The 72,089-nt window shown below is 37.5% G+C and overlaps 1 protein-coding gene and 1 long non-coding RNA gene across 2 annotated transcripts; both read right to left on the bottom strand.

The window, feature by feature from the left end:
* Positions 1-13,269: 13,269 nt before the first annotated feature.
* On the bottom strand, positions 13,270-50,612 carry LOC149840833 (uncharacterized). Its single transcript, XM_090004563.1, has 6 exons — positions 50,453-50,612; positions 50,232-50,368; positions 49,008-49,366; positions 16,245-16,341; positions 15,855-16,142; positions 13,270-14,469 (listed from the first exon to the last, which is right to left on the bottom strand). The coding sequence occupies exons 1-6, from the start codon at positions 50,598-50,600 to the stop codon at positions 13,459-13,461; spliced, it is 2,040 nt and encodes a 679-aa protein (XP_089860689.1). The 5' UTR covers positions 50,601-50,612; the 3' UTR covers positions 13,270-13,458.
* An 11,631-nt stretch (positions 50,613-62,243) lies between these two features.
* LOC149840832 (uncharacterized) lies at positions 62,244-65,562 on the bottom strand. Its single transcript, XR_016431607.1, has 2 exons — positions 65,155-65,562; positions 62,244-63,172 (listed from the first exon to the last, which is right to left on the bottom strand). It is a non-coding gene; the product is annotated as an uncharacterized LOC149840832 (long non-coding RNA).
* Between the last annotated feature and the right edge of the window lie 6,527 nt (positions 65,563-72,089).

Here is a 72,089-nt window from a genome sequence, read left to right as displayed (position 1 = left end):
CCTCCTGAGGTAAGAAAAAGAGAGAAAGAAGAAGAGGAAGAGGGTTCCTCTTCTCCAACAGCCCATGTTCCACCATCATTCTTCTCTATTTTTCAATTTTTATCAAAGGTATGGTTCTTCTTTTTTTATTTCAAGTGAGAAATTGATTGCCGGTTCGATTCCATGTAATATTTTTGTTGGAAAATCCATGGAAAAAATGTGTAGAGTATGTGTTCTTAAAGATCCCATGGAGGATGACCCATGGATCGTCCTTCGTGGCTGTGTTTTTTTGTATACTTTACCCTTTTTATGAAATAGAAATTTTGTACTAGTATAACAAAATTTTTATTCTTGATGGGAGGGGTTCTTTTAGGAGACCTTGTTATCGATTTCCAACGGAGAATTTTGATATGGGTTGTGTAAAAGCATGAAAGTATGCATTTGAAATCATGCATACATATGTTTTTTAGAAAATATGTGTGTAATAGTGTACTTATTGAAGCCATTGAATATATGATTTGTTGAATAAATATACACAATTAGGCTTAATGTTCATGTTAGATTCTTTTGAACACGCACATAATTTGATTTGTTTATGATCATACGTTAATGTGAGCATGTTCGAATATGCTTGTTTGGGTCTTCAAAAAAAAATTGGGTATTCAGTTATGCTTTTTAAATTTATTTCAAGACTTGTCAAATAAACTAAAGTTGGCTTGTTGTGTATAAAAGAGTGGGGTTTGGTTTCATATGCTAGGAATTGATACCATACGCATTAGCAATATACTATTTCAAGTAATTCCTAGTGCTCGTGTACACTTAAAAAGAACATGCCTAGCCATGTGATTATTTTCCAATTTTTTGCTAGAGTAGAGTAGACTTAATTTGATAAATGAAATTCTTCTTATGCTTTACTTTGATTTTAGCATGTTGGATATGAATGCATGCATGTTAAAATGTTATTGCAAAGTTTGTTTTGGTACATGTGCATATATGATATGAATGTATGCAAACCTGAAATTCAATTTCTAGATCCAGGTTATGTTCATGTGTATGGATGTTAACACATGTTATAAATGAAAAGTTTTATGTGCCTATAATTATGAGACATGTTTAATTATCATGCATTTATGGATTGGTTTCAAGTGTATATGCATACATGAAATTGTTACGTGTTTAGCATGTACAATCCTGCATAAATGTTCTTGTGTACTTATGAATCATGAATGAATGCATGTGTGTTAAGTGATTTCAAGAAATCAATTTCACATGGATGGTGAACATATGCATATGACTGTGGTAGCTCATGCACATTGTTAAATTGATATGAATGAATGTGCATTTGGAATCATGTTGGTATCTTTGCATAAATTACATATTGTTATGATTTTTGCATACAATGCATCGATGTTCGAAATGAATCATCATGGGCCTCGAGCTTTGGTTTGCTCTTTCTTTATGTATGTTAAATGCATCATAAAAATCATATTTATTTTTATTGCACTATATTTCATTGTTCTATGTGTTTCCACGAGCGGGAGTCCCGCGATGGTTCTCGCAAAGGTAGATGCGAGTTTTTGTCTTTGCTTTTGCATGCTGAATTGCAAAACTCAATAATTGACTTTTAATAAAAAGATAATGAATAAGAACAGTGTAATATACATTCTGAGATCTCTCATCGAAAGAATGAGAATCTTAGAGATTCAGTTTTAAGGGACCACGAGGATACAAAAACTTCATGTGCTTTATTTTGACCCCTGAACTTGATATTCAGGTTCTTTATTCTGACCACGATTTTAGGGAGAGTCCATCATTTTACCTGGGGGTGGTGTGCTCGACACAACTGTTGTTTTGGTATACCAAGAAAGTGACATTTGTGGGCGTGGAGGGTCTCTGGTGTCCCGACATTAGATGTTAAAGTCTAATGTTTCGAAGGTAATTCGACCAAGAGCTAAGTTTGGAACCCAGTAATAAAATACAACTTGTATGCTAAGTTACTATGAGAACCTAACTTGACCTCAGAAAATTGTACTCGTTTAGTGTATCCGCGGGCAACGATAATTAAAAAGAGAAACTTAAATTATATACATTTAATAGGGCATGCATATGGAAAGGAAAACTTTAATGAAAGATAATAAAGTGTTCATGCATTGTACATAAATCATGCATAATATTGCTATGCATTAGAACATGCATATTTTACCTATTCCCTTAATTGTTGCATGTTAGTGGATACTTGATGTTTAATTTTTAATACAAGTTAAATGTCCTACTTACTTAAATTGTGATTCCTGTTAGTGATTAATGTCCTTTCATACTTAATAAATGTTCTCTGTTGCATGAATGCTAGATTGAATTATGCAAATATTATAATTGTATTTCTCTGAACTAATGCATGAAATCTTATTTGTGTTTTTTATACTCATTTATTTTATTAGAGGGTTTCGTACACAAAATTCTTTAGATTTTTGACACCCTCTATTTGTGTTTTTTTGCAGTCGTAGGAGACCAGTGAAGCGACTAGCTTCTGATAGAGTTACAAGTGTCACATTTTTGTTGGACAGTTCACAGAGAGACGACATAGCTCAATCTTTTTCTTTATTTACTTTTATGGCCTTTGCAATTAATGTTAGATACTCTTTCTTTCATGATTAATAAATAATGAGTTGCTATGATTTGAGATGATAAACATAAGCTCTAATGTGGTTGGTTAATTTATCCAATTGAGAGTGGAACTGTAATGTCCCCGGGTTTTTGAAAAGATTTTTGCAATAGTTTAAAAAAATATGCATTTTCAAAAGCTATGAGTTGGGGTCATTACAGGTTTGGTATTAGAACCCACCACGAAAGCTTACACTTTTATCATCTTTTAACATTAAGTTTTTAAATTTTGGTAAGTGAGCTCTGTTCTGAAGCGCCAACAAGTCGTGTCTCGTACTGTAGAGCAGTCTCCTTCACTGGTAAAGCTATTTAATACTTTTATGTATAGCAAATGAACTCTTTATTATTGATTGCATTCATAGTTTAAATTTTTATTTAGAGTGAATTTAAACGTCTTAGTGTGATTGTATGAAAGTAATTTGTCTGAGATCAATCCTAAGGGGGTAAGGATATCATATCGTGTATTTTCGTAATTGGTCAATTTATGAGATTTTCAAAAAATTGGTTGTTTGGAAGAAAAATTGTTTGAGGCTCGATTTTTAGACTGATGTCTTTGAGTCTGGGCTTGGCCCAAGTTCTATCGACAAGGTTGTAATGAGCCAATATAAGCAAGATAAAGAGTTTTGTTTTTGACTTTTAAATTTAAGCAAAATTTGAGCAAAATTTAAGTTATGTTCAGACAAAATTCAAAATTTGGTATTCATGTAATATATCGTTGTATGCATCTCAGAATTCTAAGCGCAATGATATTTTACTTTTCTAAATTTGAATTCTGATTTGCCCGAAAATTGCATTTTTTTTAAAATTAAAAAGTTTGTCGAAATGGATTCAAAGTTGGATCAGATTGGATACAAGGCCTACGATCTAAACTAATATGGATTTGGGTCTTATTTAAGTCCTACTTAAATATGGAATTGATCCAGATCTTGATCCATTATTGTTTTGGGTATGGATTTGGATTTTGGACCCAGATCCAAATCCAAGCCCAATGTTTTTTCAGCTATAAATTCAATATAAAGCCTTAATTTGGAGTTTAATAAGGGTTATTAAGATAGCTAGTTATGAATTTATAGATTTTACTTTCTATTGTAGAATGATTAGAGAATCATATTTTTATTGATCTTAGATCTTGATATGAGGTTATGCTTGGGTCATTTGAGGAAAGATGGGGTGAGAATGACACCTTACGCGAAGTCATGAAAATTGGCCGCACAAGGCCTTGAGATATGGGAATAAGTTAAGGTTATTTTGGACAAAGAGTCTGTTAGACATAACAAGGACAATAAATGATAACCTATTTTGATAAACTACAGAGATCCCACTCAAGAAATAAAAGTTTATTAAGAAAATTACGCATATATTTTGTCTAACTGAAACCTTTCTTAGGAACTCATTATGAGTTGTCTTGATCACTTTAAAAGCCTACGTGTTTGGGATCACACACACATGTGCATCTTCGTCAATACCGATTGACTCAAACTTTGATCTCTAAGGAGAGCCATTCAAGAAAATTTCACGAACAAAATTCTTTTAAGGGGGGGGGGGGTAGGATGTAAAACCTATGAAAAAATAAATAAATAAATAATTCAGACCCGGGTTGGATCCAGATCCGACCCAAACCCGATAACCCATTAAAGTTATAACACCTGGCGCAGGGGGTGAGGGTTTTTAAAACCCTCTTCCTCCCTCACGTCGCTCTCCCCTTCCCCCCTCGACTGAAAAAAAGGAAACCCCTTTGGGGTTTCCCGACCCCCCCCCTCCTTGCCTTTAAGAGCACGCAAGGGTGAGGGATGAGCCCTCACCCGTGCGCTCTTCTTCCTCCTCCTTCTCTCCTCTCTCGCTCCCTGCGTGCGGCAGCACCAACGACGTCGGCCGACGCCACCGCCTCGCCTCTCCTCAGGTATTCTTCTTCTCCTTCCTTTCTTTTACTTCTTCGTTTTCCTTTTTTGGGGTTGTTGGATGGCTGGCAGGAGGCCGACGGCCATTGTCGTGCCTTCTCCTTCTCCCCTCTTTCTTTGTGTACATCGAGAGGTTGGCAAAAGGCCGACGGCCCCTTGCGGCACCTCCCCTCTCTCTCCTTTTCTGATTTTCGCAGGCAGGGACTTGCCTTCTGCCACCACCCTGTTTCCGACAGGCAGAGGCTTGCCCCCTGTCGTCTCTTTGTTTTCAGTAGGCAAGGGTGTTGCCCCTGTCGCCCTTCTATTTCAACAGGCAGGGGTGATGCCCCTACCCCCTCTCAATCTATGGCAGGCAGGGGGCTCGCCTCGACCTTCTTTCTGAGTCTATGTCAGGCAAGAGCATCACCCTTGCCTTCTTCCTGAGTTTATGTCAGTAGAGGCTCACCCCCCCCCCCCCCCCCCCTGTTGGTCTCTAAGCTGTTGGATGGGTGGCAGCCCCTACCATGCTCTTCCTCCCACTTTATCATTTTTGTTAGGCTAGGGCCTCGGCCCAAGCAATTCGAGGTCCATCTTGTGGAGTAGTAACCAATGTTCGCACTTGTGGAAGGGTGACAACCAATTTTTTGATAACGGTTGGGTTACATCAAGGATCTGCTTTAAGCCCTTTCCTATTTGCGATAGTGATGGATGAGCTTACGAGATCAATTCAAGAAAATGTACCGTGGTGTATGTTGTTTGCTGATGATATTGTTTTGATTGATGAGTCTAGAGCTGGGGTTAATGCTAAGTTAGAATTATGGAGACAAACATTGGAAGCTAGAGGTTTTAAGTTGAGTAAGAGTAAGACTGAATATATGGAATGTCGGTTTAGTAAGCAACGAAGTAGTGATGGGAGTGTAGTGAAGCTTGGTGAGCATGAAATACCGGTGAATGATTATTTCAAATATTTGGGATCCATCATTCAAAAGTTTGGAGAAATTGATGGAGATGTAAATCATAGGATAAAGGTTGGGTGGATGAAATGGAAAAGTGCAACTGGAGTGTTGTGCGATCGTAGAATGCCATTGCGGTTGAAGGGAAAGTTTTATAGGACGACTATTAGACCCGCTTTACTATATGGTACAGAATGTTGGGCTGCCAAGAGACATCATATTCAAAAAATGAGTGTAGCTGAGATGCGGATGCTTAGATGGATGTGTGAAAATACAATAAAAGATAAGATTCAAAATGAGGAGATACGTAAGAAGGTAGGTGTTGCACCCATTGAAAATAAGATGCGAGAGAATCGTTTACAGTGGTTTGGACATATTCGGTGAAGGCCTAATGATGCTCCAGTTAGAAGGTTGGAGAAATGGGAAAATATATTAGTTAAAAGAGGTCGGGGTAGGCCTAGGAAGACTTGGATGGAGATGATAGGAAAGGATATGAATGCTTTGAACCTCACCGAGGACATGGCATTGGATAGAAATGATTGGAGGAAAAGGATTCATGTGGAAGACCCAAAATGAATTTCTTTTTTGGTTCATATCACTGACCCCAATTGTTTTGGGATGAAGGCGTAGTTGTTGTTGTTGTTGTAAGGGCCTCGGCCCAAGCAATTCGAGGTCCATCTGCAGGGGCCAAGGCCCCTGCTATTCAGCTTGTTCAGGCAGAGGCCTAGGCCACTTGCCATTCGATGTCTGACAGGCAGGGGCGTTGGCTCCTGTCGTCCGCTATATTGGCAGGCATGGGCCTTGGCCCCTGCCATTCATTTAGTTTTGTCAAGCAGGGGCCTCAACCTTTTCTATTCGAGGTTTGTCAGGCAGGGGCCTTGGGCTCCTGTCGTTCATTATTTTTCGAAAAGCAGGGGCCATGGGCCCCCGCCACTCGTCAGATTCTGTATGATGGAGGTCTCAGCCCTTTCCACTCATACTCTTCATCGAGAGGGCAGGCTCTGCCACTGCCCCTTTCTTAGGGTTACCAGTAGTATGGCAGGCAGGGGCTACGCCCCTATCCCTTCGCTAATTTTTGATAGGCGGACAGGAGTTGTACCCCTGTCCCTTTCTGTTCTTTAGTATGGCTACAACCTTATAAGTTTTCACACTTTCACAGATTTGCATGGCGGATCCTGCTCGTGCTTCGATGCCCATGTCCTACATTGCCTACAGTCGTATGCATGCACAACGACGCAACCTTTCGAGGTAGGGAAAAGAGAGGAAGAAAGGAGGAAGAAGAAGAGTTAGAGGGTTTCTCTTCTCCAACAGCCCATGTTCCACCATCATTCTTCTCTATTTTTTGATTTTTATCAAAGGTATGGGTCTTCTCTTTTGATTTCAAGTGAGAAATCGAATGCCGGTTTGATTCCATGTAATATTTTGGTTGGGAAATCCATGGGAAAAACGTGTAGAGTATGTGTTCTTTAAGATCCCATGGATCGTCCTCCATGGCTGTATTTTTTTTTGTATACTTTACCCTTTTTATGAAATAGAAATTTTGTACTAGTATAACATAATTTTCATTCTTGATGGGAGGGTTTATTTTTGGAGCCCTTTACCTGTTATCGATTTCCAACTGAGGGTTTTGATATGGGTTGTGTAAAAGCATGAAAGTATGCATTTGAAATCGTGTTGTATACATATGTTTTTCAGAATATATGTGTAATGGTGTACTTATTGAAGCCATTGAATATATATGAATTGTTGAATAAGTATACACAAATAGGTTTAATGTTCATGTTAGATTCTTTTGAACTTGCACATGATTTGATTTGTTTACAATCATACGTGAATGTGAGCTTGTTTGAATCTGCCTATTTGGGTCTTCAAAAAAAAAATGGGTATTCAGTTATGCTTTTTAAATTTATTTCAAGACTTGTTAATTAAACTAAAGCTGGCTTGTTGCGTATAAAACAGTGAGGTTTGGTTTCATATGCTCAGAATTGATACGATATGCATTACCAATGCACTATTTCAAGTAATTCTTAGTACTCGTGTACACTTAAAAAGAACGTGCCTAGTCATGTGATTATTTTCTAGATTTTTGCTAAAGTACGATGGACTTAATCTGATGAATAAAATTCTTCTTATGCTTTAGTTTAATTTTAGCATGTTGGATATGAATGCATGCCTATTAACATGTTATTGCAAAGTTTGTTTTGGTAAAGGTGCATACATGATATGAATGTGTGCAGCCCTGAAATTCAATTTCTAGATCTGGGTTATATTTATGTGTGTGGATGTTAACACATGTTATGAATAAAAAGTTTCATGTGCCTATAATTATGAGACATGTTAAATTATCATGCATTTATGGATTGGTTTCAAGTGCATATGCATACATGAAATCCATGTGTGTTTAGCATGTACATGAAATTCCACTAGAGGGGGGGGGGGGTGAATAGTGAAATTCGTTGCAGATCGATAATATAAAAAATAAGACAATTAGGCACAACACAATAAACACAGAATTTATACTGGATTAGCCGAGTTACTGACCTACATCGAGTCCCCAAGTAAACCACTGGAGCCTTTTACTATAAAATCTGTGTTATGATATAAATAGTACAACACCCTCTTCCTCAGAGGTCTACTTCTCTCAACAGAGAAGGGAAACACCATCTTCCTCAAAGGTCTACTTCTCTCAATAGAGAAGGAAAACAACAGATAACAGAAAGTTACAACACTTTTCTATAGATCCTTCAGAATGATATGCAGAGTATGAATGCACGTATGAAGATTCTCTCAGAATGTTCTCTCTTTTGAAATTGGGCAGAATAATCTTTCAGGAGAACTAAATGTTCTTTTTCTCTTTTTCTTAAGACACACACTTGATTCTTTTGTCAGAGAGCTTTTCTTGTCTTTTTCTCTTTCTTTTTCTAAGCCCTTTTTCAGTGTATCGAGTAAGAATATTTCTCTTTGAAATCTCACATGTATATGTTACTTTGAAAATTATTTTGTCTGTATATATAGATCTTAAAAAAATAGTCGTTGCGTTTTGAAATGCTTTGAAATAATTGTCCTTTTGTGATGTGAGATGCCAGGTCATCTCAAAAACAACTTTTATGAAAAAAGGTGTGTAATAATGTATGTACTATATATTGCTTTTTCAAAAATCGTCATTCCATAAATTAAATTATTGTTAAGTAATAAATGTTTGGTGTATTTAAATAATGATGGTTTCTTCAAGTCGTCATTTTTAAATTAAATATTTTGAGGTACAATATACGTTGGTGTATTTATAAATGAGATCTAATTTGTAATGTGTTTTTTCTCAAATAAATGTTTTGTAGTACATTAAACGTTGAAGTATTTAGAAATGTAATTTATATTATAATTTGTTATTTCTCAAATAAATGATTTGTAGTACATTAATTGTTTGAGTTTATTTCTATTACAAATTGTCACTTCTTTGTTTAAATGCATGTAAGTACAATAAATGCTTGTTTAGTATTTTATTTTACAAATGGTCATTTCTTGAGTAAATGCTTTTGAAGTACCATTTAATGCTTACTAAAAGAATAATGACTTCAAATATAAGTCATCACTTTTTGAGTGAGTGTTTTTGAAATTATATTTAATGCTTAAAATAAAATAAATATAAATAGTCATTTCTTAAATAAATGTTTTGTTCAACAATAAATGTTTGTGTTATAAAAGTAATGTTTATTTTCTCAAATCGACATTTCTAAAATGAATAATTTGAAGTGCAATAATTGCTTGAGTAATACTTATATTACAAATAGTCATTTCTCAAATAAATGCTTGTGTATTATGAACCAATACATCTTTTTACAATTTGTCTTTTCTTATATAAATGTTTATATATTATAAACCAAAAATTTTTACGTAAATGTTTGTGTATTATGAACCAATGCATGTTGTCTTTTCTTACATAAATGCTTTTGAAATCATGAGTTTTTATATCTTGTCAAATTGTCTTTTTCATAAATGCTTGTAGGAAGCACAATTAATGCTTTTGAAATCATGAGCTTTTTATATCTTGTCAATTTATCTTTTTCATAAATGCTTGTAAGAAGTACAATGATTTGTTTCAAAAAGGTGCTTTTGAAATGCTACAATATATATATAACGTATCTTTTTATAAAAGCTTGACTTTTTGTATATGAATGACTTTGTATGATTTTAAAGCATATAGTCTAATATGAAATATGCATGTTTCTGAAGGTTCTGTTATATATGACTCTAAAGAAGAAAAATCTTCATCTTAAAGTAGTCGATCATCTTGGATAGTCTTTAATGCATCTCTTTGGCTCATCAAGTTTTTTCTTTAATCCATAAGTATAATTGCATCAGGATGTTGTACTTGAACATAAAGCCTTAACTATCTTCAAGTGAAAGATGCTTGCATCAAATACACGTTAAATACATGGCAAATCATATCCAGTCATAATATAACATATTCAGTTTCATATATGAAAGCATATCATATTTATCATATCTCATGAAAGCATATCATTTTTATCATGTATCATATATATATATATATGCATCATGAAAGCATATCATATTTATCATGTATCATCAAAACATAGTTTCTCAATAGTACAATCTTGCATAAATGTTCTCATGTACTTATGAATCATGAATGAATGCATATGTGTTAAGTGATTTCATGAAAGCAATTTCACATAGATGGTGAATACATGCATATGACTGTGGTAGCTCATGCACATTGTTAAATTGGTATAAATGAATGTGCATTTGGAATCACGTTGGTATCATTGCATAAATTGCATATTGTTATGATTTTTACATACGATACATTGATGTTCAAAATGAATCATCACGGGCCTAGTGAGCCTCAAGCTTTGGTTTGCTCTTCCTTTATGTATGTTAAATGTATCATAAAAATCACATTTATTTTTATTGCACTATATTGTACAATTCTATGTGTTTCCACAAGCGAGAGTCCCGTGATGGTTCTCACAGAGGCAGATACGAGCTTTTGCATGCTGAATTGCAAAAGTCAATAATTGGCTTTTAATAAAAAGATAATGAATAAGAACAATGCAATATATGTTCTGAGATCTTTCATAAGAAGAATAGGAATCTTAGAGATTCAGTTTTGGGGGACCACGAGGGTACAAAAACTTTGTGTGTTTTACTTTGACCCCTGAACTCAATATTGAGGTTCTTTCTCCTGACCACGATTTTAGGGAGAGTCTGTCACTTTACTTAGGGGTGGTGTGTTGGATACAACTGTTATTTTGGCATTCCAAGAAAGTGACACTTGTGGGCATGGAGGGTTCTTGGTGTCCCGACATTAGATGTGGAGGTCTAATGTTCTGAAGGTGATTTGATCAAGTGGCTAAGTTTGGAACCCATTAATAAAATGCAACTTGTGTGCTAAGCTACCTTGGAAACCTAACTTGACCTAGAGAAATTATACCAATTTGGTGTATCCGCGGGCAAAAGTAATTAAAAAAAAACTTAAATTGTATGCATTTAATAAGGCATGCATATGAAAAAAAAAACTTTAATGAAAGATAATAAAGTATTCATGCATTGCACATAAATCATGCATAATCCTGTTATGCATTAGAACATGCATATTTTACTTGTTCCCTTAATTGTTGCATGTTGGTGGATGTTTGATGTTTAATTTTTAATGCATATTAAATGTTCTGCTTACTTAAATTGTGATTCCTGTTAGTGATTAATGTTCTTTCATGCTTAATAAATGTTTTTTGTTGCATGAATGCCAAATTGAATTATGCAAATATCATAATTGTATTCTTCTGAACTGTTGTATGAAATCTTATCTATGTTCTTTATGCTCATTTATTTCATTAGAGGGATTCATACGCAAAATTCTTTAAATTTCTGATACCCTCTATTTATGGTTTTTCGCAGCCGTAGGAGACCAATGAAGCGACTAGCTTTTGGTAAAGCTATGGGTGTCACGTTTTTGCTGGACAGTTCACAGAGGGACAACGCGGCTCAGTCTTTTTCTTTATTTACTTTTATGTCATTAAAATAACTCTGATATATCTTTTGCAATTAATGTCAGATACTCTTTCTTTTATGATTAATAAATAATGAGTTGCTATGATTTGGGATGATAAATGTAAGTTCTATTGTGGTTGGTTGTTTTATCCAATTGGGAGTGAAACTTTAAAGGCCCCGAGTTTCTGGAAAGATTTTCACAATGGTTTAAAAAAATATGCATTTTCAAGAAGTTTGAGTTGGGGTTGTTACATAAACTACTTATGTTAATGTTTGGAGCATTCAACTGATTGAAAGCTCCAAAATTACCTTTATAAGAAATATCAAATTTTAAAACAATTAATTTTTAGGGCAAAAAACTTGTATTTACTTTTTTAAAAGTCAATTTAGTAAAGTATATATTGTTATTTTTTCAAAAATGTGACTGACTTTGTTTTAAACAAAAGTTTTATCTTTCTTTAAAGTAATTAAGTAATTTAAAAATACCATTGTTTTCATGGGATGTTTTGATTTTTTTCAATCAATTTTCAGGCCCTCGTTTCTACCAACCTTACATATGTCATCTACCTATTTTAGTGGGAAACAACTCTTGAATCATAAGGCTTCAAAAATCAATGGCCTTCAATGTTCTTAGGCCGTAAAATCATTTTTCTTTTTGAAAAAACATGATCCCAAACCAATTCTCACTATTTTCAACATGTTGAATCAATTCATATGGTCAGATTGAAGCAAAACAAGTTGCATATGTAGATCAAGGGCATTTGTACCTAACGATGCTATTACCAAAAATTTCTCTCTATATATACGGGTCACTAGAATATGTTAACTGAAAATATGTGAACCGGTGTGTGAACTAGGCATTTCCAAAACTCTTTTTGCAAATCCAACCCCACAGATGCATTTGGTGTGGTCCATACTTGCATCATTTGAAACACAAGGTGATCCTTTATTTCTCAATATACCATATCCTTTAAAATTTTCATCTACAACCAAATGTTCAACTCTTTTTACAAAAACAAAAACTTTAGATTTTTGTGATTAGTATATATCTCCAATTTCTCCCTACAAGGACAAGCGTTTGCAAATTTTCAATGCTAATCCTAGGTCATGTCTTGGATAGTATTATTCCAACTAAAATAGTCAAAATAAAAGTTGTAGTTAATTGGACTCTCAACTTCATTCATAGTTTTTATTTCATACAAGTTTTGTATTTGTTTAGGTTGACTATATCTTGCAATACAAGAGAATTGTCAGTATAAATTATCTATTGTGATTACCTACCAATTTCAAGAAGCTTTTAGCTATAGTCACCTTGCATAGTTTTTCCTAATTTTACTATAGCCCCTTCGAAGGATCAACCAATATACGATCTTTTATATATCACATCATAATACTATGTTTTTTAACCAAAATATAGGCAGGCCTTAGATATTCTTTATATTCCTCTGATTATTGAGAATAAACAAAGAAGTCATCGATAAATACAATAATAAATTTATCCAAGCCTGTCTAGCAGTAAAAGAAACCGAGATGTATATCAGGCTGACAAAACATCCTGATCATTTCTGGCGTATAAACAAGGCTCAAAAACCTGGTCTTAGCATATTTTAAATGAAAATATCCAAAAATTATACCCCATAGGGGAGCACCCTAACTAATCCGTGGATCATATCTCATACCATTCAAATTGCTTCTATTTTATTTTAATGAAAATAAAACAAGTGGCCTTTTGTATAGATCCAAAGGTAGAATCTAATAAAAAAATATCTAATCCAAAAAGCATAATCTAATAGAAAAGAATATCTTGAATTAGATAATCTGAAGAAAATACAACAAATACAAAGCACCATGTAACCTAGCCGTTTTTTCTGGAATGGTAACCATCAATAACTCAACTCAACCACAAAGGAGAAATATGCTAAAACTCTCTCTCTCTCTCTCTCTCTCTCTCTCTCTCTCTCTCTCTCTCTCTCTCTCTAGTTCCTCGACTTCTTCCTCGATTTTGAACTATATGGCTTATTTTGCTCGGAATGTTCAGTTTTAGAGCTATTTGCCACCCCCTTGGAAGAGCTAACGGTTGCCTGAGAAGATTTGGATGTTGTGGCAGTGCTTGTGGAACCATCAGCATGTTTTTCTCTTGCAACTGAACCCTGAGACCCTCTAATCTGAGCAGCTCTTTTGTCCTTCCTCTTCGGCCTGTAACTGGACCTCTCTCTCTTTGGCAGCCACCTTTCTGGATCAGGAGGTGGGCCAGGATTTGCCAGATCAAACCCTTTCGGGTACTTGGGCTTTCTTTTGCGTTTCTTCCTTGTCTTGGACTTGCCTTTGGTTTCCTCCTCTGTGCCTCCCACGTGCGCATCGGCATGCTTTGTCTGACCAGCACTTGGCGTCTGCTCTAAGCTCTCTACGTTGATGTCCTTTAGCCCAGGGAGTGCCGGCAACCGCTTCTCATAAATCTCTGCTCTGTCGACATCGACGTGTGCCATAGTCGTCACAAGCCCCACCAAGGCATTGACACTCTGACTGCTCTTCACCAGATTCTCAAAGAGCCGGGCAGCTTCCTCCTCTTTACCATGCTTGAGTTTGAAAGCTGCTGCTGCTTGCATGATGACATCTTTCTTAGATTCTCCAACCATGGAATTAGACCACCACTGAAGTGCAGAATCAAGGGTAGCAGCTGCACTGTCAACATCTCCGGCTCGCTCTCTCAGAGCGACCAAGGTGGCGACCGTGGCAGGTAGATGCTGGATGTCAGCAATTTGAGCCAGAGATTCCGCAGCAATGGCATGGTGACCAGCTGCTGCAGCAATCTGAGCCCGTGCTACCAGGACTGTCTTTGCTTTTTCTGGAAATTTATCTGCAAATTGTCCAAGGAGCTCCTCTGCTCGACCTGCTTTGTTTTCTCGAACTAAAACAGAAGCTTGAAGCAGAGCAGGGATCACACTATCTGGAAACATATTAGCAAGAGAAGTTGCAAGCTCCCGAGCCTACAAAAAAACATATAAATAGCTTAAAAATCAGCCCCAACGTACAGGGTAGGAAGATATTCCAGAAGACATAGAGACAAATACAATGATGAGAAATGATCATGAAGAAAAAAGCAATCCAAAGAACAATAAAGAGATATGCTTGTAAATACCCAAAACCAAAATATTTCTCTAGAAAAGCTACGAGGCTTCTTAAAGGTAAGAAAATAGCACAATCTCATTGGTATCAACCAGAATATCATGGATACTCCATTGTATCAGATATTTACTATTTTTTTTATTACGAGACGCAAAATGAAAAATCAATAAGAATACTGGCTTTGTCAAAGATTGGAGAACTCCAAGTAGAAATGAACCAAACAATTGCCACCAACAGCGAAAATCCGAACTAAGAGACCCCATGAGTCCTAAGTTTACCACTACACATGGAATCAAATCCTTAATTCCTTTTTGGCATTTTCAAAGCACCCCTAAATGGTTGGCCACAATAAAAAGCACACCTAAGTATTGGATATTGTTAGCACACACCTAAGTTAATAACTTCATATGCCGTTAACAAAAAGTACACTTCCATCCATTTCACTTGGGTTATCAGTTATCACTAACCCAAGTTGAGTTAATGGGATAAAGTTACAAATTTACACTCAAAACAAATATTTTTTTTGGAGAAATTTAAAAAATGAACAAAGTTCTCGTGATAATTAAAAACACACCTAAATTTGTAAATATTGTTTAAAAACACACCTAGGTTTTGGGTAAGTCTTATCTAAATATTGATAATATGGATCACGCCTAGTTTTGAGCATATTTAATTACCCGGTTCTGACCTTGATCAACTCGACTACACCATCAACCTTGATTTGGATATATTTAGTATCAAAAATTGGATTTGTGGTATATAGGGCTGGTAAACGAGCCGCTCGAGTCAAGCACATCTTGTTCAGGCTTGGCTCATTTATCATTTAGCCCAGATCGGGCTTAGCTCATAATTAGATGAGCTGAGCTCAAGTCAACTGAGCCGAGCCATGAGCTGGATCGTTAAGAAAAAGAACATGTATTTTAACTTTGACGACAATGGGATTTGAACTAAAAGTCTCTCTTTCACATGTCATATGTCCTTACCAACAGTACAAAACTACCTTTTGTGACATATTGTACAAGAATTCTATATGTTATATTCATACCAGCTCACACGAGCTTGAACTGAGCCGAACACCCTTTGTTCATGCTCGGCTCATTTTTGGTTAACGAGCTGCTCGTTGCTCCGCTCACCAGCTACATGAACTGAACAAGAACAACCTTATGATCCAGCTATCTCATTCAACCCCATATATGGAATGCATTTGAGTAATGAAGATGCATGGAATTAAAGAGAAAAGTAAAACCTGATCAATCCTGTTTGCATGTAGTAGCAGAAGGATGCGGTTAGTGTAAATGGCTTCCTTTTGTCTTGGGAAAAGCTTAACATCGAGCCCTTGAGCAAGTTGAAAGTGATTTGGTACATCGCTTTTCTCTACCAAGCGATCAAGTTTCTTCAGCCCATCTGAGACATCCCTTGTTCCCTTCAGTGCAATGAGGTTGTTTGTTGCTACTGCAAGCGAGGAAGCATCAGCCACATTATGCTTTATGAGATCTGTGTATGTTGCAGATGCCTCTTCAGGGCGCTCCAATAGCTGATGATAAACCAGTCACTGAATCAGTCCCATATGTGGCAATTACCAAGGCTCTATGTTGGAAAGTAAAAACTATACAATAAATGTAAGATTGAGTTTCACTTGTTGAACATATGCTAGCTGAACAACAATCGGAGCAAGTTCATCCTCGATCTCCTTCTCTGTACAGTCATCCTCCATCAGCATTTTTTGTCCAATCCTACAAAGATGCAAAGTTTTAGACGTCAACCATAATGTAGATGTTATTATGATATCAAAAATTGGTAAATGGCAGGAGAATAGTGCCACAAAAGGGGAAGGTGCCAAGAAGAGAAACATTAGAGTACCATGCAATACATTAATTGCCAACAATAAAGAGAATAATGTGTAAATCCAGCCTATTCCCATGAATGTGCAACTTGTTCCCACTGCTTTTTCTTTGGTTCCTCTTTACAGCAACAACACAAATCTGTATATGGATATCATTTTCCTGTAGCATACTTCTTGAAGCCTACTCTTTCTCACTCACCTATTCATTCTGCAGAATTCATCAAATGATGTATATATTCCACTCCTAAACTGAGCGATAGCATAATCTACTTTTACTAACATGTTAAATGTAAACTGTAAATAGGAGGAAGTTTCTTCTACCGTCCATACAGTGTGGAAGGTGCTGATTTTGAATTTCTAAGTCACATATTGCAAATCAGACCTCACAGACATGTTCAACATGTTTTATTTGCTAGGAACCAACTATTCGATTGTGTTTTTCTGACAAGAAATAAAATTTTGAGCTTTGAAATTTATGAAAATTCTGGATCATTGATTTCTGAAACCTTACAAAAACCTGCTCATATGTCATATTCAGATGATCTAAAAGTGATTCCCACTAAACAGACCATGTGGATCACATCCATAGGGTTAGATTAGAACAAAAGAACCAAAAATGAAAAAAATGGGAAATCAAAACCGTCCATTACCTCTTACCTGGGTAGGAGGAACCAATCACTCCAGTAAATAGTATGACAAAGCAAAAACAAAAAAAAACAGGAAACTTGCATAATGCATATAAAATATTCAGCAAACTGCCACATACACTTTGTTCAGAACACATTGCATCCCCATCACAAAATACTATTAGGAAAAAGTAAAAGCAATTTGTAAATCATAATTCAACAAAATACTTGTGTATTAATAACATAAATTATTCATTTTCATATCTGACTAGCATCTGCAATGAAACATAATAAGGATCCGCCAGGAATGATCATCCCTATGCCATGGAGTTCAAACACGCAAAGATAATATTAGAAAATCACTCACATTCATCATTGCACACCATGACGGCAACCAAAATCTCCTCTTATTTTGAGACAGTCCCAATGCAGAAGAGTCATCCTAGCTACACTAGCTTCTGAGTCTCCCAGATTGGTCAAGTCACCCATTATTCCTTTGGATACTATTAGATGCAACCAGTGTTGTAAACGTGATATCATATTGTACGATATGTCACAATACAACATTTTCTTTTCCCGAAAGAAAACCAATACAATCCCTAAGACTAGTTTCAATAGTGAATTGCATTGTAGGTGATACATGCTGTATGATAGACACTGATAGCTTTTGACACTTTAGGGTGCCCAAACCTCTTTTTCTAACATCTTTTGATTTTTTAACATACTGGCCACTATTGTCCAGGCTTTTTAGTCTAATAAAGTCATTCTCGCCTCATAGACTAAGACTACCAAACCAATACCTTTTTGTGGCTCTAGGCTTACAATGTGAGTTATGACTTGCTATGTGTAGAGTCTGTAGACTGATGGCCAATTTGCTTTGCCTTTTTTTATCATTGAAGACATGACTAACTTGTAATCTTGAGTATTAAATATTTTATATAGTTGATCATAGACTGTTATTAGAGTATCAATATCTAAGAATTGTTTTATCCATTCATCACTTTTACATATTTACAATTTCCACGTTACAGTAATGGTGAATTTACTGGCACTTTACAATATCCTACCAGCTTGTCTATTTATCACACTACTTATGAAACACGTTTTACAATAGTTGGTGCAACAGAACAACACATCATTCTTGCAGTGAAATTGAACGTGTGACGTGTCTTACACATATCAGCTACTTTTTGATATCCATCAGCCAATCCTTCATAAAAGGCCAATATTTGGGCCAGACAAACATCAGGTGTTTTCTGTTCCTTTGAACAAGCATGCGTATGTTAAAAGGATGGACATACAAACTATGAAAAAAATTTCAATTATATATAGCATATAATCAATCTATGCTAGCACAGGGAAATAAGACCTCTGATAATACATATCCCATGGTTTTCAGTTCCCTCAAAGCTGAGTAGGTTGGAGGAAACTGACCATACAAATATATCTTGTTCTCTAGGGGCCCGTTTGAATGGTAGAAGAAATACTCCTTGAGATTATTTCTTCTGCCTTTCCGCGTGTGCCCCACAACCGATGCTAACACAGAAGAAATAATCCCAGACTATTTCTTCTGCTTTTGCATGTTTATCCACAAAAGACTAGGATAAATGTCAGACCCCAAGGAGATGCATGATACATAGTCACACACCCTGCACATTTCTCCAAACAATCTACAAATCAGCCACGCGGGAGATAGTTTTCTCATCTGCTCAAGAATCATGCATTCAGCTGCTTTTGTTGGCCCGGAGAATTTAAAAGGTTAGAAGATGATGACATATAGAGAGTTGACGGTCTGCATGGTGGTTTACTTGGCTGGAATGCAATGAAAGACTCTTCAGAGGAATACAAACCTGACCACACTATTTTTGATGTCCAAAAAGGATATTCGCTTGTGCATCTAAGATGTGGCTAAATAAGGATTTGTCTTGCATCAGCCAGCAAAGAATTCATATTCTTGAACTTTCTGTAATGGTTTCCTGTACTTTGCATGACTTCTTGTTGCCTTGATGATTTTCATTTTAATAGGAGCATAAAACTCTCTCTGTGTACATATATTAAGTAGAAATAACTTATTTTCATAATTTACAAAAGTGATCATCATCATTTAGCAGGAAATGGTTTTGAATCATGTAATTGTGACATGTAAGCAAGTCTCCAAAGGCTTCAAAAATCAATGGGCCACAATGTACCAAAATTTGATGGCTCAAAAAAATCAAGTTATTTTGTCTGGCTATGTCACACGGACTCGGCTAGGGAGGCACCGCACCCGAGTCGACACGCCCCGACACGGGTGCGGACACGGACTCGGCCCGGACTCGGTCAACAAGTCGAGGTCGAGGCCGAGTCCGTCCTTTTTTGGACTTGGTCAACATTGACCGAGTCCAAAAATTGTTCATTTTAAGGTAAAAAACAAAAAAAAAATCATTTATGGGGCTTCTGAGTCACCGCTTATTCTGGTTGAACTGGGTTTTCTTAAGCTACTCTCATTTTGTGTTAAATGTTGCTAGAATAACTGGAGTCTTTGTTGGTCATTTTAGTAGTTCTCCTAAATTAAGGACTTTGTGTTAAGATTTTGTTATGGTGGGATTTCTGGAATTGAAAGTCTTCATTATGTGATTCCTTGTCCTGTCAAATTGGGTGCGAGATCCCTGCCCATGCATGTCAAGGATGGTTCACTACAAATAACCATCATAATTATGTGCAGACATTTTTTTGAGAAATTTTGACATTTCTATCTTTTCCTTTTCTTGGCAGTATGTACATTTTTTGCAACGAAGCCTCAAACATAAGCCCCAGGAAAAAAAATCCGGGGGGCGCTGCCCCCCTACGGACCCCCGCCAGGGGCGCCCCCCCGGGACCCGTGCCGAGGGGAGCCCCCAGACCCCCCCTTTCTGCAAAGGCAAAAATACAATTTGCAAAGTTTATAAAAACACTCATGCTGGTGCCAAACTTTAGAGGACAATATCCACATATATGCACACAAGATATATATATATATATATATATATATATATATATATATATATATATATATATATATATATATATATATAGCCAAGTCCCCGTGTCCAAAATTTTTGAAATTGTGCCGCACCCGCACCCATGTGACATAGTTGTATGACAAACACAATCCAAGGTCAGGCAAACAAACCATATTGAACGCATCTATATGGCCAGATTGAGTCGATATAGCTTGCACCTATGACTTCCACCTCGATAGTTACAACCAAGACTGAAAGGAGACTCACTGCCAATTTTTGATAAACTTGATCCATAATGCTTATGTTGCCTAGGTGCTACCTTCATTAGTAATATACTATGTCACATGGGTGCGGGTGTGGGTGCGACACGGGTGCGGCGCAAATTTAAAAATTTTGGACACGGGGACTCAGCTATATATATATATATATATAATTTCGTGACTGTGCATACAACACAGTCTGTGCACAGCACAGCACAACAGTGACTGTGCACAGTCATTGTGCACAGCAGTCTATATATATATAATTGTTTCTTTTTAGTTTTTTCACCCTAAATTAGACGAATATACACTCAGTCAACATTGACCGAGTCCAAAACGAGGACGGACTCAGCCTCGATTCGTTGACCGAGTCTGACTCCTCGTTCACCGAGTCTGGCCCGTGTCCTAAGCCGCACCCGTGTCAGGGCGTGTCGACTCGGGTGCGGCGCCTCCCTAGCCGAGTCTGTGTGACATAGGTAATATATATATATATATATATATATATATATATATATATATATACGCCAAACCACTTCTTTCAATTCTTCGCTCCTTCATCTTCTCTATATGCATTCATAAGCTTAACCATGGTTTTTAAAGGCATTAAAAGGGTGTTAAAGGCATACACCTTTAGCACCCCCATCCACTTTAAGCCTCAAGATGAGCCTCCTTCTGGGAAGTGAGGCATGTGCCTCCCTTTTCAGAAATCTACTTACTTTACACCTAAGATAAGTTACTTTTGTAGTTGCCATTTGTTTAAATCAATTTACATCTCAGTCCCCCCTGAAAATGTAAAAACTTCAGTCCACTTATGTTGCTAAAAACTGTAAATTATAAAATGATTAATTTGTTCAATTTAAGCCATTAGTTATATGCTTGCTACCAAGAAAAACCTAAAAAGAACTCGACAATTCCTAACTTCATATTGCCAAAAAAGAAGCAACAAAATAAAAAAGAATAATTTCCATAAGAAATTAACTAAAGGTAATATTTCTTATGTTTATCTTTTATATATTTTGTAAAACATGTTCTTTGTTTAAATTAATTTGTTACGAGCCGGATTTTTGGAGACAGATCGACTTGTGACTGCATTTGGATCACAGGATTTACATTTATTTATTTGCTACTTTCTGAACTCATTTACATTTAATTCTTTGTTTGGGATGAGAAAATTGCATGGATTTGGGAAGGGCTAGAAGTAGGAAAAACTATATATATATATATATATATATATATATATATATATATATATATATATATATATATATATATATATATATATGTGTGTGTGTGTGTGTGTGTGTGTGTGTTGGGGTTTGTTTTTGTTTTAATGAAGGCTTGAATTGATTTATCCCTTATTCTGACCTCTCTGAGGATTTTTTGAGGGAACGCTTTTCTCCCTCAACCTTAGGGAATGCAGGAAGGCTTTTCTTCCTCGACCCTAGGTCTCGTCTCCCCGGCAAAACACCTTTTATCCTTAGTTGGAGCCACGTGCGAAGGTATTATGACTCTTCATTTTCCTTTCCTCCTTGCCTCTTTGTTTGTCTCCTACTAACAGTTGAGTCATTGAACAACCTACTCTCTCTCTCTCTCTCTCTCTCTCTCTCTGATGGTCCACCGTCGTTCGCCCTTGTCCATCCGTCGTACGTCGGACCCCTAGTCGGCGGCATTGTCCACACCCGCGCTGAGCACCCTAGGTCGCTGTCCCTAGTTAGGGTAGCACTCTTGCTTGCAAGCAGCTTGGGTTCCACCCGAATCGTGTTCAGCCAACGACTCCTCTTCTCCGGCCAAGTCTACCCGACCGTGGCTAACCTCCTTCAGCGAGTCGTCTCATCGGCCCTATCGGTTGCTTGCGCATTGTGACCTGACTTTTGTCTGACCCGTTGTGTGCGATCTTCGCACCTTTGTCCTTGATGTAACATCTCTGGTCCTTCCACCTTACCCTATTTTCATATCAGTGCCCCAAGAGCTTCCAACGTTGAGTCCGGAATCACACACAATCTCGAGCTTGAGCAGGGATCCAGACATGCGAGCGAGATCCAGACCCTACCAGTGGTATCAGAGCAGTTTGTCCTCGGGAGACATGTACAAAAGAACGACTTACTCTTGACCCCTTCCACAACGCGATTCTGTAGTCTATAAGCCTTCCTGCCTGTAATTCGTACTCATTGAGATGATAGACGCGCTGCGCGTTCCTGAGCTAATGTGTTCATACTCGAAGATTCAGAAACACAACAACGTAATAGAATACCAGACCTAGGGCAAATTTATAGGGACCTTCATAGCAGAATTGAGGACAGAGTTGCATATCGAGGTACAGGTTGCCCGCCCTGTGACGTTGATGCAATACTTCGAGTTTGTGTAACCAAGGAGAAGCCAGCCAAGGCCAATGTTCAGCGGTCCCGAACCAGAGGTATAAGCAATTCCAAGACCACACCAAAAACTACCCATGACCGGTCACGACAGTGCCATGACATGCTCCTCCTACAATGCGGAGATTGGCTCACGCACAGATGAAAGAGAGACACTGAAAGGGTCTCTGCTACACCTGCGATGAGGTTTGAAAGCTGAAGCACATATATATGATTCTCAACTTCGACGTGTGATGAGGTTGATGACGAGGTGAGCGAGTTAGAGGGAAAGGAGGTACCAGAATAGTCCACCGAGAACACACCAGAGATCTACCACACCTTTGTCGATATTAAGGTACCCTAGACCATGCAGATACAAGGTAAAATTGAGAAACTCTCCATTTCTATTTTGATTGATACGAGGCCCACACAACTTTATATGCACCCAAATTGCCAAAAGAACCTAATGCTTGACCTCTCCACAACCCCTGTTTGATGTTATTGTGGGGAATAGACGCAAACTGCACTGTGAAGCCCATTGCCCTAGTGCACAACTCCACATCCACAACACTAGTTTTTCTATTGAGATGTTTGTGTTTCCTATGAAGGGGGCAGATATCGTGCTTGGTATGTAATGGCTCCAGTCACTTAGGTGTATGACTTTGAATTTTTGAGACATGAGGATGGAGTTTGACCACGAAGGGAAAAGGGTTGAGATCCAGGCTAGCCCTAAACCACCCATCTGTCAGGTCGAGGCCAAGTTGATGGCCAAGAGGTTGCCTCCCAGATGTTTGTGATGATGCCCATGGATGGAATGTCTAAGGTGAAATCCGCCCTCCCTCCCGATCTAGAGGGCGTTCTCAGTGTGTTTGCAGGGGTCTTTCAGGAACCCAAGGAGCTCCCCCCACAACACTGCCACGATTAAGTCAAGTGCCAAACTGATGAATGTGAGGCCCTACAGGTATGCACATGCTCAAAAGTAGAAAATTGAGCATTTGGTGCAGGAGATGCTAGTGTTGAGTGTGATCTGGCCTAGCAAGAGGCCCTACTCTTCACCAGTGGTGGTGGTGAAGAAGGATGGCACATGACGGTTTTATATAGATTACTATGCCTTGAACCAGATTATTGTCAAAGACAAGTTTCTTATTTTGGTTATTGATGAGTTGAGTGGAGTTTCATACTTCTCGAAGTTGGATTTGAGGTCCGGATATCACAAGATTGGGATAGCTCCGAAGGACATCCATAAGATGGCCACTATGAGTTCCTGGTCATGTCATTTGGATTGACCAATGCCCCCCACCTTCCAGGGCCTGATAAACGACGCATTTCACCCCTATATGTGTCTCCCCATCCTGGTGTTATTTTATGATATTCTGATGTACAATTATTCTTGGGAGGACCACCATCAACACCTTAGGTTCACTGTTGAGACCCTGGCTAGGTATCGCTTGTATACCAATCGGTCAAAGTGCAGTTTCGGCTAGACTCGCATGGCTTACTTAGGGCACATTGTTACGAGCCGCGTGGTAGAGGTGAATCTGGAAAAGAGAGAGGTGATGCAGACCTGGACACTACCTGCATCCCTCAAGGGACTACAAGATTTTCTGGGACTCACCAGTCACCATTTACTACCAGAAGTTTATGTGAGGCTACACTCAAATTTGCCTCTTCCTTGACCACACTACTGAAAAAAGACTTATTTAGAGTGAGAAGGCCACTCAGGCCTTCAAGCACCATGACTACCACTCTCGTTCTTGCTCTGCCCAACTTCTACAAGCAATTTTTGGTAGATACAGATGCCTTCAGTGTGGGGGTAGGTGCAGTCCTAACTCAGGAAGGACACCATCTAGCGTACTTTAGCAAGGTCGTTGCCTAAGGCAAGAAGGGCCTTTCTACGTACAAAGAGTTCATGGCTATTATTATCATTGTGAGCAAGTGGAGATCGTATTTGTTGGGGCGCCACTTTGTGGTTCAGATAGATCATAGCAACAGTCTCCGCTACATGTTGGACCAGAGGATCACGACCCCCTTGTAGCAGAAGTGGATCTTCAAGCTCACGAGGTATATGACTTTGAGATCGTAATTGAACCTACTTTGGAAACAGACATAGACAAACCATTTGCAGTGTGAAAGATGCCACTGCAAGGACGACAGTCAGCAAGGACAGACTCATGAGGTGTCATATGACATGAAGCCTCAGAGTTTATCAACCAACCAGAGAAAGGACCTGAGATACCTGAGAGAGCAGAACTAGAAGAGGAGGCAGAAGTGATAGAGAAAGAAGAGCCAATGGTTGACTGAGCAAAAAGTTGCAGTTGTTGGATCTGATGTTGAATCTCCTGCTGAACATGTTCCAATCTTTGAAGTTGCCCACTACCCATCACTTCACCACCAACTGATGAAGAGCCAACTGACTGCTCATCCTTGGGCATTACGCCCTCACCCACTGCCTCTCTTTTTCTTTAGAATGAGACAATAATTTTTCATATGACCAAAGCCCTTACAATATTGACACTGAACGGAACTAAGGTCACCTCTTCCACCAAATCTCATCTATCTTTGTCCTCCAGACCTACCTCCACCTCTTCCATTCAACTTCACTGAAATAATTTGAATTTCCTCTTTCTTCATAGTTCACACAACCCCTGCACACAAAGACAAGCAAGATGCACTTCTTGCACAAAGAGCCATGCACTTGCAATAGAGCACAAGACTCTTACTCTGGCACACTACACACTACAATCGACAAGAAAGAGGGCACGACACTAACAGCAGTCAAAGTATACACACACAGACACAAAGCAATCCCACTTAGGCTACCAGAATACATATACCACATTTTACATCAACACTTCATCATTGAACAGACTGCTGATACTCCAACAATAAACAGAGGAGAAATATAACTCAAGTCCAACACACAAAGAGACAAAAACAATTGCAAGAATACAATTATCAGGCCACTACACAACATAAAATACGATCGATAGGCACAGAACTCACAAACTGCAGATGACGTCAATAGTAGCTCCACTACAAACAACAATAAAACTCACAAATCCTTGCACAAAACTCTCCAAACAAGTTTTCACAACCTTTATATACCAAATAGGTTTGTTCACACTTCCAAAATGAAACAGCCGAGGTACCACACTAACTCAGCCTACCCGAAGTCCAAAATATGCTTAGAGGGACAGAAAATAGGCTACCGCGAGATGTGAACACCCTAAATTTCATCAAAACTCGGTATAAAACCAAAAACTGAGCACAACATTGATTTAGAAGCATTCCCAAATAAAAAATGACCTAAATAGAAGCAATCCAAACCCTTAATAACCAAAAATCAGAACAGATTTAAGGGTTTTCTCAAAAATGGTCTGGGATTTCCAAGAAAGTCAGAAATTCTTGAAAAGTCCACCCAAAATCCAATACAACTCCAAATCCAATGGGGTTTGATTTTTAGAACTTCTAAAAATCAAACCCTAGCAAGCTCCAAACTCAAACTAACCAAACCTGTCCAGACTGGACCAGGTGTTCCTCAATGGATGACATCAGCACAGCTATGGCCCAATCTGAGTTTTCCTTCAAGCTTCTCCTCTCCAACAACCAGCTGCTTCTCTTCAATGTACTTTTAGTACTTGTAAATTTTTTTTACTTGAGGCTTACGCCTCATTCTTATTTTTGAAAAACGCCTCATTACACCTCATGCCTTTTAAAAACCTTGGGCTTGACCTAATATTCAATGCACAAATACAGTAACAGAAGAAATAAAGAAGTGCTTATATCCTAATCCATATAAAGAAAGTGGAATCTATATCTATATAAAGTCTATATTAATATAGGGAATGAAATAAATACATGGGTAGTCCATATGTAACTATTGAATACCTGCTATCATATGTGTTAAACTGTATCTCTCTTATATATATATATATATATATATATATATATATATATATATATATATATATATATATATATATATATATATATGTATCTAGCTTTATATATATGTAAATATATATGTTTCTCTCTCTTCTTGTAAAACCCGCAAGGGTATTATAGTCATTTTTCCTCTTTTGCGCATGTTCATAATTATGAATATGCTGTAATGTTTTTGTACTTTTATTTTTTCTTCTTTTCCTTTTTTCTTTTCATTTTCTTTTTTTTTTTCTTGTTTGTTGACTAAAGTCAACTTGGAGGGGGCTCAACACTGGCTGTTGGGCCTCTCCAACGGTTAGAATTCTAACAGTTGGAGGGGCTCCAACAGCTAGTGGATCCCCTCCAAGACCCCTTGCTTGCTTATAAATAGGAGAGTTCCCCCTTTGTAAAAAGTACTTCTTGGAGCTTTTGTTCTCCATTCTTAATAAAAATTCTTTATATTTTATATGCCTTTGTGCATTTGCGTTTCTTTATTGTACCTTTGTGTACATTTGTTCTAAGTGTTTTTGTGCCTTTGTGCACATACCTATTGGTGGTGTGCTTATAGCACACTTTATCTCCTTTTGAGATATTTTCACATGGTATCAGAGCAAGGTTGAAGTTTGAAGATCGTGTGATTCCTCGTATTTGCTAGTGCCTCGAAAAGCGTGCCTTTGGTTTCTTGGTGAAAGGCATGGAGGCTTCTCTTCCTTCAATATTTTAGAAGGTTTTTACGTCAAGAGTTGAAAGTCCCTTTGTGGTACATATTTTTTCTCCACTCTTCCCTCTCTAATGGGTGAAAAAGAGTCTCATTTTTCACTTGGTTTAAAATTGAATGGCTCTAACTACCATGTTTGGGCCGAGAATATGGAAACTCACATTGAAGGGAAAGGCCTTTGAGGATACGTCAAATGAACTATTCCCGAACCCGAACCTAAGATTACCATTATTGAGATGGGTGAAATCAAAGTTCTTTATGGTGAAGAGAGAGAGAGAGAGAAAGCTTTTGAAGAATACAACAAAAAGTATAAAGAATGGGAGATAAGAACTACAAAATTCTTTCATGGTTCTTTTCTTCCGTTGAAACAAAAATAAATGTCAATATTTTGAAGTTCAAAAAAGCCTTTCAAGTATGGGAGTATCTTGAAAGAATGTATACTTCAAGAGATTTGTCCCATAAATACTATCTCCAAAAGAAAGCTTTAACCCTTCCACAAGGAAAAATGTCAGTTAGAGAGTATTTTGTCGAGCTATCAACTATTTGGGATGAACTTGCTCTCCAAGAACCTAAATGGATTGGAGAGGCTATTGAATTAAGGGCCAAACAATTAGAAGAGGATCATTTCTTCAACTTTTAAATGGGCTTAGACCCGAGTTCGAACAAATTAGATCCTCCCTCTTGTCTTCTTTCTCTTCTCCTCCATTGGAAGATGTGCTTACCAAACTAAGTGGAGAAGAAACTAGATTGGGGGTGAATAAAATCAATCTAAGTGTGTTGGCCGTTCCCTCTAAGGATGAGGACGAGGGTGCTTATGTCGTCTCAAGACCGGGGAATAATGTTAAAACTTATAAACCCCCTCATTTCAACAAAAATCAAGGAGGAAGAGAAAATGGTGGGCATTATGGAAGAAGAGATTATAGTAAAATCATATGTCACTTTTGCAAAGAACCGGGACACATTAAACCGGTATGCCCTAAATGGAAAAAGATTGTGGCTATGTCTACTACTTTTCAACCAACCAAGGAGGAAGGACCATCAACTTCCAACAATGCTACTTTGTCTCTAAATCAAATCATGAAAGTTCTTCAACAACTCCTCAGGGGATCCGTTTTTGAAGCCGCCATGACCACCTTCTCTACTGCGGTAAGATTCTTTGGCTCTTAGACTCGGGTGCATCATTTCATATGACTCCAAATGTTTTTGCACTTTCTAAATACTCAAAAAATTTGTCACCCTCTTTTGTCTCTACTGCGGATAAGGCTTCTCTTGAAATAAAAGGAATTGGTGATTTTGAAAAACAAGGTTTTTCTATTCCTAAAGTTAGATTTATACCAAAACTAAATTTAAATTTGCTTCCATTCTCTCAACTATCGGATCATGGGTGTGATATCAAATTGTCATCAAATAAATGTTGGATACAGGATCACCGGTCCATGAAGTTGATTGAGGAAGGCTATAGGAAGGAAGACCTTTACCTTATGGAATTTCTCCAAATTCCAAAACCCTCTTTTTGTAATGTTGCCCAACATAAAGATATAAATGTTTGGCATAAACGCCTTGGGCATCCAAATATTGTCAAGTTTTCTTATTTACATTTTGCTAAAACTTTATGTAAAGACAACTTCAATTGTAATTATTGTATTCTTAGTAAAATAAGAAGCTTACCTTTTGGACAAAGAACTATGTTTTCAACTAAGCCTTTTGAAATTGTGCATTTGGATGTTTGGGGACCGGCACCTGTAGTGTCTAAGAGAGAGTTTTCGTATTATATTATTTATGTGGATGATTTCTTAAGATATAGTTGGATATACTTCCTCAAACATAAACATGAGGTCTTCTCTACTTTTAAGGTTTTTCATATGCTAATACAAAATCAATTCAATAGTAAATTACAAATTCTTAGAACCGATTCTGAGAGAGAATATCTCTCAAATGATTTCAAAAGTTATATTGAAAATAATGGGATTGTTCATCAAAGGTCTTGCCCCAAAACACCTCAACAAAATGGGTTGTCCGAATGAAAACATAGACATATAATTGAAACTACAAGGACTTCGCTCATTTCTCAAAAAAATCCAAAAAGATTTTGGGCCAAAGCGACTATTGCATCGGTTTATCTCATAAACCGACTTTCATCCAAAAATTTGAATCAAATATCTCCATATGAAACCTTGTATAAAAAAGAACTCGATTACAATAGGTTTAGAATTTTTTGTTGTAAATGTTTTGTTCTCACCCACAAAAATGATAAACTATCTCCCAAAGCTATTCCTTGTGCATTTTTGGGATATTCGGAAACACAAAAAGGTTTTAGGTGTTATGATATTAAAAATGATAAACTACATGTTTCAAGAAACGTAACCTTTTTAGAAAACATGAGTGGTTTTGAAGAACACAAAACTCATGAAGATAATGCCGATTACTCTTTCTTGTTTGAACTATTATCTAGAAATGAAGACTTTTTTAGCGATGATGAATTGAATGAGAATAAGGATATCAGTGAAAGTATTCCTCAAACCATCCAACATGAAGAAGAAATGATAATTGAACCAATTACCTAAATACATAGAGAAAAAAATACTTTTAGAAGTGCGATAGAGAAATATAGTGACCCTAGTGAACCTTCCAACCACTCTCGAAGAACTGAAAGATCTAGGAAAAATCCTTCTAGATTTATATCCTATGAGTCTTTTTCTCCAAAGCATAGGGCATCTCTTAGTGTCATTCACTCATATCAAGAACCTAGAAATTTTGAAGAAGCTAAGGAAATGATAGAATTGAGGGATGTCATGGATAACAAACTTAGAGCCCTTAACAAAGCGAAAACTTGGGTTTTTCAATGTCTTCCAAAAGGAAAGAAAACAATAGGATGTAGATGGGTTTTTAAAGTCAAAACCAAGAGTGATGGCACTCTCGAAAGATATAAAGCTCGCCTTGTCGCAAAAGGATATAGTCAAGAATACGACATCGATTACGAAAAAAACCTTGCCCCCATTGCACAAACGGTTACTGTAAGATGTTTGATCACCATTGCATCTATTAAAAATAGAACATTTACCAAATGGATATTAAAAATGCTTTTTTAAATAGGGATCTTTCCTGGTATGGACATACCAAAGTGAAAAGTCCTTCGTTTGCAAAAAACGCTTTATGGTTTAAAACAAGCCCCTAAGGCTTGGTATGATCGATTTAATGAAGTAATGGTTCAAGATGGTTTTACTTCATGCTACACTAACACTGCTTTGCTTGTCAAAAAGTCTGATGCAGGAATTGTGATTTTACTGTTGTATGTTGATGATAGGTTGATAACAGGTAGTGACATAAAGAGCATCAGAAACATTAAAACCACTTTAAAAGAAAGGTTTGAAATGTCAGACTTGGGGTATCTGACTTACTTTCTTGGTATCGAGGTAGCCTACTCTCATAGATGCTATTTTTTGTCTCAAACTAAACTTGCATGTGAGATTCTTGACAGATCAGGTATTACTGACGATAAAATCTGTGAGACCCCCCTGAAATTGTGGGATAAAAAATAAAGATCGATGATGGGATACTTTTGGAGGATCCTACCCCCTACCGACAACTTGTGGGGTCTCTAATGTATCTTGGCATCACAAGGCCAGACATCTCTCATGCAATGCATACTGCAAGCCAATTTCAGCATGCTCCTACATCTGTCCATATGAGCGTCGTTCTCCAAATTGTCAGATAGATAAGAGGAACTTTAAACAATGGAATTTTTCTTTCCTCATCTTCTTAGTTAAATTTAATTGCATATACTGACTCTGATTAGGGAGGTGACCCAAATAATCGTCACTTCACTACAAGCTTTTGCATTTTTTTAGGTAAAATCCTGATCTCATGGAGATGCAAGAAACAACAGAAGGTGTCTCTATCATCTACCGAAGCATAATATCGAGCCATGGCTTATACAACTATGGAGATTGTCAGGATTCATCAGTTGCTGCAAGACATGAGAATTCAAATTCAAGAACCCACAAAGTTGTGTTGTGATAATAAGAGTGCAATCTATATTGCTAAGAATCACACTTTTCATGAGCGGACAAAGCATATTGAGATGGACTGCCATTATGTCAGAGAAGCATATCTACAAAAAGTCATTGACTTTCCTTATGTGACTTAAGAATATCAGTTGGCAAATTTCTTCACCAAGGCGCTTTGCTCTCCAAGATTCAACTTTCTCTTTGACAAACTTTCGGTCATTGCGCCTTAAGTTTGAGGGAGGGTGTTAAACTGTATCTCTCTTATGTATATATATTTATATATATATATAAAGAGAGATACATATGTAAAAGTATCTTCAACAAGATACTTTAGTTGATAACACAATAACTTTGAGAATAAATGTGTGAACATACACACAACAAGAACACTTGTGCACAACACCAGAATCACAAATGTGCAATTGCACTCATAAGATTCATAAACCACTAAAAGGTTGGGCTATAATCCCAAAACCCTTAAGAAAATACAAGAGGAGCTGCCCATATTTATAGGGCTTTTAGGAGGCATTGAGAGGGGCTCCACATAGTCGTTGGAGCCCCTCCAACGGTCACAAATGTGACCGTTGGAGGGGTCCAACGACTAGTGGGTTGGGCCCCTCCCAATGCAAGTACAAAGCATTAAATGAAAAAAGAAAAAGTAAAAAATAAAAAAGGTAAAAATACAAAACCATATTCACGAAAATGAATATGTGTAAAATACCTAAACTACCCTTACCTAAACTACCCTTATCAATATATATATAATATATATATATAGGTAGATACATATACATATGTAATATATGTATATGTATCACCTTATATATATAATATATATACGAAAATACAACATATTTTAACACCCCCCCTCAAACTTAGGGCAAGATGACCGATAGTTTGCCAAGAAGGAAGTTGAATCGCGGAGCGCACAAGGCTTTAGTAAAGAAGTTTGCCAACTGATATTCAGACGTGACATAAGGAAGATCAATGACTCCTTTGAGATATGCTTCACGAACATAGTGACAGTCTATTTCGATGTGTTTAGTCCGCTCATGAAAGGTGTGATTTTTCGCAATGTAAAGTGCACTTTTGTTGTCACAACAAAGCTTAGTGGGCCCTTCTATTGTAATCCCCATGCCTTCTAGCAATTGATGAATCCAAACAATCTCCATGGTAGTAGTTGTCATGGCACGATATTCAACTTCTGTGGAGGAGAGTGACACCTTTTGTTGCTTCTTGCATCTCCACGATATTAGTGAGTCACCTAAGAATACACAAAAACCAGTGGTGGAGTGACGGTTATTTGGGTCACCTCCCCAATCTGAGTCAGTATAAGCAATCAATTTTAAGTCAGAAGAAGAGGACAGAAAAACTCCCTTATTCAGAGTACCCTTTATGTATCTTACGACTCGTAAGATGACACTCATGTGAACGGATGTAGGCGCATGCTGAAACTGACTTGCAGTATGGACTGCATGGGATATATCTGGTCTGGTAATACTCAGATACATCAACGATCCTACAAGCTGTCTGTAGGGTGTAGGATCCACAAGGGGAATGCCATCATCAATTTTCATCTTTGCTCCTACTACCGCAGGAGTTTCACAAAGCTTCTCATCTGTAATACCTGACCTGTCAATGATCTCAGAAGCAAGCTTAGTTTGAGATAAGAAATATCCTCTAAGAGAGTATGCTACTTCAATCCCCAAAAAATAAGTTAGAAAACCCAAGTCAGACATTTCAAATTTATCTTTTAAGATAGATTTTATACTTTTAACCCCGTTAGAGTCACTTCCAGTGATGAGCATGTCATCAACATACAGAAGTAAAATTACAATCCCTACATTGGATTTTCTAACAAATAGAGCAGTGTCCGTAAAACAAGAGGAAAAAACATTCTCAATCATTACAGAGTTAAATCGATCATACCAAGCCTTGGGGGCTTATTTTAGGCCATAGAGTGCTTTTTGAAGCCGAAACACCTTTCCCTTAGGAGTCTCCATTCCAGAAGAAACATCCATATAAACTTCTTCGCTTAAATCACCATTTAAAAAGGCATTTTTAACATCCATTTGATAAATGTTCCATTTGTTGATAGAGGCAACGGTTATAAGGCATCAGATAGTGACCATACGAGCTACAGGAGCAAAAGTTTCTTCATAGTCAATACCATATTCTTGACTATATCCTTTTGCAACCAAGCGAGCTTTATACCTTTCAAGGGATCCATCACTTTTAGTTTTTACTTTAAAAACCCATCTGCACCCTATTGTTTTTTTGCCTTTAGGAAGATTTTGAAACTCCCAAGTTTTGGCTCTTCTCAGAGCCTCAAGTTCATTGTTCATTGCATTAATCCATTCAGGGCACTTTTGTGCTTCTTCAAAATTTCTAGGTTCTATATAAGAGTGGATGGCACTAAGGCAAACTCTATATCATGGTGAAAAAGAGTCATAGGAAATGAACCTAGAAGAAGGCCTTCTACTTCTTTCGGTTCTACGAGGGATCACTTCATCTTGAGAGGCACTGGAACTGGCATCATTATATCTGTCAAGAGCACTCCTAAAGTTGTTTTGATCTCTATGAGTATAGGTGATAGGGTCTCTAGGTAATTCTTCATCAATAGGTTGAGGAGGCAAGGAGATGTTTTCCTCGGTTTCAAAGTCATTTGCGTTACTTTGATCGGACTCATTATCACTAGTATCGTCTTTATTCAGTAAATCAAATAAAAAGGAATAATCCATATTTTCATTTTGAGGGTCACAACGATCAAATCCGCTAATATTTTCCAAAAAACTCACATTTCTGGAAACATACAATTTATCACTTTTGATATCATAACAACGAAACCCCTTTTAGGTTTCAGAATAGCCAAGAAAGGCACAAGGAATGGCCTTAGGAGAAAGTTTGTCATTCTTATCAGTAAGAACAAAACATTTACACCCAAAGACCCTTAACCTGCTATAATCATGTTCCTTATCGTACAGTTTTTCAAAGGGAGAAATTTTGTTTAGATTTTTTGATGGGAGTCGGTTTATGAGATAGACAGAAGTAAGGGCTGCCTCAGCCCAGAGATTTTTTGGAATGTTTTGAGAAATGAGTAAAGTCCTAGTTGTTTCAATGATATGCCGGTGCTTTCGTTCGGCTAACCCATTTTGTTGAGGGGTTTTCGGACAAGATTTTTGGTGAAGAATACCAAAATTTTCAAGATAATTTTTAAATTCATTTGAGAGGTATTCTCCTCCAGAGTCGGATCTAAAGATTTTTAAACATCCATTGAATTGATTTGAAATCATCATGTGAAAACTTTTAAAAGTTGAGAAAACTTCATGTTTATGTTTAAGAAAATAAATCCAACAAAACCTAGTGTAGTCATCCACAAAGATCACATAATATGAAAATCCTCCTTTTGACATTACCGGAGCCGGTCCCCATACATCGGAATGGACAAGTTCAAATGGTTTTGTCGTAAACATGAATCTTTGAGGAAAAGGCAAACATTTCATTTTCCCAAGAATGCATTCATTACACAAAAAGTCACTTTTACAAAGATGTTTAACAAAAGGCAAATAGAAGATTTTAACAATATTGGGATGACCCAATCTCTTGTGCCATACATAAAATATCTTTGTTTTGGACGACGTTGCAAAACTGACTGTTGGGAACTTGAAGAAAATCTACGTAGTAGAGGTCTCCTCTTCTAGAGCCTTCCCCAATCAATCTCCCGGACTGGCGATCCTGTATCCAACATTTATTAGAAGAGAATTTTATATCGCAACCATGGTCCGAGAGTTGTGAGACGGAAAGAAGGTTTAAGTTAAGGTTTGGGATAAAACGAATCTTTGGAACAAAGAAGTCTTGTTTTTCAAAATTACCTATTCCTTTAATCTCAAGAGATGTTCCGTCCGCGGTTGAGACAAAGGATGGAAAGGAATTTTTAGAAAAATTTGAAAGAGAGCAAGAGCTAGGGGTCATGTGAAAGGATGCCCCGGAATCTAAAAGCCAAGATGTCTTACCGGGGGAAGAGGATGACATAGCAGCTCCGGAAGTACCTTCTTTGAGAAGAGGTTGTAATGCTTCTACAATTTGTTGAAGAGAAAGAGACTCACTTGATGAAGAAGGTCGTTCTTCAACTTGGGATGCCATAGCCGTTGCAATCAATTTCTTCCATTTAGGACACAAAGGTTTGATATGTCCGGGTTCTTTACAAAAGTAGCAATTCACCTTGCTATAGTCTATTTTGCCATACCGATCATTTCCTCCTTGACCTTGATTCTTGAAATAAGGAGGTCTATAGGACTTCATGTTATTTCCCGGTCTTGACACGACATTAGCCATTTCACCACCTTCTTGAGTAGAGGAAGTAACAAGAATGCTAGAATTATTTTTGCCAATCCCCATACGGGTTTCTTCACCACTTAGCTTGGTGATAACATCTTCAAGTGAGGGGGATGTGAAAGTGGAGAGAAGAGAGGACCGAACTTGTTCAAATTCGGGTCTAAGGCCATTTAAAAAGTTGAAGAACCGGTCTTCCTCAAGTTGTTTGTGCCTTAATTCGATTGCCTCTCCACTCCATTTAGGTTCAAGAATTGCGAGTTCGTCCCAAATAGAGGATAATTCGGCAAAGTACTCCCGAATGGTCATGTCATTTTGTTGGAGGGTCAAAGCCCTTTTTTGGAGAAAGTACTTGTGGGATAGATCTCTTGAGGTGTACATTTTCTCAAGATATACCCAAGCTTCGGAAGCCTTTTTAAACTTGATGATATTGACGTTTATATTGGTCTTAACGGATGAGAAAATCCAAGATAAGATCTTGAAGTTCTTCATTTCCCAATCATCATGTTTTTTAGAATACTCTTCAAGGGCCTTTTGTCTTTCATTCCTTACAAGGATCTTAATATCCCCTCCTTCAATAATGGTAATTTTGGGTTCTGGTTCCGGTATGGATCCATGAATGTAACCCCAAAGCCCCTTTCCTTTAATATGAGCTTCCATATTACCGGCTCAAACATGATAGTTTGAGCCATTAAGCTTAAACCCAAGAGAGAAATGGGAGTCTTTTTCACCCATTAGAGAGGAAAGAAGCCAGGGAATAAAATGTACCTCAATTACTTTTCGCGTCCTCCTTGACAAGAGAGACTCCTAAAATATTGCTCGAAGAAGATAATCCTCTTTGGTTTCAAAAAACTTGAAGGCACGCTTTTCGAGAAATGCAAGAGAGGGCGAATCACAATTCTTCTTTTTCAACGAGGCTCTGACACCATGTAAAAGTATCTTCAACAAGATACTTTAGTTGATAACGCAATAACTTTGAGAATAAATGTGCAAACATACACACAACAAGAACACTTGGAACACTTGTGCACAACAAGCACAACACCGGAATCACAAATGTGCAATTGCACTCATAAGATTCATAAACCACTAAAAGGTTGGGCTATAATCCCAAAACCCTTAAGAAAATACAAGAGGAACTGCCCATATTTATAGGGCTTTTAGGAGGCATTGAGAGGGGCTCCACATAGTCGTTGGAGCCCCTCCAACGGTCACAAATGTGACCGTTGGAGGGGTCCAACGACTAGTGGGTTGGGCCCCTCCCAATGCAAGTACAAAGCATTAAATGAAAAAAGAAAAAGTAAAAAATAAAAAAGGTAAAAATAAAAAACCATATTCACGAAAATGAATATGTGTAAAATACCTAAACTACCCTTATCAATATATATATTTTATATATATATAGGTAGATACATATACATATGTAATATATGTATATGTATCACCTTATATATATATAATATATATACGAAAATACAACATATTTTAACAACATATACATATATATATCATATATATATGTATCTATCTTTATATATATATGTAAATATATATGTTTCTCTCTCTTCTTGTAAAACCCGCAAGGGTATTATAGTCATTTCTCCTCTTTTGCGCATGTTTATAATTATGAATATGCTGTAATGTTTTGGGCCTCTCCAACGGTTAGAATATTCTAACCGTTGGAGGGGCTCCAACAGCTAGTGGAGCCCCTCCAAGGCCCCTTGCTTGCTTATAAATAAGGGAATTCCCCCTTTGTAAAAACTACTTCTTGGAGCTTTTGTTCTCCATTCTTCTCAATAAAAATTCTTTATATTTTATATGCCTTTGTGCATTTGCGTTTCTTTATTGTACCTTTGTGTACATTTCTTCTAAGTGTTCTTGTGCCTTTGTGCACATACCTATTGGTGGTGGTGTGCTTATAGCACACTTTATCTCCTTTTGAGATATTTTCACAATATGTACATGTGCTTCTTCCATAATGTAAACCATGGCCATCTTATGTCTATTAAATTGGATCGGACCCTAGAATCATTCGCCTAAGCGTACATCGGAGTTCACATATAATATGTAGCTATGTAGTTCAACCCAGAGTTACCGAAAGCATCTTAGGTAGGTGGGAAGCTCGCTTCTTGGAAACTCGCTTCGAAAGCACGATACTCCTCGCTTCCTTAACTTCATGGGAATCTCGATTCCACCACGTTTCTTCTATGCTTCTCATACGCATGGTCTATGCTTCCTATATGCTTTTATCATGTTTCTTTTCGTGTTTTTCATGTATTTTCTCTCACGCTTTAAATCACTTTACATGTACTTTCTCTAAATTGGTAACCATCATTGTTAGATTTTAACAAAAATTTAATTCTTGTACTGAAAAATCATGAAATATAAGAATGATCAAATTTATTTTAATTTTTATTTGTTTCTTGTTTGATTCCTATTCAGTTACCATATTGCTTCATTTTTTATTCATATTTTGCTTTTAAATTGATACTTCGCTTCTCGCTTCCTATAAATTTTAAAATGCCTCGTTTCTAGCTTCCACTTCCTGTATCGTTTCCCGCTTCCGCTTCCTAGTTTGGTAACCTTGGTCCAACCCACCTAACCTACTAGATTTTTAATCTATTAGCGAACACTTTCTTGTCCTTATTATTACACAAAGATATTTGTTGAAGCGAATCATCCCACATCAAGATTTGATTGATCGTTCCAATTGCAATTAATTCACGGTTCTTGTTGTTTCGCACCCCCCCCCCCAACACTATATATATATATATATATATATATATATTGGCTATTAATGAAGGTACGAAACTAATGAGCTAGAAATCATAGGTGAAAGTTGTAAGACTCGTGCTTAAAAAAAATGGATCCAACCCAAATCCGGGTGACCCCTGATTAGCCTATTTAAACCCCCTACCCCCCCCCCACAGGGGGGTTCTTTTTAACGTGACCCCCAACTCCCGGTGCACCCCTCTCGTCTCTCTCTCCTGTTCACACTGGGATCCCCTTCACCGACCCTCTTGCCAGAGCCCCTCCTAACGCCGGCGCACAGGGCAGCTGCTCCCCCCCCCCTGTGTCTTCTTCTTCCTCTCTCCGACGCACCAGCCCCGACACCCCTTTCGCCAGAGTCTCTCTCTCTCTCTCACCCATTTGGTTCTTTCACGATTTCCTCTATGAAATTGGTGATTTTGGGTGAGAAATTTGCTGCCATGCAACTTGTAATCTTCCCCGTTTCAAGTTTTTTTTTCCTAGAAATCCATGGTGGCCCATATTGGGGAGTCTGCTTGGGACTCCATTGGCCCATATTAGGCCTAAGTTTTGTCATTCCAGTCGACCGTCTTGAGCATTTCACCTGAAAACTTCAAACTTGCCAATGAGGAACGTGAGTTGAATCATCCGAGTCTCTATTGGGACGTTCGGATGTGTGTGTGTCTGTGCATAAATGAATTCACCCAAATCAGGACGGGGTTTCTGAACAAAACGTGAGTTTTCGGGTTATGTTTGATGCACCTATGGCTGCCCAACAATGTTATGGTTTTCACCAACGGGGCTCCACTTGACAGGTAGGAGCAGCTAGCACGTGACCTTGTGTTGGGACGTTGCAGGTTCAAAACCCAATGGCACAATTGTATAACTAGTAGGGGTCTGCCTCTTCAGCTTGCCTTAAAAAAAATAATGTTATGGCTTGGAATACGCATTTGAATGGCCAAATTTTATGCAAATTGGTTATATCAACATGCTTTGATTTGTTGTCTCGAGTTCGACTAGAACCGAGCTCCGCTCGATCGCTTGTTTTAGAAAGGGGGGATCGAGCTCGGCTCGACCACCTAGTTCTCCCTTAGACCGAGTCAAGTTCAGTTTTTACCAAACCTGACCCTATCTGCCAACACCGAGCGAAGCTTGGGTCCTCAGTTCAATTGTCACTGAGCCCGGCTCGGCTCGAACTGGGTCCAGGTTCGACCCCTGCGACATAAACATCACTTATTCTGTTAAATTAAAATTGTTGTATCGTACTTTCACAACACGATAAAATATCTTTTAACGCACCACATCGACACAACAGACGCAACACGCTTACCAAGGTGCAAGCCTATAAAAACCTATGCTCGAAATCGTCAGCAAGTTCAACCATGTCCGAGGTAGGGGAAAATTGCATAAGAGAGCAAATGACAGAATACTTCTAACTAAATATATATATATGTTTTTAACTCAAGGATGCAGTTTTGCGTATTCTTGTCCATTTAAAATTATGTTATTTACTTTGCCGCCGCGTTGTTATATGCACAGGCTACTGCTTACGCAATTTATTTAGCCGATGTATGATTTCGTACATCGTGCATTGCTTATGTAATTTATTTGGCCGATGTACGGTTTCATACATCGTGCATTGCTTACGCAATTTATTTGGCCGATGTACAGTTTCGTGCATTGTGCATGCTTACGCAATTTATTTAGCCAATGTACAGTTTCGTATATCGTGCATTGCTTACGCAATTTATTTAACCGATGTACGATTTTGTACATCGTGCATCGTTTACGCAGTTTATTTAACTTGATGTATGGTTTCACACATCAACTCTTGCTTTATGTCATTTACTTTGCCGTCGCGTTGTAATGTGCACAAGCTTATGCTTTGATATATATATATATATAAGCTACAAAGTTTTGCGTACTCCTGCCTAATTTACGTTATGCTTGCTTTTAAAAATGCAGATTTGCGCAACCTATCCAAGTCTTTATTTTAAAAAGGGTTTCACATGCAAGTTTTCAAACTCGTATTAGTTACGGTCTAGAAAAGCAAGGAAACAAACTTTTGGCATTTGTGTATTCATAACTAAGTCTTTCCCTCAAACCTACAAAGGCTTTGACTACGTAGCCCTAAATGATACGTACGTGCGGTTCTTCATTTTGGTATCCGAAATTACTCGAATATTCCCGACCTAAAGCACATGATGGAATTTCTAAATAATGTTGGGGTTTCTTTCTGAGAAACCGATATCGCTCTCATCATAGTGGTACTATCAAACATGCACGACATGTTAGTACTACGATGATTGGATGAGAGGTTTATGGTAACCTCGTAACGTGCAAATGCACAATGATAAAAAGAAAATCACATAAATGGTGGTGATCACCTTCACATGAAAGATGCGTGAGTTGTTTGAAAGACCAAAGCATGTAGAATGGGTCGTCAGCTAAAATAGAACCTAACATATCCATCCGTCTCTTTGGTTCCGTCAAGGGAGAGGATAGGATGATACAAAAACTCCGATGGATAGATTGCTAACAATTATGCTCCTCGAGTAACAATTGAATTTGGTATCCCTAGTCATCGAAGTTAGGAGACTGAGCTACCAAAAATTATCCTAGGTGGTAGGTCCCAATGACTTCTGCAAAAGTATGGATGCATCCCTTAAACAAGTGGCATCTAGGAAATTATCTCTCAGTCATTGGCCGTCCCCTTAAGAGTGGATTCAGTTAGTTGTCCAGGATATCAAAATACATAAAATAACAAACCCCCGGTCAGTCTCAGTTGTTTCTACGTTTCTCATGTGCGTACTCTCGGGACAGTTAATATTGAAACAAGATTATCGTGCTCATTTTGCTTATTCTAGAGTGCACATCACGAAAGAAACAACATATATGTTAGTCTTGTTTTAAATTTTGATATATATGCACCTAAGAGATTCTTATAAATCTGACCCGTTTTATAAGGTACAGGTGATGATTAGGTTGGTATGGCAGGCGATGGTGGGATGACGTGATGATATCAAGATCCCACTCTTTCTCTGACGTTTCGTTCTTGAGCACGTTTTGTAATTTTGGATAAGGGTTTCCTTTGAAAATTCCTCTTTTGTATAAACTTTAAATTATCAAAAACCTTGTTTTAAATCTATATGGTTTCAATGCTTATATGGAGATACAAATCCATTTGTGTAAAGGAAGGTTCCCCTGTAATGTGCCCAAGATACGTTGACTTGTTATTTCAAACACCATTTTTTGCTAAACTATTATTTTAAACTCTGAAAAAGGATTAATTGCAAAGACTTTAAAATTTTTCTAAAAGATTACAAGTTAGGGATTTTGGGGCGTTACATAGAGTTGTATCGACTCAATCTAACCACATAGATGCATTCAACATGGTTTGTTTGCTAAGGATCAAGCCTTGGATCATGCTTTTCTGATGTAAAATGTGATCGTTTGAGTTATGAAATTTTGGCACATTATGGCCCATTAAGTTTTGGACCTCTTTAAAACCCTAATTACTTGTCATAATCACATGATTCAAAACAAGTTTCTTACTAAACAAATCACATCTGTAAAAAAATGATTTCTACTCATTAGTTTTGTACCATCATTAGTAACAAATATTTACCCATCTCTCTCTATATATAGGAAAACCCATATCTTTAAAAGGGCTTTCCTTTGGACACGTTTGAACGCGCAGCGTAATGGTGCACGTTCTTTTCTTTTTTAAATAGGACATTTCGCGGAGGTCAAGACCGTCGCTAGATCTATAGAGCACCTAAAAAAATGAGAAACTATCTGACCATATGGATGTGATCTACATGGTAGAAAACATATGAATAGACTCTTGGATCAAAGTTTTTCGATGTGTAGATAGAATTTTACAAGGATCCAAAAATCAATGGTTATAAAATTTTTATAAATTTCTATGTTATAAAATCTTACCTACACATAAAAAAAACTTTGACAAAAAATGCAATCATATGTTTTCAAGAGATCACATATATATGGTTAGATTGGCCAAAGAACATATCTAACATTCGGACCCTTTTTTTATGGTCTCAAAGGCACTCATCAGTCCCCTTAGCCTAGTGGCGGAGCCAAGAAACTAAGGTGGGCACAAATGCAAAGTAAAAAGACAAAAAAATGCAAAAAAAACTAAAATCTAGTTAAATATTCATGCTATTATAAAAATAATATAAAACCTAACTCCTAACAAACATCATTCATATATAATAATTAAAAAAACACTAAAGTTCTAAGTATAACTAAAATCAAGCACGTGGAATCAAGTTTAATTTTGATTGAAAATAAAAAACAAAAAAGTACCTAAATGTTAATTGAAAAAAAAATGCAAAAACCTTAAAACCTGATGAAATATTCATGGTTCATGCTATTTATGTTAAAATGTACATATATGTATATATTATATATAATATATATATTATATATGTATATAATTATTTTTTGTTTTTTTATTCTTTTATTTTTGTATTTTTTCTCTAGTTAAAAATGAACTAGAGCTCTAACTAGTCAACAAGATGTTGACTAGTCTTAGAGACGTTGGAACTTATTGGCTACAAATAGGGACTAGCTCCAATGACTATTGAGTCCTCTTATCTCCCTCTTCTCTCATGTATATAAATAGGGGTTGATCCCCCTCTTTGATGTAATGCTCCTTGCATTTAGTTGATGAATAAAATATTTATTTTTTAAGTTTTCTTGTGAATACCCCTTGTGTGGGTTTTGGTAGTGTGCCTTTTTGTGGGCACTTCTTGTGCTTCTCTTGAATCCTTGAAGGACATATTGTCTGAGATTATAAGATTCTTGTTTCTTTACAATTTAAAAACTAAATAAAAACCCTAAATCCTAAACAAACATCATTCACATGTATATGCTAATTGAAAAAAAAATTAAAATTCTAAGTTTCTAACTAAAATTAAGCATGTAAAATCATGCTTAATATTGATTAAAAATTAAAACACAAAAATACCTAACTACATATTCATCTCGTTTAAAAAACCAACACCAAACACGTAAATGCTAATTGAAAAAAAACACAAAAAGCCTAAAACCTAATTAAATATTCATGCCATTAAAAATATATATATATAGCCTAAATCCTAACAAACATCATTCATGTATGTAATAATTAAAAAACACAAAACCCCTAAAATTTAAAGTTTATAACTAAAATTAAACATGTGAAATCAAGTTTAATGTCGATTGAAATGAAAAAAAAAACAAAAATACCTATACGCTAATTAGAAAGAGAAAAGCACAAAAAACTCTAAAACCTAATAAAATATTCTTGGTTCATGCTATTTAAAAAATAAAAGGAAATAAAAAACCTAAATCCTAAACAAACACCACACACACACACACACATATATATATATATATGCTAATTGAAAAAAACCCTAAAACCTAATTAAATTGTCATGCTATTCAAAAGAACTAAATAAAAAACTTCAATCCTAACAATTCATTTATAGTTTCATAGATAGGCTAACTGAAACAAAAAATAACAAAACCCCACAAGTTTTAACTAAAATCAAGCATGTAGTATCATGTCTAATGTTGAACAAAGAAAAATGCATAAATAACTAACAAATATCTATCTTATTAAAAAAACCTAAATGCTAATTGAAAAAAAAAAACAAAAAGCCCTAAAACCTAATTATTGATATGCAACTATTTAAGAAAAAGTAAATAAAAAACATAAATCCTTCTTAACAAACATCATTATTAATTTTATATGTTAATTAAAAAAACAAAATAAAAAACCTAATCAAATGCCAATTGAAAAAAATCACAAAAATCCCTAACCCTAAAGAAGGCACAAGAAGAAGTTTGATTGTTCACCGTGCCAGAGAGATCGGCAGATGACAAACGACTGGCCTGACACAGCAACACATGCAGGCCAATGACACAGGCAGCACGCTTGACCACGACCGCAGCACGCTTGACCACGACCTGAGCAGAAATTTAGAGAAAGAGGACATGGGAAGTGGTGCCTCCAGACGGCGAATGGCTGGAGTCGTCCTCTTGTCTGGTGGCATTGTGGGATTGAGTTCGAGAGGGCGCAAAGAGAGAGAGACAGGTCAGGGGCGAGAGGTGGGGTCAAGGGCGGGGCACACATCGTGCCTTGGCCATTGGTAGGGTCAAGTGGTGCCCACCTTGACCCAAGGCACCTCTAATGTGTGCTTGGGTCAGGGTAGGCACTGCCCACCAGACTTGATACCCCCTTGGGGGACTTTTCTAGGTCAGGGTGCACACGTGCCCACCCTGGCCATAACGTGGCTCCGCCACTCCCTCAACCCCTTCCTATTCCACTTTGCCATTTGTCCTATGGTGGTCCCATTCTAGTGGCCCGCCTTTAGGGCACATTTCGAAGCAATAAAAACTCTCATAGAAAAAGAAAATTTTGCCTACGAAAGGTTTTGATATGATAATTTTTCTAAATGAAAAATTTTCACTTGTTTGGGTAGCATGAGAAAAATAAAATGGAAAATCTTAAAAAAAAAGGACGGTGGTGGTGGAGCTTCTTCTACGTGGTTTTCTGGGAGGTGGGTGGTGGTGGTGATGATGAATGGTGGAAAATCATCTTGGAGAGTGCGGTTTTTTGAGAGGTGGGTGATGGTGGTGGTCGTGAGATGGATGGTGGTGGTGGAGCTTCTCCGATGACGTTTTTCGGGAGGTGGGTGGTGGTGGTGAGTGGTAGTGGTGGTGGTGAGATGGATTGTGGTGATAGATGGTGAAAAATCATCGTAGGGAGGGTGGTTTTTAGGGAGGTGGGTGGTGATGGTGGTGATGAGATGGATGGTGGTGTTAGTGGTGGTGAGATGGATGGTGGTGGGTGATGATGGTAGTGAGATAGGGAGAGAGATCACAAAATTTTACTGAAAACATGCCCTTAGTCATCTATACTGGCGACCCGAGAATGAACGATTTCTTCACAATGCCCCTCTCTAGATAAGAAGCAGAATAGATGTGCCATCACCTACAACCCCTTCTTCTGCCAGGCATTTTCACAAAATGAAAACGGGCATAATCGTTGTATGCTCGACATTTATTTAACTGGTGTAAATGCCGGAGTACTCCTATGGCCAATCTGTCACCCATACATTCTTGGTGGGGCCCGCCCCGTGTGGTGAATGTCCCCCTTAGGCACATCTTAGTTCATTATTCTCACAATTAAGATCAGATTCGGACTTGACTACCACTTCTCTAAAAGAATGGGTCTTGCCTCCCTCACTACTCCCTCTTGGGAGCTCATCCATTTATTGGGTGATCCCTTGCTCTCATGTTCGAGTGTTTATTCATTGTTTAAGCTGGTGAGTGGCATTTCTATTCATTGCAGGCACCTTCGGAGTTCTTCGCACCTAGATTGTAAAACCCGCAATTTTTAAGGATTATTAATAAATAAAGAATTCATTTTTTTATCTCCAAATTAGAAATGTGCTTCTAGCTTTTGAATTTCATTTATTTATTTATTTATTACATATTCATTTGTTCATTGGAGCCAATCAGGGTATAATTTGCATTTATAGAACTATTTTAATCCATAAATCACTATTTATATATATATATATATTATATTTAAATATATTTTTGACGGAGTTTGTAAATTATTGGAGTGTATTTGTGTGTTATTTGGCTCTTGGTAATGATTTATAGCGTAATTTGCTATTTTTGGCTAATCTTGTTATAATTGGCATTTTTTGAGTTTTTGGCATTTGCGATCGCACAAGAAGGGTTCGTTGCATTGCTTGGGTAGCGGTCTTTGCAGACTTCGAAACTCCTCGATCTTTTAAGTTTCGATTCATTGTTCTTCACATTATTAAGGTAAGATACCTTAACTGAACTTATAGAGAGCATGTTTAGGCACTAATTGTGTAAGCATGATTTTGCACTGAATATCTAAATGAATTGCAAATAAAGTTATGCTCACACACTTCACTTAGTTGTTGATATCTAGGACTCTTGTGATTGTAGTTTAGAGATCATATTTGTCATGATTGTAGTTAATGGAATATAGAGTATGTTTGTTGTAGGTACACCTGTGTGTGAGTTTGAATGCCTATGTACTTATGAATATATAATATGTACACAATATGTGTTATCATACTTTGGTTTGCGCATACTATGTTGCTTTGTGTGTTTGTATGAATTTGATACATAGTACACATATAACTACTATGAATATGTATAAGTCATGTTCGATGAATATTGTAAATGTTATATATATTGTCTTGTCATATGATGGACTTATTTATTCTTGTATAGAAGAAAGCATGCGAATGTTATAAATTGTTTTGAACTTGTATGCCTTATTTGCTTGAGAAATATATATGTATGATGTACGGTAGGATGATCAATGACATTTTGACCAACCCATGCACAATTATATTTAAGGTGATATATCGATTCATGTGGTGAAAAATGCATGACTTTTATCGTGTATGCAAATCTCGAACTACGTAGAAGTTATGTATGTTGAGGTTTAGTTGCTTCGTATTATGAAATGTGCATGTTCACGTATGCATGCATAGAACTCATGTTTTGTTTACGCATGCTTCAAGGTTCAATTTACGAAGTGCAATATTTTTTGTGGCGATGATATGATGTGTATGATAATATGCTTATGTATGATATGATTTAAATGCCATGTGAAATGAAATTATGAATGCATGCGATAAATGTTTAAGTTCAATAGTGAACTTTGGTTCATAAAGCCTTATTGGTTAACTGTGTGATTTTATAATTTTAATGCCATATGAAGTGATGTACGGTGTGATGCTTTGATTGTATACATGCTTATGCCCGTGTTGATGACTATCGACCCTGAGAGTGGTCAATTGTATTGATGCATGTATCACAATAGTTTCCACTGGATATGATACTCGTTGAGAAACTGTTCCCAAAAGATTCTCTGTGAGGGTGTGCATGACTAGATCAGGTAATCCGGCTAGAGCGATAAGTCTCTGTGAGGAAGTGTATTGTCCAAGAGCGGGTAGCCCGCGAAGACAGTATATTCTTGTGAGGAAGTGCATTGTTAAAGACCAGGTAGACCATCCGTCTAGGGCGGTAACTCCTTGTGAGTTTGTACATTTCTCAGACCAGGTAATTCAGCGTGGATTTCGTAAATCTTTATTATGAATAAATGAAATGTTATGATGAATTGTGATGATCTTCTGAGTTGATTGAGATAGTCAGTTATGAATCTATAGATTTGGCTTTTTCTATTATAGCATGATTATATATTGAACTCAGATATGATAATCAGATCCTTATTGATTTTAGATCTCGACATGAGGTTATGATTTGTGACGCTTATGTTAGCTTATAGATGAATGACACATCATGCCTACAAATGACTAGTTTTGACTTATTAGGTGAATGATACATCACGCCTACATGGTTATTGCAAATGATTGTCGGAGTAAATATATTACACCTATGTATCATGATTGATGTGTATCATGAATATCTAACTAAATTACTTATAAGGTATCTGCGTGTGTTTCACGTTGGAATGGTCAAATATGAATGTATATGAAAATGATGCAATGATCTGAATGTCTTAGATGCATATAGATTATGCTTTATTACGTGAGTTAAGGCTGAATAGAATATTAAGTGATGAAATGCTTTTAAATGCTTTATGTTCGAATGCTTGAAATGAATGACTCATAGGACGTTGTTCCCTTGTCTATCACTTGACGATGGATGAATAATATATCTTTACCTTTAAATGCTTGATATGTTTTATTTAAGTTTGAGTTTGGGTTGTTTTACCAAACTTTAGCCAACCTGACCCCATTTTATGGGGGACAGGTAATGCAGGTAAAGTATGATGAGTAGTTTGAGCGAAGGGTTGGTCGAGTTGCATCCTCAAGGGTCCACTCTTACCTTGCGATCTTGGTATTCATGATCTTTTTGTTTTAAGTACTTGATCATGTAGAGACTGAAGTATTGTTTTCATACTCTGATTTGAAATGAAATTAAAACTTTTCATATTTCAGTCTTATATTGTACGTGGTTTGAAATTGTATATCCCGTACATTTTGATTTGATTGTTATCTTTAGTATAACCGCGTCCAAAGCCTTAACCATTTTTAAAAATCGTTTCCGCATAATAAGATCTGATTTACTTATACTTATAAAAAAAAAATGGTCTCGAAATTTCAATATTTGAACTATAATTAAGGTTAAAAATTTTGGGGTGTTACATAGATAATACCAGGACCCATGTGCCCCGGATTGCCCACCTGAAGCCTACTATAACCCACAACCCCAAACGAGCTTGCGATGAGACACAGACATTCCCCATTCCCCATGCTACAGTTCCCTCCAATCCGTTCCTAGGTTGGGTTAGGAGAACATATGACCAATTGCCTTTGCGGATCCAAATGCGCTCACATATTGTGAGTAACCATAATCAAATAAACTACGTTCAGACATTCAAAATGCCCTAGTAGTAGATGAAAAAAGAAGAAACACAAAAACCAATAAAGTATGACTATATCATGATAAAGTTAATTCATCATGTCATGTGATTTTATGCATGCCTTGGATCAAATGCAACTGATCTAAGTACTCTTTATACCTTCGTGCTGAAAGGAGCAGCTTTTCTGCATCAGCATATTTCTTCTTCTCAATCATAGAGCAGGCAGTGTTATATGCCATCTCAAACCTGCAGTTAGTTGTAACTTTAAGTGTGTCCATCATACTTTGGACTTCTGACGCCCTTCCTGCTGATATCAAGGCAGCAATAATATTTACGTATAAATCTGAGGAGTCAACCTTAAACTTCCGAAGCTTATCATAGCTCTGTGTACAGGCATCCATTTTCCCAAAACGATAAAAAATCTGAGACTCTAGTTGCAGAACTCTAGGACTTTTCTCCTGTGCTCTTAAACAATCCAGTGCTTCTTGAAGCTTATTCTGTCTGTACAAGCAATATGCCTGAGGATTGGCAACACAAATCAAACATGAGAAGTTATACACTGACAAACTCCAACTAAACTGGCAATTTCATAATGAACGTAACAGAAAAAAAATTCATGATCCCCAACATCATCATTGACATCAAGTGATCTTAAACATACTAACCATGATCAGTTATGAAGCAAGACTAAATATTACAAATATTAAGGCCAAAATATCAGGGCAATAGACTATCTAAAAAATAGCTGAATATCAGCCCAGCCATCTAAGCCACTTATCTAAAATGGAGAGTCCAATGTCACATGGACACAAGTATGGGTATATGGTATGATGCAAGTATAGGTGGTACAAATGTGAACTTTTCAAAAGAATATGCATGGGTGCATCTATTGTGATATTGAACACCATGGTGTACAATCTTGATTTACATAGATCTGATTGCTAAAAGCAAAAACTAATCATTGCCTCATGTTTAACATAATTCATTTACCATTTATGCTGTCAACTCAATTGGACTTCAGATCAAGCAATACAACTACGAAGTTGAAGGCTACCCTTGCACCCCTCACACCCACCCATGCAAAAAACAAAAATACAAAAAAAAAATCGTGAGAAACGTCCATGACAAAGTGATCAACACAAATTCAGGCAACAAAATTCCAACAAGCACTTGGAAAACCAGTCTCAATTTTCCAGTCAGCGATAGAAAATATATCAGAATAAACACAAAAATGGGCACAATCAGCAGTTCTTTCTCAATAATCAACAAGCATTCCTCCAATAACCATGTAGGAGAATTGAACGATTGGTCATTAGGAGTTTGCAAAAGCGCTAAAAATTAAAAAAAAAAACAGAAGACTTTACCAAATGAAAGTGCTATCACCTTGTAGAATTCGAGATCTATGTCAAGTTTCTCGCACTGGCGGATCGTCGAGAGAGCCCGGTCGACACTGTCCAATTTGATGAGCGCCACGACCTTGCACCTCAATGCGTCCTCATCCCGCGGTTCTAAAGCTAAAACTACAAAGAAATCACACAGTATAAGAGACAAAGCAAGTCGGAAAACAAAACCAAGAGATATCGCAGGAGGGGTGAAACCCTTACTCTGATCGGCGATTTTGATGGCTTGCTCGAACTCCGAGCTGTGGATGTGGCGACTGAGGTTGGAGAAGAGGTCCTCTAAGGTAACGGCAGGGGCAGATGAGGAAGGAGGAGGCGAGGGCTTGGGCTTCTCCTTCGCCTTGGGCGCCATCTCTTGGGTAGACCTAGTGGTGACGAAGGGGGATTCCTTGTGCTGTTTATACCACGCACAAAACCGGCCATTTGCCCGGCGGAAGGTGATACGCGGGTCTCCAACCCGAATCCCGAACCTCAGTAAGGCCCGGGTTTGGAGGTGAGTCCATGTCCATAGCGACAAAAGTAAAAAACGGCCACATTCAGCCAAACACTCGCGAGAAATAGATTAAAAAAAAAAATCTGGCATTTTTTTGACAAAATATCCACAATAAAAAATATAAACAAATAAATTTTTATAAAGAAATACAAATAAAAAAATTTACAAGTAAAAGACACTTTTTTAACTATAAATAGCCAATGAAAAACATAAATCTCAGGTTTAAAATGCAATATTTGTAACACTAGGTCCAACCCACAGGGGCCATTGTTTTGGACGTATTCCAACGAACCAAATCTGATTTGATATCCTAAGATCAAATTCAGAACAAGTGTGGTTAGGTTTAGTAGGATTCGGGTCAGAATTGGCCAAACAGACAGTTTTGATCCATGTGATAACTAGGTCTAATTGGAAAACGCAGACTTTTTTTTACTTTCTACACGAGAATTTATGGGTTTTACCTGTTTTTAGTAGATCTTGCAAAATAAGGACTCTCCTATCATAACTGAATATGGAACTCCACTGTGAGTATGATAGCTACTTGTGTATGAGTAGGGGTGGCAATTTCTGACACGACCGGCCAACCCGACCCGCCAACCCGCCTCTTAGGCGGGTTCGGGTTGGGCTTAAGCCAACCCGTTTAATAAACGGGTCGACCCGCGTAACCCGTTTATTAAACATCGGGTTGGGGGTATGCCAACCCGCCAACCCGGCTGACCCGTTTAATAAACGGGTTAGGCGGGTGGGTCGACCCGCCAACCCGTCTGCCAACCCGACCCGTCAACCCGACCCGCCAACCCGTCGACCCGTCAACCCATCAACCCATCAACCCGACCCGTCAACCTGACCCGCGAACCTGAGAACCCGTTTACCCGACCCAACCCATTTATTAAATGGGTTGGCGGGTCGTGTCGGGTTACCCGTTTATTAAACGGGTCGGGCTCGTGTTTGCCACAGCCGACCCGTTTAATAAACGGGTCGGGTTCGGGTTGAGGTATGCTGACCCGCCAACCCGTCGGGTCGACCCGCCAACCCGACACGATTGCCACCCCTATGTATGAGTGGCTATCTTTGAACTAGAGGTGCTGCTTGGCTGTGGCAATGGAGGTGAAGAGGGAGGCAAGTTACCGAGGATTGTGAGCTAGAGAGATGGATTCTCTTGGGAGTCCAAGAGCCTTCTCTTTTTGGGAAGGAGACCAATCCAATCAAGATAGTAGGCCAAGAAAGGATGAATCAGAATTCTATTCAAATAAAAAATAAAACAACATATTACAAAAACTTAAATAGAAAGTAAAGCACAAAATAAGGATGAAAACAAAACTATCCCTATTCAGGAGAGATTCCCTCTCCTTTTCCTTTCCATTTTACCCTTGAATCACCACCACCTTCTTTTCCTTCTCATTTTGCTTATGAAAGGGCATCATCTTTTTTTCTTGCTCATTTTGCCCCTAAAAGCCATAAAATATGTCTTTTCTACCTTGCATATTATCTGAATTGTCTATGTTGTCCTTATTTTCAAAAGATGGGATTATCTCGTAGGCTTACACCCATATGGATCAATAGACCCATTTATCTAACAAGACTATTCAGATTCAATTGCTTATTATATTAGAGTCCTGATGCTATCAATCTCGCCCTCTTCAAAATGGTATTTCCCAAAAGGCTGAAAATTGAGGTGTCTCTCCAATCTATGGTCCTTCTTGTCCTCCTAAATCAAATATCATTGTTTACCCTTTCCTCTGTTTGTATTTGATTTAGGAGGTTACAAATAGACAATTCCTAAATCAAATATCATTGTTTACCCAATCTATGGAATTAATCTTTTGGGAAAGATGCTATGAGTGATTTGTAACATAGACAGTAAAATTAATTCCATCTTCATTAAAAAAAATATGCTTATACATGGATGGCCCTTGAATTAGTTCTAAAATCATTTATGGAAAAAGGGTTTGGAAACTTGGAAGGAGTGGGCGGTGCAGGCTCTTGATAAATTTTGCCTCGGCATCGGGTTGAGGTGGGGAATGATAAGTCATCTGTCTTTGGGAAAGACACTTGGTGGATACATGGCCAACATAGAGACATCTTCCCTACCCCTATACGCAGCCACAAGAAGGAAATATACCAAAGTCGTCGATGTTTGATCACCATCACATGCTTCTTGGGACTTGACTGACTCTTCATAGGAACCCTTCGGAATTGATCTTTCATCAATGGTCAGCCCTCACTTCTCAAGTTCTTCATCCGTTGGCGCTGATGATGGAAGACATAGTGACATGGATATTTGATACGAATGATACCTTCAGCACTAAAACCTTTTACTCGTTCTTGATCGGCCCGGATGCGCAATGGCTTCCAAAGAAGGCTCTTTGGAGGGTAAGCCTGCCTCTTTGAGCATCTCTCCTAGCTTTGGCAGATTCTACTTGATCGGGTTAACACAACAACACGGTGTTCACCTTGCTAGTCAATGCATCCTTTGCGGTAACGAAGAAGAAACCCACTTTCATTTATTTTGGAACTGCGCCAAAAATATTAATTAGCGACGATAATTTGCGTCGGATTTTTTTCATCGCAAATTTGCGACAGATTAGCTAGAGAAAACTTTCGTCGCTAATCCGTCGCTACTGAGCGATAGATTAGCGACCCCATTTTTTTGTCGCTAATTCTCAATACAAGAAAACATTTTTAGCGACGGATTTAGCGAGAAAATTTTTTCGTCGTTAATTTGCCGGAGAGCATGCTCGTTCATGAAGGACGATGATGAGGCAAAGCGATCGTTGGAGGACAGCGATGCCAGAGAGCACGCTGGAGAGCACGCCGGTTCACGGGGGACGGCGACGAGGCAGAACGATCACGGGAGGACGACGACACCGGTTCACGGAGAACGGCGATGAGGCAGAGCGATCGCTGGAGGACGGCGACGCCGGAGAGCACGTCGGTTCACAGAGGACGGCAAGGTTGATATCGGAGAACAGCGACGCCGGAGAGCACACCGGTTCTATGCAGAAGACCCCGCAGTGGCGAGTCGGTCTGCTCGGGTCTAAGACCCTGTGCAATGTTTGTCGGGTGCGGTACAAGTCTAGCTTATTGCTGCCGAAATACCGCCCGACAGAGATCAATTTTTTTTTAATTTAGCGACGGATAATTTCCGTTACTAATCTGTCGCAAATTAGTGATGGAAGTAACAACAAATAAGTTTTGTCGCTAATTAGCAAGCGAAAATTTGTGATGAGCACTATCCAGCGCTAATCCATCGTCAATCCATCACTAAACTATTTAGCGACGGATTAGCGATGGATATCGTCCGTCGCTAATCCACGATTTTCTTGTAGTGGCATTTTTCAGGAGCTTGCTGAACCTGGCATGTTGTGACCTTAGTATGCATTGGAATGATTTTAGCTTCCCAAGAGGTGTAATAGTTGTGTCACAACTTGATGGTCGGGGTAAGAAATGAAAATCCGTTTGGAAGGTATGAGTATACTCAGCTTTGAATCTTAACTAGAACGATAGGAACCATCGTCGATTCTGTAATGCATAGTCTGATTTTGATCTCCTCCAGGGCTCGTTAAAAATGGCTTGGGATTGCCATTGACTGGATAGAAACAGACCCATTTTAGTATAGAGTGTTGGGTTTCTCTATCTTCCAATAGACCTTGCTTATCTATTTATTTTTTTCTGCTGTTCACTCTTCCCTGTTCCTGCTGTTAGCAAGGATGTTAAATACGCCCGGTTTCTGATTACTGTTTGCATGGATTGTGGGCCTGATACCTCATCACTTCTCACAATTCCTGATGTAACTCTATTACTTATACTGAATGAATTACTTTCTTTAAAAGAAAAATGTAAAAAAAAGAAAAGAACCAAGTTTAACCCATAAAAAATGTAAGTCATATTTATGCCAAACAACAATAGAAATGAAATTTGACAGGGTAGACCTGAGCCAACCTGAACTGACCTAATGGATCCATTGGTTGGTCATGCCCAAGATGCACATGCCGGTTGTCAATGAATCAGGCATGGGACTCATGCAAGGATCAACAAGCAGCCAGTTTTGGGTCATCTGTCCGAAGTTTGAATCCCACACATGACCAACATAAGAGGGTATCTTTTTTATTTTTTTTAACTATTACGCTCGAGTCAGCCAGGTCGGATTGGATATCTGACAAAAATCATAGTGCAAACTTGACCCACATGTCACTTGGGTGGGTCAACCCAAATAACATTTTGGTAATCATTTTTCCCCATGCTTGGATGTCCAGGTTCTTGTTGAGTTAAATACTTGAGACAAACCGAACCGATTGACAGCCCAACAAATCATATTAGGTCCACTGACCCATGTTGAGCACAAGCTTCAGACTTCCAAGTAATTTGGATAAAGTCTGGCTAGGCACCTTGGTCCGATTCAAATTAGGTATAGACTCATTGAATCCAAATTGTCACCCTTAGAATGTGACGCACGGATGGTTTGGACCCTCAACATGGCACCAATTAATATACTCATGTCAAGGATATCTGTGAGATCGATCGATTTTATTTGACAATAAAAAAGTCAGTTTGTACTTAAATTTAATTATTGTATAAATAATACAGGCCCAAATCATGGAGCTTAAACAATGGGCATGTGGTACTACAAGAACAACCCTTCAAATCAACTAATTTTCACAAACCAAATTCCTGTAACTAATAGACCAACTAGATAATCTTCTCCCCAAGCCCTTCTTAATCTTGGTTTACACAAGCATGACATACATAAACTTCTTTAGTGCAGAGTCAAAAGCTTGCACGAGTGGGCTCACAACTCACCACAGCACGTAATTCATTCCTTAACCAGGCACCAACCTTCTCCTTCATCGCTTTCACATTCCATTTGAACATCACAAAGCACCAAATAGTCATCATCAATGTCGTAACAGTTGACCTTACGATCATTTTCTTCATCATCGATCTCAACATTAGCATCATGATCAAGCCCTATAACATTAGATACTTCAGCACTGTCAACGTTCCAAGTTAATTCACTACTACTGGTAGAACCATCTATTTCTTCAACCACCTCCACTTCGTCGTGCTCATCGTCATCGAGATCGCCTCCGAACAAACATTCCAAGACTTGGGCAGCCGATAATCCAGCATAATTGGATCCCTGTTTCCTGTCAACAACTTTCCAAGCAACTAACCGATGATTCATGGCCACATCATTAGACTTTAGCTTGTAGGTACCTTTGGCCTTCTCCTTGGACTTGTTAGGTGGCCGTGTATGACATCCATGGCATCTTGGACGACGGCAAACACCCGTGAATTTTGAGTGGTTTGTGGGTTTGCAAGGCACCTTCTGAAATGTTCCTGCAGTTGGCATTGAATCAAACCTATTGACAACCTTGGTGTTGGGTGACAGTAGCATGTTGCTCCTCACAACTCCATGTTGCCTCCCCTCCCTCTTCATTGTTTGCTTCTTCCTACACCCAGTAGAAATCAGGGGGAGCTGGTTTGATGGTGAATTCTGATGAGATTTTTATAGATGATGATGGCAAAAATGCTTGCTTGGTCATGACGGTTTTGTTGTTTCGTGCTGGTTTGCAAAGCCTTGGGGATCAAGTTATCTTGTACGATACACAAAAAAAGATTTGACTTTCTTGAAGTTGACATGCATATTTATAAATATCAGGGGTGTCAACGAGTCGGATTTGGTTCGGACCCGGGTGAAACCAGACTTGGACCCAGTTTTCAGGTATGGTATCTGGTCTGGACCGGGTCTAATTGGGCCCACTATGAGAAAAACCATACCCATACCCGATAAGAACTACATGAACCAGACCCAGACCATATAAGGTAAAACCATATTTTTTTTATCATTTTTACAATGAAAATTTGTGGGTCTAAGTCAAAACTCTGATAGGATCCGAGTTTGGTAAAAAAAATACTATACTTGGGTCCGTGTATTAATCAAACCTTCAGGTCCGGACTTGGGTCTTATTATTTATCACCATACCGGGACCCTATAGGGTTTGGTTTAGTCCAGTCCGGGTAAACCTGACAAGGTCTACACCCCTAATTTATATTAGTTTACAAACAAAAATTTGAGTTTATTAAAATATGTAAGATATGAATTATTGTATGCATTAGACTTTTTTGCTTTTTATAAGTCTTTCATTCACCAGCATCTCTCTCTATATCTATCTATCTATCTATCTATATATATATATATATATATATATATATATATATATATATATATATATATATATATATATATATATATATATATATATATATATATATATAAAGTAACTAGAATGTGGGAATTGAAACATGAGAACTAGAAATATGGGCATTTTCACCACTCTTTTTGCAAATCCAACCATGTGCATGTGCTTGGCAAGGTGAATTTGCTAGTAATCAACCATTGGATCATGTCTTTTTTGTGAAAAAAAATATGATTTTTGAATGCTTGAATATTTATGAAGATTATAAGCCATTAATTTTAAAACCTTCAAAAATTCAAAAATTGGATGATTCAAGAGTTGGTTCTTATTAAACCAAATATGTAGATCACATCCATATAGTTAGATTCAAGAGAAAAGAACAAAAAATCCATAAAAATAATCATTCACACGTTAGTTCTCGTATTCTAGTGATTATATATATATATATATATAGTCACTAAATATAAGAGTTGAAATATGAGAAGTATATATATATATATATATATATATATATATATATATATATATATATAGTCACTAAATATAAGAGTTGAAATATGAGAAGTAGAAATATGGGCATTTTCAACACTTTTTTTTTCAAATCCAAAGATGTGGAATTGCTTGGCATATATGGAGAGTTTGCTAGGAATAAACCATTGGATTGTGTCTTTTCGATGAAAAATGTAATTTTTTAATGCTTGAATATGCATGGAGATTATGAGCCATTGATTTTAAAGCCTTAAAAAAAACCCGTTTATTCATCGAAATCGGACGATTCAAAAGCGAGTTCTTATAAAACCAAGCATGCATATCACATCACATCCATACTGTTAGATTCAAGAGAAAAGAACAAAAAAATCCACGAAAATCACTTATCACATCTGTATGGTTCTTATATATATATATATATATATATATATATATATATATATATATATATATATATATATATATATATATATATATATATGGGTCGGTGCTAAACCCATTTGGTGCTAAACCGCATGCTAAATAGGTTTTTTAGGTTGTTTTCATTTTATTTTTAAATTTTGTCTGTATATATGTAATCTATGTACTTGATTTTATAGGGATCAGTTCTTGAAGTATTTGATTGCAACACATGGTGGGTTTTTATAAAGTTCAAAAAAGCAACAGTCTGAAATTTTGTAAATTTTTGAGGCTCTAAACATCATTTTTTTCACCGAAAACACATGATCCAGGTGTGAATTCTTGGTAAATCGATCATGCCCAACACATTTATAGGGCCGGAACCACATAAAAAGCATCAGAAAAGCTGAAAAACCCATTTAGCGCATGATTTAGCACCAAATGGGTTTAGTACGAACCCTATGTGTGTGTGTTGGTTGGTAGCTGCTCATAGGTTAGGTGCAAAATGATACGTGATAAATGGGTTTTTCTATCCTTTCAATATTTTTTTTTTGCAGTTTTGACCCCATAAATGTGTTAGGCATGGTCAATTTACGAGGAATCCACACCTGGATCATGTGTTTTCGATAAAAAAAAATGATATTTGGAGCCTCTAAAATTTATAAAGATTTTGGACAGTTTATAAAACCCACCCATGTGTCGTAATAGAATGCTTTAAGAGCTAATCCCTATAAAATCAATACATACATCACATCTGTAAGGTCAGAATTTCAAAATAAAATAAAATAAGGCTGACAAACCCTAACGAGTGATCAGCTATCAATCACACACATATATATATATATATGCTAAATGATACATGCAAAATGGGTTTTTTTTGCTCTTTTGGTGATTTTTTTGCATTTCCAACCCCATAAATGTATTGGGCATGGTCGATTTACGAGGAATTCACACCTGAATCATGTGTTTTCGATGAAAAAAATGGTATTTTTGGATCCTTGAAAATTTAGAACCGTTGATTTTTTGAATAAAACAAAAAAAAAGCAGAAAAACCCATTTAGAACATATCATTTAGCACCTACCCATTACTCTCTCTCTCTCTCTTATATATATATATATTGCAGGTTCTAAAAAAGACATTTGGCTGTTTGTAAGGCAAAGTTTTCAAACCGCGTCTTCTAAACAAAGAGAAAATTGAGTATTATGTGGATGAAGGGGGCCGCTTTCACTATTGGGCCTTGTACCTTACAATGAAAATGAGATTCTAATCCTATGCCTCAAACATAAATTAAGTTGGGGTAAAATGGACTTCTCATTAAGAAATTATAATGGAAAATTCTTTAATGGTTGGTACAGGTATTGCTTTGAACACTATATTATTTTCTCAGTTGGGAATTTGCGTACATGGTATTAAGCTTGTTGCTTATAATTAGTGTAGGCATTAGAGCTTTCATGAAGTAAGAGGAAGGAAACTTAATTTGGTTAAGAAATTTGTACAGGGGGTATTGTTCTCAGATATCCTTTTCATAAATTTTCTGCAATTAGTTAGGATGTAGTAGATTAATGTATTATTTTTTGTTTAGTAACATTTGGGACCTTAATCCCGTGTTATTGTTATCTAGAAAAACGTTCATAAAGATCAATACCATGGATATCTCTTTCAAAAAAGACAATACCATGGATATAATGTAACTAGAAATGTTTGAAAGTTGAACCCCATTGCTGGGGCAAATAAGGAATTTAGCTACGATGTTTAATAAAAACATGCACACCACTAAGCTAGTGTGGTTGGTATGTCAATTTTACGAACATAAGTTATAAGAGACAAAAATCTGAATATAAGTAGGTCATCAAAAGATTTCAAATAAATTGGCTAACTTGTTCCAAATGTCATCACAGGATTTCAATTTTGATATGTAATGCTTGATTATAAGCACTAAACGGTTTATATACGTAAGGTCATGTACTGAAACTAGGGGTGTCAACTGGTCGGGTTTACCCGAACCAAACCCTATAAGGTCCGGGTATGATGATAAATAAGAAGACCCGATTAGTACGTGGGTCTGGACCCAGACGTCTGATTAATACATGGATCCGGGTATAGTTTGTAAAATTTTATACCCGACCTGAGTTCCGATTAAGACCTGCAACTTTTCAATGTAAAAATGATAAAAAATATTATTATACTGGGTATGGCCCCGGTCTGGTTCATGTAGTTCTTATCAGGCCGTTGACACCCCTAACTGAAACCGAGAAGGCTTTCAATGGGGATTAAGCGTAGCCTACCTGTGGAACGCTTAGGAAAGCTTTGACGCAACAAACCAATGATACTGCATGTCCGATCTACTAGGACATAAATAGAACGAACTTCATCACCAACCTCAAATAAGGCTCTGTTTGGAAGCCCTGAATCAGAGGCTTGTTGTGGTTTTCACCAGCGCTCTCATGTTATTTGTTGCTTGGGTGCAGTGGTGTTAGGGGTATCAATGGGCCTGATTTACCTGGACCAGACCTGAACCAAACCCTATAGGGTCTGGGTATAGTGATAAATAATAAGACTCTGAGTCCAGACTCAAAGGTCCGATTAATACATGGACCCGGGTATAGTTTGTGAAAATTTATACTGGATCCAGACCTGACCCGAGTTTCGATTAAGACCCACAAATTTTCACTATAAAAATGAAAAAAAATATGAGTTTACCGGGTCTGGTTCATGTAGTTCTTATCAGGTCCGGTTATGGTTTTTCTTATAGTAGACCCGATTAGACTCAGATCCGGACCCGATGCCATACCCAAAAACCAGGTCCAAATCTGGTACCACCTTGATCCAAACCAAACCAGACCCGTTGACACCCCTAAGTGGTGTTGCCAAAGCACTGCACTGGGAGTGCAGTTGGCAGTCCCAACACCACCTTTTCAACATCATTCATAAGAGGATGTTTTTCACAACTCTTATCTTCGACACCACATTTTGGACAAAACCATATTTTAGCAACGTATGTATGGAAAATGGTGTTTCCATTTCAATGCAAGGCTCCCAAGCAGAGCCTAAAGTATGTTGTTATGTGATTGAAAAGCCAACCTCTTAGTTCGAGTAATTGGTCTCTAATAGCAACAAGGTTCTTGGATTTGTTACGAAGTAGCTCAATTCGTTAGTTTACACCTGATGAAAGCATATTTTATTTAACTTAAAATGAGCTTAAGCATAGTTGAGTCTACTAAATTTCATTGTTATTTAAAACTAAGCAAGCAAATGATAAAATATATATAGATAAATAGCAGTACCTTTGTAATTTCAAATCTCCAACTATCCAGCTATGATGATAATTAAACATTTAGATAATCAATTTTTACTCCAGCAACTATATATAGAATTTCAAATTTTCTAATACCATTAAAAAGAGTGGTTGATGCGATCCCTATATCTTCCCCATTTTTTCAAAGAAAAGTATTTATTCAGTAGCCTCATTATTTCTCTACCTATTTCTGAGCCTTTAGCAGAAGATATAGCTCTTCAACAATTTCTAACTAGGGTATCACTTATCCTATATATCTTCATCTCAAAATGTTCATGTTAGCATAATTTTCTATGAAGAGCAGTCCAGTTCGCAGGAGAAATCTGTATTGTGTTCAACCATGTTGGTTTCAAAAGTTGAGAGACCAACACCCTTCATCGTTACCGGATGCCATTGCGACATTACAGTTTCTCCACTATGGACATACATATCTTTGTCTCTACAAGTCCTTTTATTGATTAATAAAGTGCAAAATTTTGGAATATTTATCATTATCATACATGTAGGCTTGAAAGTTTATTACTTTGATCAGCCATGATTGTTTTGGATTCTTATGTTTCCTAAGTTATTTTTGAACATATCTTTGTATTAGAATATCGGATTGATTGGATTCATAGTTTGTGACGTTTATATTTTTTTGTATAAGCTTCTTAGATAGTTTCTTTAAACTGGGTCCACGGGCTTAGTTAGCAATTCCATTCCTTTCAAGAGATTAAAACTAAATTTCCTAGATCTCAAGATCCTACAAAAACCTGTGATTTCTATCATCAAGCATTTTCCTATGCCACAAGAATCCCCAAACTGCATACCCTCTGAATCAACTGGAAAAATCTTTCAAAAACATTTAAGGAAAGGATCTCCTAAGACCTTCAACAGTCCACAAAGTATTCTGAAACATTTGGCCTTTGAGTCTTAAAAATCAGAATTTGGCAGAAGCCAACATCAATTCTTGGAGTAGATTTCTTTTGGCAAGTTGATTGGTGAGCACCCTTGGTGTAACGTTTCATACTTAGACCATCATTGTCATGTTTGCAAGACACAACTATGGGAAATCATCATGGATAACCCTAGCCTGAACAACATGTTTTGCAATAACTTCCTTTCAGATAGGCGTTTTCAAACCAATTTGTATTTAAATGTATATAGACTGAATCTAAAGGCATGATAGACTTGCAGCCTCCAACCAAGAGATGCGCAAATATCACAAGAGTAGGCCCTGGCCAAAGATTCATTGATATACATGTCCAAGTGAACGGTGGCAAAAGCAAATAGGCAGTTTTGTCTGGAAATTCATTGGAAGCCTTTCAAAGATAAATTAAAAGCTCGGAACAGTTGAATTTGAATTTCAAAATTCTAAGGTACTTGTATTTTGTCCTGCTAAAGATTTGTCTTGGGACACATTTGAGACGAATTAGATGAGATGATTGTGTCCTACAACTCTGAAGTTCCTAGAAACTATTGCCTTCCAAAGTACTAGAGGGTATCATGGATGAAGAATTAATAAATACATGGTAAATGAAGCCTTTGGCAATCAATCAGGAAGTCATGATTCAAGACATAACAATAGACTGACTACCATAGCAACTAGGGGCCACTGTAGGACTAAATTGCATGTGACTGATGAAGAAAAACTATTAAAGATCTGAAATCCTCATATTGCACCTCTCATTCACAACTCATTAGCTTTCCAGAAAACGAAGTGATTCTGCCATGACAAATTTCTGGTCTCAAATACCTTTTGAACACAACAAACAGATTAGCTCGACACAATGTCAGTTACATGGATTGACAAACATCTACAAGGAAGCAGTTTGCCTACCTTTTATGGATCTTCACTTCAACCACATCAATTGCCTTTTCCACACAGAACTTACATATATTTCCTTGCTCAATATTGTTTGCATCTGCAAAATCTTGCCACCCACTACTTGATAAATGACGTCCATCTTTACTGATGTAAAGAACAGGCCACTCTCTCTTCATGGATCGCGTAGGAGCAGGACGTGATGTCCTCTGTATGATGCAATGGAATCATTTTCGGTAATTCCTACAGATGCATTTAATAAAGAGGATCAGACTGTTAGTAACAATAACAAGAAGGTTCCACAATGAATTGTTGTTCTTATATTGGTGATGTTCCACTAAAGTTGAATGGCTCATGTTAGTTACCTAGCAAATCAAATGCAGAAAACAGATGCTTATATGAAAGCCAACTCATATCGACTGAGATTGCCAAAAATGAGAATACTATCATATCAGTTATGCAGCCAGTTGAAAACCCTTAGCCCTGTGGATGGGAACCAAGATTTTTTTTTTCACTTTAACAGTTGACTTGGCAGTTTTGATAATACTAATCAGGTGCTTTAGTTCTAGTAAACCAGAAAGCTGTCTCATCTGTCTTCTTGCGAACTAATTTGTCAATTAGTTGTGCATCCTCCATGTTTCAATGTGTGTGTCTGTAGCTTTGTGCGTGTGTATGTGTGACACATGGACAAGCCACAAACACAAAAAAACAGATAGGAAAAATGCGATGATATTATACAATGTATTCCATATATCATCACCAGTAATCGGAAAGGGTCTGAACTCTATAGCAACTCGCTTAACCTTGTTCAATGAAGTCTTAGCCATCTTCAAATTCTAGTACATAACACGTTTCTTAATGATGTATGCTTCTGCTTCTACCAAAACCATCTTCAAGTTCTAGCACATAATACATTTCCCAATGACGTAAAGGTTCTACCAAAACCTCCATTCACTAACTGCAGGAAGTTTTTTCAATGACACCTTTGTTTTCATACTCATGGATGGTGAAGCACCGTTCTTGTAATTGCTACAGGGCTTCAGATATGCCTGTCTTTGTTGCAAGTGCAATTTTGGACCTCTTCACCTGGTCGAGTCATTCTCTTTGGTTCTCATTTCCATTCTGAACAGCACTATTACATATTAAGTACTGGATAGAACAATCCGATACTCTATTTAGATTGCTTTCCAGTACAAAGAAAAAAGTATCCACATGCTACTAGTTGGATATCTCTTCCATTTTCTAATTTCAGAACGCATTGATTATTGTTGGACATCTGGGTTTGGGTCCAACCCATAGTGTATCAGGGTTTGACACTAATAAGGGGTTAGTGGGCAATTAGTGGGATTTATTAGGGTAATGTGAATGGGTTCACATACTGTAGCCCCCTTATCCTCCACTATATGAGGAGGAGGGTAGCTGTATAGCCTGTGTCCTACTAATTCTCATTTGGGTTCCCGGTCGACTTGAAGGCCTGGGCTCACAGTGGGCGTCGATAGGCTGAGGAGAACGCCGAGCACCCGCACATCGCATCGACCATTGCCTCTACCGGTACGTGTTGCATTAGCATTCTGATTCTAATTTTGGGATCGTTCAGTTTATGCTCACCGATGTCGGCGTATTTTATTTACACTGCTGATGCAGACTCGGGCCTACTGACGCAGACCCAGGTCTGCTGTTCCGTTCTCGTGCCACCGACCGTTGTAGACCGGTAGCCGTCACCAATGTCGAAGCAGGTAGCAGGATCGGGGCCGGCATGTGAGTATGCCCGTCTGCTACCGGTGACCAGCGGCCTTGCTTGACGCGGGTCGCCGGCGGTATGCATGCCAATACCCCTGATACAGTTTGTTTTCTGGAAAAGCATGGGGGTGGGGGGATCCGATCCCCCTTCACAGAAACGGCTTTCGCCGGGAAGGAAGGGGGAGTCCGTAGAGGAAAGTCACTGCCGGCCTTCGTCGGAGCAGTCCTCTGCAACCGGGAGGGCAGCGACTCACGAAATAAAACCGAAAGCCTTTCGGTTTTCTCAGAAACTGAAAGGCATTCTGTTAGGGCTTTTTCCGTTTATCTTCCACCGACAGATCAGTGATGGCAGACGGCGATCGCCGTCGCCGTCACCGTCGCCATCGATCGATCATTGAGGCCGGCTGCCTGGGTCGGCGACCGACAGCCAAGATCGGCTGCCAGTGGAATTGATAACAAAAAAAAAAACGGTTCGGTACCCTTACCTTTCGCCGGTGGCGTTCATCGGGGAGGTGAGAGGGGTCATGGATCGTTGGCGGCCTCCCCGGCGCCGCTGGCAGTAGAGATCTTTCGCAGGAGTGCCGCCGCCGTCGGACCGCCGTGTTGGCCGAAACCCCAAACCCCTGCGTTGGCTGGGGTTTTTCGCTGGGGTTTCTGCCATGGGTCCGTCGTAGGGTAGGGGAGCTGATCCCCGTCGCCAGCGGCCTTGCGGGTCATCGTCGTCAGCGGCTTCACCGATGCCGTCCTCTGTTACGCCAGCAGGAGACGACAGTACTTTGCTGAAATACAAACGGGAAAGGGCTGCACCATCGGGTGCTTTTCGGCTTTGCCGACAATCCAGCTGCTGTCGTCGGGGAGGTGCTGGTGAGATGGTCGTCGTCGCCGGAGATCGCGCCGTCGTAGTCCATTGGAAATGGGTGTGAGGAGTTAACACGCCGTCCGTGGCTTTTGGTTTCTGAGAAAACCGATCAGTTTTCTCAATCCGGGTTTACACTGGATTTGATCTGATTCGGTTAAGATCAGGTCGAGATCCAGACCCAACCGGATCCAGGTCTGAATCGAGTACGATTTTTGGACCCAACCCGAGTCCTATCATGGACTGGATCTAGGTCAGTTTTTGGATCACTGGATACAATTTGAGACCCGATCATTAAGGTTCTGGATCTAGATTGGATTTGGATCGAGGGTATCTAACCCAAGATCCATTTGAACTGGATGTAGATCCGAATTGGATCAAATCAGATCCAAAACGGGGTTTATTTACTATTTACACATGAATCGGTTCTGTGATCGATACGACACTTTTCAGGACCGTTTTAGAGCCATTTTGATCGGTTCCTATCGATTTTTCATCGGTTTTGAGATATAGAGACCCTGTTTTCATGAATCTATGAAAGAATATGGATTTTCTCATTCGGTTATAGGATTTTATGAGCTTTTATTTATGTTTTGGGCCAGTTCATTAGTTTCAGAACTGGTTCAGACTCTTAAATGACTGATTCAAAGCCGTTTCAGACCGGTTCATGGTATTTTTGGATCGGTTCTAGCTTAAGAACCCTGAGTTTTACCCACAAGAGTATGTTTTTATCATTTTTTATGCTTTATAAGTGTTTATTGTTAAGGAAGCATGACTTATGCATGTTTAATACATGTATTTTATGTTGTTAAAATTATGCATAATATTTTTAGCATGAATTATGACTAAATTCATGATATTTTTAATATGTTATCACTAAAATTAGTTTATGCATATAAGTTGAAGCATAAACTTATATTTCGATGATATAATGCATATTTCGTCATGAATATACATGCATTAACATGTGTGCATGGGCATGCTCCATAATACGAATATGATTTCGGTAAAAGATCTTGATTGACTCACTCTTGCAATCACCAAAGTGATATGAGTTGCATTGATTAAGGATTCTTTGGATCGTATTAAGATTTGATATTATGATTGTGTGTGACTTTATAAAATGACAATTTTACCCAAAGGTAGGTCGTTGTATTTCAAATTCACATAGGGTGTAATGATAGATGTATATTCCAGCCTGATCATACATACATTTTTACATTTTATTCATACTATTTTATGCATGATCCATAGAAAAATTATATTAAAAACTCATTTTTATCGTTAGTTTCGAGAAACCACATTGAAATTGAAAATATCAAAAAATCATTAATTTCAAAGCTTGCCCTGCATTTTTCAGTGTTTTATTTAATTTAGGAGTTTTTAATTTGTAGTTTAATTAGATTAGAAGATTAGTTACTAATTTTAATTAGTTTAGGAAAGACCACTTTTGAAAAACACGTTTTTGAGGAAGACTTGTTTTGAAATTTCTGAATTTTTTTCAGACTTCCATAGAAAATAATGTTTTGACCTAATTTTTAATATAAATAGAAGTGTTGAGGTTTGAGAAAATCATTTTTCCCCTCTTGAAGTTGACGCCCCCTTGCTCTCTCTCTCTCTCTTCCCTCTTCTTCCATACTGGCTTCTTCTTCTTCTTGCCCCTATCTTCGTCGGTCCTTCTTTCTTTTTCGTCGAAAGGTGTTTGCTACAAGTGAAAAAGCTATTTCTTCTTCTCAACCCGTCCGTCAGAGGTAAGCCGTAGGTAAAACTCTTCTCCCCCTTCTCTTTACCTGTTTTGCATAAAGTTAGATCATAGCATAGATTAAACAGGATTTTTATTGTATATAGCGTAGATTTGCTTGTCGTTTTAGCGTAAGATAGAATAAACTATAGTTATTTTGAGTACATCTTGTTGTCGTCCCATCTACGTGAGATTGGGACCAGATCTGCCATCGTTGACAGACCTTGTCATTGACTGGATTAATGCGAAGTAGATCAGATTGATATTTAATCCCATCGCTCCGCAGTCAAGCAGTGTTGCGAATCAGATATATTTTGGGTGCTGCAAATCATTTCAATAGGCTGATCTGCATGACTCTGAAATCACGTAAATCGGCAGGAGTACAAAATACACAGTCCCTATGATTTTTTTTATGCTGAATGCAGTCAGTTTTGTAGCATGACTTGACTTGTCGCCCACTCGCAACAGGGTATAATATCGCATAATATCTGTTGGGTGCAAGTATGCGGTGTTTGTTTATTTTTTGCTTTCTAGTTTTATTTTTCTCTTTACCTGCTTTGTGGTTTGCTGTGGTTTGGCCGCACTATATGTTAGGTAGGTAGAAAGCCTTTTACTTAGGACGGTTGCTGCACCAGTCTACCCTCAAGTGCATGCAAGAGCGATGCTCGCTTGACCCCGAGCTTGCAGAGATAGTCGAGGACTCTGAGTCCCTTATTAGGATAGCCTATCGATCCGGCCCCATGGCTCAGGATCAACAGTTGACTCGTCCTCTGAGGGAGTATTTCATTCCTAATGAATATACTCCTGCCTCTTGTATCGCTAGACCCGTTGTAGGAGCTCCACATTTTGAGATAAAGGCCATCATAATCCAAATGCTTCCATCTTTTTATGGTTTGAGCAACGAAGACCCCTACCATCATCTCGATGAGTTCTTCGAGATCTGCTCCACTATGCAGATCAATAATTTTGAGGATGATGCGTTGAGGTTGACGTTGTTCCTGTTCTCCCTCAAGGACAAAGCTAAGCACTAGCTAAAGGCCTTAGATGCAGTTCAAATTATCACTTGAAAACACATGCAGCGTGGGTTTCTCAAGATGTATTTCTTAATTGGTAAGACAAACCAGTATCGAAAAGCCATCACCAGCTTTTCTCGTATTGAAGGAGAACCGTTTCACGAGACTTGGGAGAGGATGAGAGATCTTCTCCGCAAGTGCCCTCATTACCAGATGCTTCGTTGGCAACTGATGCAATACTTTCATGATGGCTTGACCGAGAAGGACAGGCAAATGGTTGATTCTTCGTGTGGGGGAACATTCATACTCAAGAGCGAGGATGAGACATGAGCCCTATTCAATATATTGAGTAAAACTGCCATGCATCATGCCCTGTCCTCGTGACTTGATAGGATCACATCTGTTCCTAGTGATCCTAAGAAGGGAGGGATTTTCGAAGTTGGGTTCAGACATGAGTTGCAAATCAAAGTGGACCAATTGACTCATCATAATTAATAAGTGGTAGTGTAGTTTATATTATTTGTTTTATTGCATAATTAGCATCAGATTACAAGAGTTTAATTAATCTTTAGGCTCGTTAGTTAGATTGAAGTTTTTTTATTATTTTTTATCGTATAGATTTAATCAGTTTTTTTTGTTCACATCTTTCTTAATTTGTTCTTTTAGATTAGGTGTAAGTAGCATACATTAGCATTTGTTTTCTGATTTTCTGTTTTAATATAATATTCGGTTTGATCTTGTTTTAAGGATTTTTTTAAATTGGTTTGAAGTAGTTCAACATTTTGTTTTAGATGCGTTATGTTAGCCATTCAACAGTTAATTCTGGATTCACGTTCTATCGTAGTAAAAGTAGTTTAATTAAGTTAAATTCATGCTTGTCTTGTTTAGAAGTAGTAGTTTCTCTTTGCTCTTAATTTAGTAGTTAGGTTTACGTATTCCTATTTAAGTAGTTTATTGGTTAAAGCTTATTTGATTGAATAGTTAGTTAGGTTTAGTTTTAGTTTATTTTACGCACTAGTGCTATCCATGTTTTTTTTGTAGTTTTTAATTAGTTAGTTGAATGATTAGTTGTTTTCAATTTAGTTATTTAATTCATAGTTGCTATTAATCTAGTTAACTTATTAATTAGTTTCACAAGTTATTTTTAGTTAGTTACCAATTAGATTCTTGTTTGTCATAGTTAGTTTTGCTATTTCATCTTTTAGCACTTTAGTTTGTTACAAGTTAGTTCATAGTTCATGCAGTTAGTTTATTTCATATTAGTTTAATTCATGTTTTTATGATTTTTAACTGAAACTATCATTAGATTTATGTGAGTTTGTGTGTTTTGATTTTTACAGGAAAACGCTTAGACGTGCGATGAGCCCTCAAAAGTACCCTCGAAGAGCCCTTTGAGGTCCCCTCAAAAGGCCCTTTAGGCCCTTAAAGAGTCCTCAAAAGAGCCCTCAGAGAGCAAAAGTTAAAGAAAACAAGCATAACCTCAAGGGGACTAAAGACTCGAAGCACTGAAGACTTTTCTCTTCTTTTTATATTAGGTTTTATTTAATTTCATTAATTGGGTTTGTAATAAGGCCACTATTATTTTTATTTGTTTAAGCTCTCTATAGAGGGTTGCACTTATATTTAGTTAATTAATTAATTTTTATTTTCAAGGCAGTAAAGAGTAACTTAGTTTTTTTTGGAATACAAAGTATTTTTCCCGTTCCTTGAGTTCGACCCGAACTTCACCACTACTGTGAACCGGTTTTTATTATTTGATGTATGGTTTACATAAACGTTTTTACTGAAAATATATTTTTAAAATACTTTATTAAAAAAGTTGTATCACAATCTATGAACCATGTTTGAACCCAAAGGTACAATGTTGAATTACTTATGATTACATGATCTGCTAGCTTCACCAAGTGAAGTCAATTCATTGTGAATTGAGGAGACGAAGCAAATATGAGTATTATCGTTTTCACCAAAGTGAAACAATAATGACTCAATTATGCTTATCTCAGAAAAGGTGAATAATAAAGGTTCTCAGTTTTTACCTTTTCATCATGAGTCACGTCTGAGCAATAATAAGGTTTTTTCGTTCCTTGTTGTATCAAGTTCTTTTCTCATTGACGATTCTAGTAACATTCTCTTGTTAGATGAATTAAATTTTTCGGATTAGAAAGAAATAATGTTGTTCACTCTCGGTTACATGGACCTAGATTTGGCCATTAAAACTGACGAACCTCCCGCTCTTACAGAGTAGAGTACTGCCAAACAAAAGGTTATTTCTGAAAAGTGAGAGCGCTCAAACAGACTTAGCCTATTGCTTTTGCAATCTCAAGTGGCTAAGAACATTCGAGACACTATTCATCACTGCATAATAGTGAAGGAATTTCTAGGAGCCATTGAGACTGAATTTGTCAGTTCTAATAAGGTAAGAGATATTACATTGATATCCAAACTAGTATCTATGAAATATACTGGTGAGAGTCACATCCGATAGCACATTTTTGAAATGAAGAACATTGCATCTCAACTGAATGACATGAAGTTCGCTATTTTTGATTCATTCTTGGTCTATCTGATTTTTACCTTGTTGCCTACTGAATATGACCCCTTCAAAATCTACTATAACACACATAATGATGAATGGTCTTTTAATGACCTCTTGACCAAGTGTGTTGAAGAGGAAGAAAGACTGAAGGATGAGAGGGTGTTGAATGCACATATAGCCTTTTCTAAAGAAAAAAGAGGCCAAGGCTAAAGAAAAAATTCTTAAAAAAAAAGAACAAGAAGAAAACCTCTAGGCATTGTAGTGAAACAACAAGGGAACCCCATCGATAGTTAATCGGGAGGTCAGACTCAAACTCAACCTTGACATGGTTCATGCTACATCTTAACTATGATGGCCTTCAACCATCCATGGTTGTCTAGAGTCCCAAATACTATGTGAATATAATTTTAAGTCATATTTTAAGTTCATTACATCGAACCTTATTCTCAAGCTTGTGTTTCACTCGTTCTCTCAAAAGTGATATCATGAAATGATCATGACGGATCTCACTCTCAATCTCAGAATGCATTAGGGTTCACACTTATATCATACTAAGCATGCAACAACGTAGAGTCTCTACATCGTTAAATCACAAACGTTCTACTCTCCATGGTTGTTGCACTCTGGCCATGAATCAGGTGACCCTTTTCATAGGTTGCCACTTTCGAGATTTAATGGGTTATGCATGCTAATCTAAATGTAGAATTTATATGACATGACTAAAATAGAGGGACTCAAGGTTAATCACAATCTCATCATAATGCATGTTATTTGCAAATTATAATATAAATATGATATCACAAAAACAATTGCTTTCACATGTGCATATAATCATCGTATGCATGAATATTTTATGCATATCATATTCACACTTAAGAGCTACATTTCTAAACATACTAACGTGCTATATCAATTATAACATGCACGCAATATGGTTTATTCACAACTAAGATTACTTATAATATCCCTTACCTCGAATACAAATATTGTACTCTAGTCACAATTGATTCTCAAGAGGCTCTAACAATAGGATCTGATCATCACACAAGCCTGTTCATATTAATATACATAACTTCTTTATATTTTAATAAAATTAGCAAAATACCCTTCTCGAGTTGACTCATCAGATCTTGATTTTTATGCCCTTGATTTGACCAAAACCAGCAGACAAGAATATTTTTCTCTACTATACGAGTTCAACACACTGAACCTCACTCAATTCTGAGTTTGGAGTGCAAAGTTATGCACATTTTACTTAATAGGATATTGGGTAC

This window comes from Nuphar pumila, chromosome 4 (assembly GCF_984573655.1).
Source record: "Nuphar pumila chromosome 4, dmNupPumi1.hap1.1, whole genome shotgun sequence".
NCBI lineage: Eukaryota > Viridiplantae > Streptophyta > Magnoliopsida > Nymphaeales > Nymphaeaceae > Nuphar > Nuphar pumila.
Note: the sequence above shows the minus strand (reverse complement) of the source record. Positions and strands in the feature narration are given on the sequence as shown.

Coding starts and splice junctions, on each gene's coding strand:
- LOC149840833 (XM_090004563.1), bottom strand. CDS start 50,600: ATGGCGCCCAAGGCGAAGGAGAAGCCCAAGCCCTCGCCTCCTCCTTCC. Junction 50,369..50,452: donor CATCAAAATCGCCGATCAGA/GTAAGGGTTTCA, acceptor ATTTCTTTGTAG/TTTTAGCTTTAGAACCGCGG. Junction 49,367..50,231: donor TAGATCTCGAATTCTACAAG/GTGATAGCACTT, acceptor GCCAATCCTCAG/GCATATTGCTTGTACAGACA.